We start from the raw sequence: 60,948 nt of genomic DNA, 5'->3' as shown, positions 1-60,948 counted from the left end.
AGGGAGGGATCTAGAAACACGATTTTGTTCTCTTTTCAACTTAGGACATTGAGGTCTTATATGACCGATCACACCGCAATGGTGGCAAGTTGGGAAAAACTTAGATCCATCCAAAACCTTAGATTGAGACCTAAACGGAGGCTTTGGCTTAAGAGCCTTTCTCTCGACTTTTTGGTTTCTTTTATGTGGAGGAATGAACACCAATTTGTCTTTAGAAGTAGAACTCACACTAGGCACAAAATTGGGTACCACAACATGATTGCAGCAAATATTTTCATCATTTTTAGAAATAGGTTCAATAATTAAACACTTGGCATGCATCTTAAGAGATTCATTTTCACATTTTAGCTCATCAACTAGTTTGTTAGGCAAAACAAGTTTAGCATCCAAGTCCATATTCAAACATTCAGACTCTTTCAACTTTTCAAGAGAATTTTCAGCAAGCATTTTATACTTTTCAACCAATTTATTGGATTCATTGAGTTTAGCAATCAAATCATCCTTTTCACTAGTGAACTTGCTCAAATTCTCATGAAACTTCTTAACCTTTTTCTTCAAGAGTTTGACATTTGGAATATCAACAACAACACCCATAAATTCATGTAACATGTCATCACAATTTTGAGGATTAACACTCATAGAGGCATTTTCACAAACACATGGTATGTTACACTCAACAACATCCAAAGAAGCATACAAAACACTATCCATGGCAAAACACACAAAGGGGTCAAGAATCACACTTAGGTAATGAAACCATAACAAGTGCACCCGCTCTGATACCAATTGAAAGCTCGGATTTGTGTTAAAAACACAAGAGCTGTTTAGACCCCAAATTAAAAAATACGGCTCGGTTGATTTTACTCTAACTTAAACTAAGTGTGGAATAGAGTAAATGCGAGCGAACAAACAATACAACTACTCTAAACCATATTCATTAAAACACAACAGTAAAATGAAAGCTAAAAGAGTAGGGAAGAGAGATACAAACACAAGATAACACGCAAATGTGTTATCGAAAAGGAAATCGAAGAACTCGGAAAAACCTTTCTGCCGCCCTCCAAGCGGTAAATTGATCCACTAGAGAATAAAGTTGAAGTACACGAATAACAAAAGACCCTCCAAGCCTAGTCTACCCAATGTACTTGAGCCCTCCAAGCTCCTACTATCAACGGACTTCTCGGAGTCATGTCTTCTCTAGCTTTCCAGATCCTGCAATACTCCCAATTAAATCCACCAAGCCTCACCGGCTTCTTTTGGCAAATCCCCAAAGCTTCCTAAGCTCCAAAACACTCTCTACACTTTAAATAGGTGTGGGTTTTATTTGGGTACAAATCTCCTCTCAAGGTATGACAATGGGAGAGGGAAGGAGAAGAGGCTAGGATGATTTCTCACTAAGGATTAGTATCTCTCTCTCTAAAAGATGGGTGTGTGTGTTGTTGAAAACCTATCTAGGATTTTTCTCTCTGAATGGCCTCTCTTACTTTTGTGGGTAATGAGGGTATATATAGTATGGGTGAAGGGTAAGAAAGTCACACTTAAAAATCCTCCAGGCAGAGAGTTTCGCAGGTATCTCGCAGGAAGGCCTTACCCGCGAGACACTCGCAAAAACCTCCAAGCTTGCACGACTCTTCAGCTTCCAGCATGTGCTTCTCACGTGCCCTTTTCGCAGGATGGCTAGTCGCGAGCTAGTCGTGAAATGCATTGATCTTCAAATAAGCTTAAGTCTTCACCAACTTAATATTAAACCTAATACAATAGAATCCCACAAAAATACAAGGAAAAAAATTAAAGCAATTACAACACTTTTTGTCATGGAATAAAGCCAACATAAAACATAGTTGTAAATCCCAACATTACAAATCTTATGACCCAAACCTAACCCGATCCACTGTAAAACTCAACCCAACCCAAAACACAAACCCTAAAACCAACCCAACTAGGCGAGTTGGGTTGGATCAAGTCGATTTTGACAAGTTAGTTTCACACCCCTAGATAACTTTATAAATATCACATCGACCACCCATCACAGCGAAGCTCGCGCATGCCCCTGAAAGGCATGCACACATAGGTGTATATGCAAGCCTCGAAGCTCGAAAATGGGTAGACCTTTGGTGTGTGACTAGAAATGAGTCAATTTTAATTGAGTTATCAAAGGTAAATGAAGTCGCCACCAATCATTGGGTTTTTTCTAAGGTGTGATTGGTCACCTGACTCTATTTGATTTTATTACCAATCCTAGATTAAGAAAGAAGGTCGTTTTTCTTAATCAAATATGGATGGATAAAAAATCTTGATTCTTGAGTTTGGTAGTTTAGTTAAGTGTGGGGCAAGTGTTAGGCACCCTACAACACTTGTTCATAAACAGTCATTTGTTTTAGTAAAATCTTAATTTTTGGACATTGGCAATTAAAAACAAGTTATTGGCATTAGCTTTTGTGGATTTAATGGAATTGGGCTTTGAGGTATGCTTTTGGAAAGGGTGTGGTCTCGATCGATGCTTCCTTAGTATGTTTGGAATTGTTGCAAAATTTCCACGACGAAAATCTAGTAGCATTTCGCCTTATTTTTGTTGCAAAAATCTAGCAGCACTTCGACTCTAGTGCGTCATAGCATACAAAATACTATTCTCATCAAGCTTTCATTGTGAGAATACGGCAATGGAGGTGCCCCATTTTCATGGCGAAAATCTAGTAGAATTTTTCATTTGGTGTGCTATGGAGCACTAGCAGAGTTTCATGCTTGTGTATACAGCGCATGCCAACATGCTCATGCTAGGACAAGCCAAAGCCCCTTAAAGCATCAAGCATATTGATGTGTGTCTCTTACATAGGGAAACCAATGTCACTGAAGTGACATGGATCAAGACAATCACATCGCGGTGATCATCACGCACACCCATACTACAACAATTGCCTTGAACGCATACTGATACTATAAGGTCAAGAGCACTCATGACTAGAGAGGGTCGCTCTCCTAGCCATGAAAGTCCATCATACAAAGTGCACGATCACCCACATACAAGCATATATAGATATACATACATCATGCACAATACTATCACACAAAGTGAGAAAGTAAAGTAGACATTGCCAACATTCCAAAGGCATGCCCAACAAGGTACAGGAAATGTAAATCAGACATTGCCACACCTAAGGAATGCGGCCCAAGCAAAGTGTAGGAAAGATAAAAGATATAAGGAAAGGAAACTCTAATGCATGGTTCTAGAGAAAAGGCTAAGAGAAAGAGAGAAAACCACTCGGGGAGGCTAGGCCTCCTAATCTACTAAACATTGCCCTTTTTTGGGAAGTTGTACCCTCGCGCCAAGTGTCCTAACTCCAACCGTGTACATGTAATGACAAAGGAAACAAGCCAGCAGACAATCAAAGAAACAACTATAAAGAAAGCATGTAAAAGGACAAACTATCAAAGAGGGCCAAACGGGGCCAAACAAGCTTGTTATCAAACAAAAGGGGGTGTCCTAGGAGGACAAATGTAGGTTTGGATTGTGCCCATGGTTCCATGAGATTGGAGTATGGACGACACACATGCCATCAAGCAAAATTCCTAAAGGGACTTGGGGTCTCCTATATCAAGAACGGGTGTGAACTCGCATGATATCGTAGGAACTAGGCTTGATGACACAAGCACACATAAGGACTCATGCATGAACATGTAGGCAAGCATGCAAAGAAATAAAGAGAGCCAAATGGGGCCACAAAAGCAAGTAAGGCAAGCATAACATCGCACGAAGTGGAGAAAGGGTATGCATCAAGCAAACTAACATCACAGAGATGTGTTCTCACAAGTGGTTATATCCAAATAAGCCACAAGAGGTATGGTTGCAACCAAACAAGCAAGTGGCCCCAAAGACCAACAAGCACAAGCCCATAGAGGGCACAAAGCATGGCAAGAACCTAAATCTAGCCAAACAAACATGGATCTAAAGCAATGAAATAAGCAAGCAATTACATGCATAAAGGAAATGATCTAAACCCTTTGATGTAGGTCTAGGCATATCGATGTAGGCCTAGACCACAAGATCTAGATCTACGCCCTACCTAAGGGCCAAAACATAAGAAAAAAGCATTAAAAAAAAAATTAAAAAAAAGCTATAAAAGCACAAGGCATAGCAACCAACATGTAGATCTAAGCATAAGCATGGCAAGGAGCAAATGAACATATAGATCTAAGCATAAACATGACAAAAAGCACATGAACATATAGATCTAAGCATAAACATGTCAAAAAGCATATCAACATGTAGATCTAAGCATAAACATGTCAAAAAGCACCTAAGCATATAGATCTAGCGCAAACATGGTATTTAGGCATATCCTAGCCCAAGAAGGCTAGACCAACATCATCAAAGTAATAAAATATGTTAGCAAAACAAGGAGACATGCTAGAAAAGCTATAAAGCATGCTAAGAAGCAAGGTAAAGCAAGAGATATACCATGGAAAGCAATAAAGCATATTATAAAGCAAGATAAAGCAAAGGGCGTAGATAGTAGCTAAAAAGCTACATCTACACCCTTAAAACCTCAAATCCAAGGTCCTAAAACTAAGGAGAGGAAAAAGAGTGCAAGAACACTACCTCTTAATTGTTGAGAAAAGAGAGAAATCAAAGGTTTTTGGATTTGTTTGAGAGAGAATTTAGAGAGGAAAAGAGATAAAATCTGCCTAGAAAAGTGATCCAAAATGCCCAACATCATTTTTCTTAAATTTAAATCTAGGGGGTTTAGGGGTAGAAATAGACGTCTGGCATGCTTTTCGAGGCCAATGGCCACTTTATGTGCACCAGGTCGGGTATGTTGATATCATCAATTTTGTCTTTTTCCTGCCTAACTTCGATTTCTTATTGGAAGGCATTCTCAGACTCCAATTGAGCTGATCTTGATGTCCTTCAAAATTTCTAGATTTCTAGTTTCTATAATACTAAAGAAATTGAAATTCCAACGGTCGTATCAAAAGTTGTGGCCTTGTGAAGCATGCTGATTCACTCCGCATAATTTTCAGGATATCTCAACCGTTTTAACTCCAACTTCGACTCATGAATAGTCATTGAAAGGGAATTTAATAACCTTTGCAATGACACTAGCCCCAAACTATTCTAATGGATGGATCAAAATTACGGTTTTTGGTGCCCAAGGAGTTAACCTCAGGTCAAACTCGGTCAAACTTAGTCAAAGTTGACAAAAATCTCCGAGTAGCTTGGGTTTGATGTATAAGCATGAATCTGACCAATCTCTGACTTTCAGTCAACCTAGGTTAACGAGAGTTACTTTGGTCATTTTGACCTAAAATGACACTTTGGGTGCTCTGATGCCCAAATGGATTGTACCATGTCAATCTAAATGTTCCCATGGTCCCCTGGTGAAAAATTAACATTTTTAGAATTTTCAGGGTTCGACACGCAAATCGAGGGTAGATAAAGTATAATATCTACAGAATTTAAAACATCTAGAACCATGTAGGTAACATCATTTCCAACAACATCCCAATATTTCTGAAGAAAATTGCAAACATATTGTCTAGACTAGGGCCTTTGGTGGGGCGCATTTGCTATAGGGCTTTATTGCTCATTTATATTGGACTTCTCATATTTTGTACTGAATTAACTCACTTAACAAAAAAATTAAAAAAAATAAATGGGACATGTAGCGCAAAATTAGAGCTCAATTTTATAATCTAATTGAATTTTCTCTTAACTTTGACTTTATATATATATACTAGACACTAACCTGTGCGATGTACGAGAAAAGCTACTAGATGAGTTTCAAAGGAGAAGAAACCATTATTTTTTAGTTGGAATAGAAAGAAAAAATGCATGAAATAAAACTATGATATTAAAAGAAATAGCATAAAGTTTTATTAGTTAGGCAAAAGAAAGAAATATTATTTATTTATTACTTTTTTGTGGGAAGGAGTAAGAGACAGAATGTTGGGTTTTTAGTTTAGTTTGTGTTGTATATATAAATATATACAATATAAGTTGTAATATATATACCAAGGGATACCTATTAAAAGATCATAACTTTTAAATTGGATATATACTAAAAGGTGCCTATTGAAAGGTCATAACTCTTTATATTGGATATATATTAAAGGTGCCTATTAAACGAAAAAATTGTCTATTAACCGAACAGGTGCCTATTGAATAAAAATGTACCTATTAACTGAAAATGTGCTTATTGAATGACAATGTGTCTATTGATCGAAAAAAGTGACTATTGACTAAAAAAGTGCATATTGAATAAAAATGTGCCTATTGAAGGGTCATATATATATATATATATATATATATATATATATATATATATATATATATATATATTTTGGGTATAAATAGTGGTTCATATTCATTTGATAACTTATTCTCAACTTCTTTTCTTTCATTTTTTTTAGAATCACAAAAAACCTGTGGGCAATTGCTCTTTTTTGTTAGTCAGTTTTATTTTGTTAAATAGTGAAAAAGTCTAGGAATCAAGCCACTGTTAGGATGTATGTCCTTAAATCCTATTGTATGATGCTATGTATGACATTATATATGACTTAATGTTATGATAAATAAAGTTGTTTTATTATTATCTAAAATAATGGTAACATGAATATTTGGACATTATCATATAATTCATGAGATGCATAGTATGTGATTTATGTGAAAAGTTATAGAAGATATAAATTACAAGTTCTTTGTAAACTCAAAATTATAGTTCGTAGTCGATGATGAAATTGGGCATTTCATCTGTGAAGACTATAACGTATCAATTAAGATGATTTGTCTTGATCATGGAAGTTGAGACTTCTAGTTGATATGTTGATATGTTGATATGTTTTAAGAGTTAAGACATATTGAACTAGACCGTTGTGAGATTTATTATTCTCCTAACGACTGTCAAATGAATAATAAATCTCATCACTTTTATTTGCATGAACTCTTAATCCTGAAAAAATAATGGACCTAATCATAAGGTGTAGGTTGCTTTTGAAGGAGAAAACTGGTTTTGTATCTCATACAAAACACATAGCGGAAGCAACAAACAAGGATCTATTTCATTCATGATTGATAACATGCACTATGTAAATTTCAGAATTTAAGAACAAGATAGCATACCTTGGTGTGGAGAAATTCAAAACAAAGATTAGAAGCACTTGGGAACACTTTTAATCTTCACTTTAATTCCACTTTACGCCCAAGATGTGTGGTATCTCAATCAGTTTTCAAAGGGAGAATGAAAGTGTGTCTCACACTCTCTCACACACCGTTTCTTATTTCACTAAAAAAAATTCTGTATGTTTCTCTCTTTATAAGTAACTGATTATCTAATTGGATTGGCCTATTGGGCCTTTCCAATTGGGCTTTAGTGTGTTGCTTGGAGTGGGACCAAAAGGGACCAATAAGACACTAGCTCCAATGGGCCTTGGGCTTTTCCGTAAACTCTTGACAAGTCCAAAGTTACCATTAATTATATTTAATACCACTATATAAATATAATTGCACTCTAGGCCTTATTAATAAATTATATCCCAAGACTTTATTATGCATGCAACCCCTTCATTAAAATATTCGTAGTAATCCAAAGTCATGAATATAGACTGCCACTTTGAAGATTACTACATCTTAATCCTTGAGTACCCAGTTTAATCCTTTATGTTATTCATCATATATTTATGAAATCCAATTTCATAAATATATACTTTAGTAACTCCTTACAAAGTGGTTGGGCCCAACACTCTGAATAACTAAACCTATTAAACTTATCTCAAGGGAATATTTTGTATCTCCGTTAAGAGACTATGAATTCCATCTTGAGAATATATGTTCCATCAACACTAAATGCGGATGCCCAACATACTGAGGTTTTGACCGTAACTAATAGATCTCACTCCTGATATATCAAAGCAACCTACATCTCATGATCAGGTCCATTATTCTCTCAGGATTTAGAATTGATGTAAATAGAAGTCGTGAGATTTATTATTCATTTGACAGTCGTTAGGAGAATAATAAATCTCACAGCGGTCCAGTTCAATATGTCTTAACTCTTAAAATATATCAACATACCAACTAGAAGTCTCCATTTTCATGATCAAGACAAATCATCTTAGTTGATATGTTATAGTTTTCGCAGATGAAACGCCCAATTTCATCACCGACTACGAACTAAACTTCTGAGTTTACAAAGAACTTGTGATTTATATCTTCTGTGACTTTTCACATAAATCACATACAATGCATCTCATGGACTATGATAATGTCTTAGTTCATTTATAGATAGTCTCCTATAATTAAACAATTTAATTATTATATACATGCCAATAAATTGGGTTTTAGGGCATAAACCCCAACAGCTTTGATATATCAGGAGTGAGATCTAAAGTCACGATCAAAACCTCAGTATGTTGGGCAGCCACATTTAGTGTTGATGAAACATATATTTTCAAGATGGAATTCATAATCTTTTAACGAAGATATAAAATATTTCATTGAGATAAGTTTAATGTGTTTGGTTATTCAGAGTGTTAGGCCTAATCACTTTAGTAAGGAGTTATATCAGGAGTGAGATCTAAAATCACGATCAAAACCTCAGTATATTGGGCAGCCACATTTAGTGTTGATGGAACATATATTTTCAAGATGGAATTCATAATCTTTTAACGAAGATATAAAATATTTCATTGAGATAAGTTTAATGTGTTTGGTTATTCAGAGTGTTAGGCCTAATCACTTTAGTAAGGAGTTACTAAAGTATATATTTATGAAATTGAATTTCATAAATATATGATGAATAATTTAAAGGATTAAACCGAGTACTCAAGGATTAAGATATAGTAATTTTCAAAGTGGCAGTCTACATTCATGACTTTGTATTGCTATGAATATTTTATGAAGGGGTTGCATGTATAATGAAGTCTTGAGATATAATTTATTAATAAGGCCTAGACTGCAATTATATTTATATAGTGGTATTAAATATAATTAATGGTAACTTTGGATTTATCAAGAGTTGACAGAAAAGTCTAAGGCCTATTGGAGCTAGTGTCTTGTTGGTCCCTTTTGGTCCCACTTCAAGCCACACACTAAAATTCAATTGGAAAGGCCTAATAGGCCAGCTCAATTAGATAATCAGTTAATTATAAATGGTGAAAAATACAAAATTTTTTATTAGAGAGAGAAAAAAATAGAGATATCATTGTCAAATGGTGTGTATGTGTGAGTGAAGCCACTCAATTATTCTCCCTTGGAAACTGAATGAGAGACCACACTTCTTGGGCATAAAGTAGAATTGGAGTGAAAATTAAAAGTGTTCCCAAGTACTTCTAATCTTTTGTTTTGGATTTCACTACACTAAGGTACGCTATCTTGTTCTTAAATTCTGAAATATATAGTGCATGTTATCAATCATGAATGAAAAGATCCATGTTTGTTGCTTTCGCTACATGTTTTGTATGAGATGCAAAACCAGTTTTTCCAACAGCCACACCAACATTAGCAATAGTAATACTGGAAAAATTCTTTAAACGCCTTACATATGCTTTTATTCTCAGATTTCTCATTCTCTTCTCTATGCCTTACGAATGCTTTTCTTCTCAATGACAGTTTTTTGTTTTAACATATACATCTTATGTAAAACAGTGAGTTGATACTAAAACTTCACGGGCAAAATGAAAAGACACAACTATTTGGTGTTTTTAAATGTATACATGAGATAAATTTATATAGACACATGGTCAATAAGGAGTTATCAACAAAAAGTCAAACTTTTCGCATATATATATATATATATATATATATATATATATATATATATATATAATTAAAAGTGCAAATACTGAAATAACAATTATCCAAATTTAATAGCTATACTTCATACAACTTTTACAAGTGTTGAGTTGTCAAATTGTTATTAATTTTTATATGAATCCATAATTTATACTATTTTACTATCATTTACAACTTGTCACCTCAACCATTGAAAACAATTTTGTGAAAAAAATGATGAATCTAGATTTATCCCAAATTTAAATAGGAATGGTGTAAGATGAGTTTTGAGGGAATAAAAAAGCGAGAATCAAAGTTACTAAAATAGAAACAAAGAGTTTAGAGACACTAAAAATTTTACAGAAAATTTCACAAAATATTGAGGTAGCAAATTATTATTAGTATGTTTAAAATGTGAAATACTAAAGTTACAAATTATTTTACAAACGACTAATGTGATGGGTAGTTACTAATAAGTAAAAATATGGTCTTGATAATGGACCTAAATAAGTAACCCGAATTTACCACGTCAACAATTGGACTTGAATAATTATTCTTTCAATTGCTAACGCTCTGTTTGTTTCGCTGGAAAATCTTTTGTAAAGATAGTTTTCCACATTTTTCAGTATTTGGTAGCACAAAAAAAACCTGGTCAATGGAAAACTATATTTGGTCAACGGAAAACCCTAATAAAAATAAGGCTTAATTTTTATAGGTTGTTTTCCAAATTTTTTTTTTTTTGGAAAACAATCTCTCTCTCATACGTTGCATCTCTTATAAATATTATCTTCATCTATAGTTGTGGGAAACATAATTTTTTGGCGCCTTCTCTCTCTCATAGTAAGTTTTTATACTTTTTCTCTCTTCCCTTTGCTTTTACTCTCTTCACACTCTCATTGTCACTAACTCTGGTCTCTACTCTTCCCATAGATCTCTCTTTCTCTAATTAGATTTTTTTTTCCTTCACTGATCAATCAATAGTTCTGACTTATAAAGGAGAACAAATTTGCAATGGTAATTATTTCATTCTTCTCTACCAAAATCTCAATTCTTTGCTTTGAATTTCAAGCTAGATTTTCTTTTTTCTCTAAGAAATTTTCGGTTTGATGGATTCCAAGCAAAAGTTACTTCTTTGTCATACATAAAGTGCAAAAAAATAAATAAAATAAAATAAAATAAAAAGAAGAAGAAGAAAGAATGAATGAAGTAAAAGATGAAAATTTTAAACATAGTACCTATATTGCTCTAAATTGCTTTTTACATGAGACAATCTTTACCGTGGACTAACAATATTGTTATATAATGAATGATTATTGTTTAGGAGAATTGCATTTGTTGGCAAATACTTTTTTTGTTGGCAGATACTATTCAGTAATGATATATTATACAGTACATTATGTAAATACATAATTTAGAGTAATATTGAAGACTTGTGGTTGACCATAGTAGACAATTAGTATACTAGCAAAAAGAGTAGACAATTAAAAGTTATTGTTATTTATACTTATTGAAAATGTATTCCCCTATCAAATTTATATAGACAAATGGTTGATATGTGTGTGTGTACGTACGTACGTTGTTGTCTATATAAACAAGTGGTAGAGATCATGAAAATTTGACAACAAATTAATTTTGATTGTATTTATTGTCAAAATTTTAGTATGAAAACCAAATTCATTCTTGGTTTTTTTATTTATAATGATTACATTAATTAGTTTATATAATATACATGTTTTAAATTATACAAGAAGTATTTAAAAGAAATTGCATATCAAACACCAAAAAACATTCTCAAGCTTATTTCAATGTTGTCACTAAATACTGAAAAATGAGATAATTTTTTAGAAAATGCTCTTTGAAAAATGAACAATTTTTTATAAAACGTTAATACTAAAACAAAATGAATGTATCATTATTCTTTCAATTGCCAACTCACATGGAAAAGCCGAGTTTAGGCACCGAGCGAATCAACCCAACCGAACCGATTCTCATGAGCCGCTCGACCTGTAGCGAGCTATCAGCTATCCCTCAATTCAATTGGACTTGAATAATTTCATTTTCTTCGAAATTCGACAACATAATCTGTGAGTTGAGTTGAGTTAAGAAATCTGATCTACAACTGTAGAGACAGAGACCCACATGGTTTCACTCTCAAGTTCAGCTCCATCAACCTTCCAAACCCTCCACAACCCACTTCTCACATCAAGGTAAGCTGCCCTCTCTCTCCCTTACCCTTTTATTATAGATAATATTAGCTATATAGATATGCACAACACCTATATATATTCACTTAGAAGCAAAGGCCCTCTTTCCTTTTCCTTTAATGACTACTCCTACTTCTTCAATGAAAGATTTGATAGAACCCCATTTCAAATATCATCATCATCATCTTGTTGTGCTTGTGCTTGTGCTTGTTGTTCTTGCTGTACATTTTCCACTCACAGTCATAGGGTGCCCACAAGCCCTACATTTTTATATGGGTTGAGGCAGTCCACCCTGCTTCAATGCTCAGCTTCTAGAAGGCTGATCTTGGGAAGTGGAAACCGCTACTATAACAGGCTTCCAGTCCAGCATTTGGACCGGGGTTGTTATGAGGTTTCTTGCTCTCTCAAGGAGACTAGTGTGAGTAATAGGCGTAGAAGAAGAAGAAAAAATGAGAGATGTACTTGTATGGTTTCAGAGGATAGTGAAAATTCGGATTGTTTCGATGATGTAGAAGCAGTTTTGAGCTTGTTGAGTGAGCAAGTGAGTGACGAATGTTTAGGTGGTAGAGTGAGAAGTGGGTTTTCTTTTGAGAGTGTGGAAGTGAACAAGAGAGGGAGTTTCGGTGGTGGAGAGAGAAAATTGAGTTCATCTAAGAGAGTGGATGTTGAGCAGGGAGGGAACTTTGATCTTAGAGCGAGAAAGGTGAGTTCATCTAAGAGAGTGATCGTGGATAAAGGAGGGAGAAATCGTGGTGGAGAGAGAAATGTGACTTCATCTTCTAAGAGAGTGGTGGTGGATAAGGGAGGGAGTATTAGTGGTGGAGATAGAAATGTGACTTCATCTAGGAGAGTGGAGGAGGAGAAGAGAGGGAGCTATGGTAATGAAAGTTATAGAGGGAAGGAAAAAAATGTTGAGTCAGCTTCACAAGAGAGTTATTCAAGGCATAACTTAGAGCCAGTCATACTTGAGTCGAGGGACGAGGATTGTTGTCAGAATGAGGAAAGTGAAACGTTTTTAAGGAGTGACAATCGTAAAGGAAGAAAAGGGGGTTCTAGTTGTTCATCTTATTACTCAGTTTTATCTTCTGGGGATTATGAAAGTGATATGGAAGTTCAGGAAAATCAGGGGCAATTTGTGGAAAAGTTGTCAAGTGGGTGTACGGACTCAGGAAAGAGTGATAAGGATATATCTGAGGGGAAAATGGAAGCAGAGTACAAGAGGCAAAAGGATGATGCGGAGGGACAGGGGGGAATCTCAGAACAAAGAAATGCTGCAGTGAGGAATGGTGTTGAGTGGGATTGGAGGAAGAAGTCAGAGAAGAAGCTTACTGAAATAATGGTTGAAGAAACACAGTCTAGGAAAGAATCCTCACAAATGAATGCGCAAGCATCAAGCTCCCATGAAAGTGATTATGGAAAGTCATGTAGTTCCCATAGCCAAATCAAGGAGGAAGAAGAGAATTCAAAATCGGCAATGAATTTGGATAAAGGAACAAGAAAGCAATATGGTCAAATAGGGAATCAAGTCATTGGAGTATCCAAATCTGGAAGAAAATACCAGGAACTTACAGAACTACGTGAGTTCCCTGCCAGTGAAGTTGAGACAACTTCCTCACAAAAAAGATCCAGTGTTAGGGAAGGGAACATAGTGATAGCTGCAAATTTGTTACATGAAACCAGAGATGAACATTACAAAACAGTAGGCCTTATCACTGGAAATGACAAGCTAAAAAAAAACTCTCATCAAGTCACTGAAATGTCAGAAATGCAAGATGTAAATACTGGAAGGACTTCTGATTGGCAGAGGGAATCTGATACTAGAATGAAAAAACAGGAAGAAAATACAACTTTGGTATTGAGTTCAGCTCAGCAGATGGAGCAGCCCTACCAAACTGGTGAATGGATCAGTGAACAGATTGACTCAGGAAGAAAATCCCAGAGTGTCACTGAAATGTCAGAATTTCATGACAATAATATTGACAAGGCCTCCATTATGCAGCGGGAAACTAGATTGAACAATAAGAAAAAAAACTCAGACTTGGTTTCCATATTAAGTCCAGAAGCAAAACAGTTATGTCCCAAAATAGATCAAAAAGCTCCTCAGAGAATTCAATCCAGAAAAGGATACGAAGATGTCAGTGTCATGTCAGTGGTTCATGCCAGTGATATAGAAACTGTTACAGATCAAAGAACTTCTGAAAGGAGAATTAATCAAAACAGTAATTTGACCTCACTTGCAACACCAGTTGGGGAAACAAGAGAAAAGTATAATCAAACTGATGAAACGGTCTTGCAAATTATATCAATAAAAGAGGCTCAAAGACCTACTAAACCATTGGCTTTTCATGAAGAAACCTCAGAAGAGGCCTCTAATTTCCAAGCGTCAGTTAATTTGGTTTCCCAGGGTCAAGTACAACAGATTGATGTGGAGGAGGCAGATAATAGAAGTTCACAGGCAATGGTAATGCCTCCACCATCTCAATTGGTATCTAGAGGTTCACTGCATGTTGAGATGACTGGTGGGAATGAAACCCAAGAGGCTTCAGGGGAAGCTTCAGAAAGAGGCTCTAGTGACCATTATACACGTTCTGGAGGCATAATTTTAGCTTTGCACCACGAACCATATGGCAGAGATGGAAGCGGTGAGTGTTATGGGGATGCTCTGGGTTCAGCTGATCGTTTAGAGAAATCATCCACGCATTATGTTGGTGAGTTTGTAGAGAATGTGAGGCAAGAAGTTTTGACTTCAGAAATCAAGAAGGAGAAGAAAGATTCTGAGATGAAGTTGGTATCTGGCGAGAAGTACGGGCAAAAGAGTTCAAGTCAATTTGGTTCTGGAGACTCTCAGTTGAGAGAGCGTAAGTCAAGGCATCCATCTGGGGGTTCCGGAACAAAGGGTCCTTCTGATGAAATATGGGATGTAACGGACTCAACTATTCAGAAGACCCCCCAGACAGAAGGATCAGAGGACACTACAACAACTGGGAATGCCATTATGAAGAGATCTGGCAGGTCCTTGTGGGGAATCATTGCAGATGTAATTCGACTAAGGTGGGTATCACATTCTGAATCCCCGCATTCTGTCACAAGGTCAGGTAGAAGGAGTTTGTCAAACAAGTCCGCTAGTAGTGAGACATTTTTTTCTGGCCGTGAGCATGAAGAAAATAATCGAGAGAATGCACAGAAGGAAAAAAGAAGCATGCCTGCAGAAGTAATGTCTTCTGATCAGCAACTGTGCAGTAAAACTTCTCTTCAAAGTCAAGGAGAAGCTTCTGACACAACGAGATCAAAGGATAAAATAAGTTATCTTGAAGGAGATGCATCATCTTCTTTAGGTACATCAGAAAGTGGGTCAGTGTCAAAAGGAATTTCCTTAGCTTCTGGAGAGGAAAATGTTAATGAAGATGCAAAGGGTTTTCATGGTGCCCCTTCTGGCATGGAAGTAGCAGGACCATTAATACCATCACCTACTGGGGGCATAAGAAGATCTGCCATTGTAGATGAAATTTCAAAGACCAGTGAAACGGCTGCATCTGAATATGGCTCAATGGAGCAGGTAGAGGAACCTGTTAGTGTGAGATTGATTGAAATCTCAGATACTGAGGGAAAGGATGGGGAATTGCAACAAAGGAAGCTTCAGCGGAACAAGCAAGTCCCAAGAGATAGATTTGATGAATGGGAAAAAGCATATAAACTAGAAAGTGAGCAGCGGAGAATTGATGAAATCTTTATGAAGGAGGCACTGTTGGAAGCCAAGAAGGCTGCTGATTCTTGGGAGGTGCCAGTTGGGGCTGTGCTTGTGCAGCATGGGAAGATTATTGCTCGTGGATGCAACTTGTAAGTTTTATGAGTTTCTGAAATATATTGTTTGGTTGGTTGCTTTTCTTTTTGGGGAGGGTATTTATATGGAGATACGTATTTCAGAGTAGAAGAGTTACGGGACTCCACTGCCCATGCTGAAATGATGTGCATACGGGAGGCTTCAAACTTGCTTCGGACTTGGAGGCTTTCAGTAATTTCCTATGTTTAGAATCTACTTCTAAATTTTTTCATCTAAAATGTTAAATCTCATCTTAATTTTTATAAAAATGAGATGCTAATTCACCGAAGATTTAAACCATTGCAGTTTGCAACAATGGTGTGTTTCAGCATCATCTTTATTGAGTTTTAACTGGTACCAAATGACTGATTACCGTGTATGCCTTTTCCAGTTCTCTTGTGGATAGAACCAAGCACTTGGAATTAGTTGCTACTTGCTCACTGAAAAACTTGAATTGCATATTTAACTTCTTTATACTGCAGAGCAATATGAAAAAAAAATGGTGTTCCTAGCTGTGCTTAACCATACAATTCCTAGGAAATTTGCACTACACTTTCTTCATACTTGCATAAAAAAAAAAAAAAAAAAAAAACTAATGATAACAAAGAAAATAAAGTATAGATTTTTGCATTAAACTCACATCTGAAATTTTCTGAATGGTAAATATATAGAATGTGAACGTAAGTAAGAAATTGGACATCACTAATTGCTTGAAGTATTGGTGAGAATTGATTTTCAGATAAGACAATTGGTTATTAGTAAACATGATTGGTAGTCTTATTTTTTTAAAATAAAATAAAATGAAAGAAGAAAAAGAAAAGAGTCATAATAAGTGATTGTGTCTTCTTAATAACTGGATCAATAAGTTGTTAACTGTCAACAATGATTCCATATTTGTTTGTGATTACTCCATTCTAAAGTTTTAAGGATGATCATGTTCAATATCGAAGTGCATTCCATAGGTTATCTAGTAACCTTGAATTGAAAAGTATGTCCATAGCAATGCGAATTCAGATACCATCCTGCATTATGAAGTGGAGTGTGGCTGTAAATTAACATCATGATGACTATACTTGTTTCCCAACACCACCAAATAAAAAAGAAAAAAAAAAAAGAATAAGCAAAAGAAATTTATATTGGTCATTATACTGTTCAGTCTCTAATACTTTGGTTACTCAACTGTCGAAATCCAATATTCCACAGTGATATAAACCATACAGGGGCTTGTGTAGAATTGAGTCTCTCTATAACACTTAATATCTATTAGTTAGTTTTAGTTATAATGCTTAGCTCTTAGTTTAAAACACTTAAATATCTATTTTATGACACCTAGCTTCAGCTAATTAATGTTTTCCACTGTCAGGGGACAACACTCTATGTAACACTTGAACCATGTCCCATGTGTGCTGGTGCAATACTCCAAGCAAGAATCAACACTCTCGTATGGGGAACTCCCAATAAACTTCTTGGAGCTGATGGCAGCTGGATTAGGTATGCAATTTACATGCTGTTCCTGCTTTTTTCTCCCCTTGTTTAAATGATGTTTAAACCAGTCAGCCTATTGATTTTGTATTCTCATGCAATAAAAATTCTAATGGAAACTTCTAATGGTTTGAATCAAATGAACTTGCTGTAGCTTTTCTCCAGTCAGTTTATCTGGACCACTGAGTTCTGAATCAACTCAGAGTTTCTGATTTCATATAAAGGGCGTGGATAAAAGATAGTAGCATGATAAATTGAAGTAAAGCAGTTCTTCACAAATAGTTTTCCTATGCTTATGCTACAACACCTATGAATTACAAGACTTATATACTCTACATTCAAATCCTTTACATTCCATCAAACATTTGTTTGTTATACCTAATAGTCCTCTAGTTTCAAATCAGAGGCTAGTCACTCTGCGCAGTTCTCAATAGACCTGGTTCAAAGAATTTCTTCTGCTAATCAGTAATCACTAAACAATTGTATTTATGACTAGGATAAACTTGCCATGTCTTCAATAAGGATGTTTAGTCATGTTTTATTATAACTTTTATATTGGTAGGCACAGAAGGCATTTTGCGTAAGCAATACCTTATGCACATCATTCATGTAAATATATATATTTTTAATTCCTTTCTTTCTTTCTTTCGGCGTTGCCTTTGGAAATAAGAGAGAAAGGGTTGAGCTTAGATGGGTAGAATGTTTTGAAACATATTGCAAATGAGACTGGTAATATATGGATAGCTGCTTCTTGTTGCTTGAGACTAGAACTAAATGTTCTTGCTAGAATGGGCTGCAGGAACCAGAATAGAATGGAAGCCATACAACTGGTTACTTTACCAGTTAACGTGACAATATTGTATAGAATATAGAGTTGATGGATAAAGAGCATAATTTTGATGGACCAGGAGCTATAAGGAAGAAAGTTTTGACATGTAACTAGTTTTTTGCAGGCTTTTTCGGGATGGTGAAGAAGGTGGAAGTGGCATGGAATTGCCAGATAAGCCAGCTGCTCCTGTCCACCCATTCCACCCAAAAATGACAATTCGCCGAGGGGTGTTGGCATCTGAGTGTGCAGATGCAATGCAGCAATTTTTCCAGCTGAGGAGAAGGAATAAAGAAAAGAAAGAAGACCCACCTCCTCCACCTGCATCCCTTCCCATATCGCACCATCCATCAAAATTTCTTACAAAGATGCATGATATCTTCCAAGTTTTCTGTTTGTAGTAAGGGTACTGAACCCTTTGTTTTTAGAGCTGCAAAAACTCAGTTGCAAGAGATGGCTATCCTTCAAATCAAATAAAGTTGATATTGTTGAGGGTTGATGGAATCACTAGACTGCAAATTGTATTATCTGATGTTGAACGGCTTGACTACTTAATACAGAGCAAGAGTTGGGATCATTGATAGAATTGGAAGAAAGAAATGAATTGTGGCCCCCCAAAATTATTTCTTGGGTTCCTTTGACACATAATTGGCCAGCATAGTGGCAGTGTTTAAGAGTTCCTAACAATGATATTAGTCAAAAATAGAAAAATATAAAGTAAAACTAACTACCTGTGGGGTTTACGACATAAACATGAGGTGTAATTTCGAGAAGTACAAGCATTTCTTTTTCATATCTTTTTCTGTGTTGGCAATGCGGAAAATGACTGCTTGCTTACTGCAAAGATGAATTTTGCAAGATCCAGGCATAACTTTGTAGCCTAATTTCTCTCTTTACAAAAGATCTGAAATTCCAGTATCAGGAGTTTTTGGGAAAAGGTAAAAAGTATTCACTATTTGCTTTTTGTCTCAGTGTTTTTTCCTTTTTTTTTTGGTGTAAATAATCTAAAATAAAGTAGCTTTTAGTTTTTTGTCATACGTTTAACATGAATTTCCAAAAATTACATCTATTGATAAACACTGCAAATAAACTACCTGAACTTGCAAGGTACCCAAATTGACACCATTGTAAGGATTGTGTAGCTTAATTTGATAAATGGACTACGTCATTTCTATCTTCAAAAAAGAAGAAAGAAAAAAGAAATAAATAAAAAAGAAAGGGGGGGGGGGGGGGGGGGGAAGGTTCTTCCTCCAATAGGAAATCCTAAAGCTGAAGCCTTGCTTTCCTCATCAAATTCAAATCTGATGGGAACTAATTACCCACGTCTAGGTCAGATGTCCGGATCGATATGGTGATAAAAGATTATACATATACACATAATAAAGCGTTTGGTAAGATTTTGTTAGCACTTATTAGATGGATGTAATATCCCTTTTCCCAAATACGCCACGACAAAAATAATACTAAAAATTTCCATGAACCTTGCTCAAAAAAAAAAAAAAAAAAAAAATCCTGAACCTTTTTTTAAAAAATAAATTTTAAATAGCTTAAGAGGCTAGGATGGTTAGTAAATACCAATTCAAGATTTTCCTCAACGATTAAAAGGCAAGAAAATCTATACCTCCTTTGATCCTGCAAGTCATCAAATGAGTAAACTGTAATCTTCTCTCTCTCTCTATTAAAAAAAATTTAAAAAAAAAAACATTTGTTGGAGCACTGGCAAAATATGGGTCAGGGCACAATTCCCCCAATGAGATACTGAAAATTGACAACTTGGAAACTACAATCATAAGATGACCAAAAATAAAAAATAAAACAAACGATTTTACCATCTGAACTCAACAACACAATTTTTAGTAAGCTTTCCCCATATAATGTGAATATAAAGCTGGGGCAATAAGTTCAGCCTTTAAAGGCCCTCTACCATGGGCCCACTAATAAGCCATGAGGGGATCTAAAGTTAAAATTAACAACCTTGTTTGGCAAATCATTAGAAGGGACGTAGCAATCACATGAAGACTACATCTCTCCCTCCAACATTACACCCAACCTGTATTTCACTCCCTAGAACTGTATTACTCCCTCCTTGATTAAATATAAAAGCACCAAATATTTCCTTCCAATTCTCATCTCCACAGAAATGGCTACAATGTTGTGGGCTTTCTTTTTAGTTGGTCTTAGTTTTACACAATTCCTTGCCAATGCACAAGGACAAGTGGCCACACCTACTACCTTGCCAACCACAACACCAGCTGCACCATCTACCCTGCCAACTGCAACACCACCTCCTACTACCACACCAGCGGCTCCATCCAATTTGCCAGTTGCAACACCGCCTACAACACCATCTGCGCCATCTACATTGCCAACTGCAACACCACCTGCTGCTACCACACCACCTGCCACATCTCCAAAATCATCCCCATCTCCTAAAGTAGCCCCAACAATAAGCCCAACCGTCCCACCCCCTAAAATTCCACCACCAAGTCCACCTGTTTCAACTCCAACACAGCCACCAGTGTTGCCACCATCTCTACCACCAGCTTTACCACCACCAAAAATCTCTCCTACACCAGCCCAAGCACCACCAGTGCCAGCCCCTGCAAAGCAGACACCAGTACCAGCACCGGCTCCACCACCACCTACAGCAGCACCTGTACCAGCACCACTGAAGGCACCACCAGCACCAGCACCAGCACCTGTACCAGTTACACCCGTTCCAGCACCAGTCTTGGTTCCCTCACCTGCTCCAGCGCCCACCAAACACAAAAAGAAAAGAAGGCACAGACATAAGCACAAGCATCATCATGCACCAGCACCAGCCCCAGCCGCTAATGTAACCAGCCCCCCAGCACCTCCTACATTGGTAGACACAGAGGAAACAACTCCAGCACCATCACCAAATGCGGTAACTTTTAATCAGTTGGATTGCCATTACTATTAATTTTCCAAAATTGCTGAGAAACTATTTTATATATGATAAATAAATTACAAATATATGGGGTGGCTTGATATGGATGATTTTACTTCTCACATGAAAAAATGTTTTGACTGATGCTACCACTACAAATTTTACTACATAAACCTTATGAACTAATATATCAACTTTTTACAAAACAAAAAATAATTTATTATGTTTATTTATGTGACACCAATCACATTCATTGTTACATCAATATATCAGCTTTAACAATTTCCAAATATTTTTACTGACCATTCCTTTCTTTCTCAACTCACAGAATGGAGGACATGCACTACATCAGCAGCTAGGAAGGTCTGGAAGGTGGATGACTACAGGATTAGCTGTTGCCATTCTGCTGGCTCTTACAGGATATATTTCCTAGAAATCTTATGTGCTGATGAACCATTGATTTGCTGTTATACTGAAAAGAGTTGATTATTTCATACGTATGACACAAGATCAATTCAAAGATTGCTTAGACAGGAGTGAATAATAAGGAGACTGAGCCAAATCAAGGTTTTGTAGTTCCAATTTTTGAATGGTTAATGTTTAATGAAGACAAATTTTGAGTTTTATATTATATATATATATATATATATATATATATATATATATATATATATACACATATTAATTTTGTTGCTGAATGAAGACAGATTTTTTTTATTACAACAACAAACATGGAAATTTCCAAAAGGAAACTTAGAATAACATAACAAGTTGATTGGCACATATCAAATTTGATCAGTATTTGAGTCCGGATTGATTTCCTCCCATAAGTCATACTCAACCATGAGGCCAAGGTTGTCAACTAATTTGTGATGACAGAGACAACCTGCACACTGATTAAAGCACAACCAGTTGGTCCGCATAAACATAATAACCTTCAAATTCAGGATTTTCATAAAATGTTTATGCATTGGTTTTATTTTTCATAAGGAAATTTTTTTGGACTATTCCAATTTGCAAATGGAAAAGAATTCCATAGTGCCATCTCAGCTACTTGTATTATAGAAATGGCCTGACCCAAGTCAAAGATCAAGAAGAACATAAAAATCAATGCAATCTCTTCCAAGAATTCTTTTCTAAGTTTCTCTTTTAGATTCCATTTGGATCTTGATGCGAGATTGAAGCCCAGCAAGAATTCATCTTATGGATATTCAAGTTGGTTTTCATAAGCTATAAGATTCAATGAAACAAACGGTCCCTAAATATTACCGAAAAACTATATATTAAATACGATGGTAAAAACTGCATCTCTCTACCCAGTGGTTGATATTGCTTTGGTGCATACTGTCTTCTGACTCAGAAGAACATAACAAGTTGATTGGCACATATCAAACTTGATCAGTATTTGAGTCCGGATTGATTTCCTCCCGTAAGTCATACTCAACCATGAGGCCAAGGTTGTCAACTAATTTGTGATGACGGAGACAACCTGCACACTGATGAAAGCACAACCAGTTGGTCCACATGAACATAATAACCTTAAAATTCAGGGTTTTCATATAATGTTTATGCATTGGTTTTATTTTTCTTAAGTAAGGAAAATGTTTTGAAGGACTATTCCATTTTGCAAAATTCCATAGTGCCATCTCAGCTACTTGTATTATAGAAATGGCCTGACCCAAGTCAAAGATAAAGAAGAACATAAAAATCGTTGCAATCTCTTCCAAGAAATCTTTTCTAAGTTTCTCTTATAGTTTCCATTTGGATCTTGATGCTAGATTGAAGCCTGGCAAGACTTCATCTTATGGATATTCAAGTTAGTTTTCAGAAGCTATAAGATTCAACGAGACAAATGGTCCCTAAATATTATTGAAAAACTTTATATTAAGTAATATGATGAAAACTGCATCTCTCTACCCAGTGGTTGATATTGCTTTGGTGCATTCTCTGTCTTCTAACTTAAGTCATTAATTTTGGCAGCTGCCAACCTAAAGATAAGCATGACTTTTCACTCAAAGTCATATTTGACACCTTACCCAACAATAAGAGCTATCTTTTCTTTTTTATTTTTATTTTTTATTTTTTTTTATTTTTTATCTTGATCCTACTTTCATATTGCAAGTTATTAGAATAGCAAGTAGCAGAATAATAAAACAGTCTTGAAAAAACAATTGAAGGGAATAAACAACCATTCATGATCAAGAAACATCCCACATGACTTTCATTATGTGGCAATGAAAAGGAAACCAAATAAGTACCTGTATGTAAATAAGGCCGCGCTCATAGGCTAATTGATTTATGAGCCTCTCTGTTCTTTCACCACACACATCACAAGTAAATTGTACAAGCAAACTTCTTCTTGGAAGTTTTATTTCAATATTTGCATCCTGCACGGAGGACATGTAGGTGTGAGAAGACACGTTTAAGAAAAGAAAAATAAAACAAACTATCAGAAAGTGCACGTTGCTTGGTTTTAAAGCATAGCAGCATACAATGCAGGTATACTTTTTTTTTTAATACCTGCAATGAGTTGTACCTCAAATGGGACCTCCTCACTCATAAGTGCGAAAGAAAAGATTATGAGAGAGGGAGGTGGAGGAAATTTTTGGAGTGGGGAAATTTTTCATAGACGGAACCAAACAAGTGAGAAAAATAACAAAATGGCAACTTTCTGCAAATGAAAACATTAGGAAATACAATTTTTTGAACATGGAGTTGAGTCATAAAAAAGAATGATAGTCAAAGTATTCCAATTTTCACTCTATTTTTTTGCTTGAACTTCAATATACACCTGAAACAGAAGGTTGTTCTATATGCTTTATATTAAAGTCATTCATCAATAACCCAAATAACCCAAACCAATATATATATATTGAAACCATTTAGAAATTGAATATGAATTATACTCATTAGAGTGCATCAAAGCAATACAAGGAAGTTCCACACCTGAGCAACCAACTAATCAATTTATTCTTTAAAAAAATAAAAAATAAATAAAAAGTATGTGTCATGTCATGTGTTTACGTAACAAGAACAAAAATTTTCCTCTTTCGTCTTTACAATAGTCAATAAGGAAAGGAGAAAAGTGCAGTATTATTTTTGGGTTATGAAATAGAATCATATTAAAAAAGAAAAAAAAAAGTTGGAATGTGAAATTGCGTACCGTGGTGTTGGGTTCTTCGGATTGAGAACTATCTTCCACGAATTGAGAAACCGCCAATAGGCGGCGTCGGCAGCGGCTGCCTAGTTTGGGCTTGGGGGTTTGGGAGAATGTAATGGAGACAAAAACATGGATATTATTATTATTATTTATGGGTTTGTATTTGTAAGTTCGGTTATGTGTCAGACTAGGATATGTCGAAGGTAGAAAGAGACGACACCCACTTCCACATCCAGACCCAGAACTAGTTGTTGTTGGTGTTACCGCCATCGTGCTGTCTGTTTTTTTTCAGGATTTTTCTCCGGTCGGATTTTTCAAGCCTAAACTATAAAACCAAATAAGTGAAAAAATGGGTTAACACCGAGGGAGTGAGGGGCGGCTGAAGAGTTAGGAGAGGGACGAGTGAAAGAAAGCGTGAAGTTTTAAAGTTAGAGGAGCGGAAAAGGGGGACCGGTAGAAAATGGAGAGGCGACAGGAAAGTAGGAAGATAGAAGGATGGGAGATTCTAGCATTTTACACTTATTTTTCAAAATATTTGTCAATATCTCAAAATATTTGTCAATATTTTCATGTTTTCAAACTATCTAGGTTTATGTTCCTGTTTCGAAACTTAATTTTATTAAAATTGAGTTTTAATAAAAAATTTGATTGATAAAAAATCGAGTATAGGACAATCAAAATTTAAAAAAAAAAAATTGCATGGAACTCGAGTTTATAGAGCTCGAGTTCTACACCTATAGCGGCGTTCAATAACACTTATAGCAGCGTTTTCAATAGAACTCGAGTTCTTTGCAATTTTTTTTAAAGTTTGATCAGCCCAAAACTTATAGCGGCGTTCGATAACACTTATAGCAGCGTTTTCAATGGAACTCGAGTTCTTTGCAATTTTTTTTAAAGTTTGATCAGCCCAAAACTTATAGCAGCGTTCGGTAACACCTATAGCGGCGTTTAATAACACCTATAGCGGTGTTTTCAATAGAACTCAAGTTCCATGAACTCGAGTTCCATGCAATTTTTTTTTTTAGTTTGATCGGGTATAACTCGATTTTAAACCAATCGAGTTCTTCATTGAAACTCGATTTTGAGGAAATTGAGTATTAAAACAAGGGCATGGACCTAAATAGTTTCAAAACAGGGACATATTACCAAATTTTTTTTAAAAATAAGGGTAAAATGCTAGAATCCCCTAAAAGGATGGGAGTGGAGAGATTGGAAAATTTATTTAGGTATGACTGGAATTTGTTTATTTTGCTGAAATTAAATTTTTTTTGTTAGAAGTATTCTAAATAAAAGTAAAAGTTAACTGAAATAGTAGAATATGACTCATGAACAGTACCAAAAGTGCACTGAACCCCATAAATAATAATAAAAATAAACTGAATAGTAAAATAAGCTTGCTTTTTAAGCTAAAGTCAAACACACTTACTTGGTTGAGAAGAAAAAATGATGAAAAAATAAAGTTGGTACAGGTTTACAATTATGTCCTTATTGAATTTATATCTATATTTATATAATTTATATGGTTGATGCATTAATTTATATGGCAATTTTGGACCCCACAAACACCTTGAGGCATGTCTAGCTAGTTGTACAGTTCATTTTCTTGTATATTAAATAGAGAGAATGAGTGAGACAACGATTAGAACGAGAGAGGAGGATGAAGAACTCCAACGAAGCACTAAGAAGGTCAAAGAAACACACCATCTGGGGACTAACTATTTAGATTTGTCTCAGAATCTCAATGGAGGGAGCATTTCGTACAAGGAAAAACTACTCGGCGAGATCACAAGAGCGTTTGAGCAAGCGTTTGATTTTGGAAACCACATGGACACCGAGGTTGAATCGGATGACGAGTTTTCAAACCTCCCATCGAGTGAAGCGGCAGTGAAACTATCTGGGGGCGGGAAAGCCAAAATCCAAGATCTTTGGGCAAATGAATTGATAGTTAAAATTTTTGGAAAAACTGTAGGCTACCATTTCTAGTTCTCAAGACTGTCAAGTATATGGAAACCCATTGGCAAGATGGACTGCGTCACTCTAGGTAAAGACTTCTTTTTGATTAAATTTGCAGTTAAAGGTGATAATTCTAGAGTACTTAAAGGAGGGCCATGGTTTGTTGCAGGATACTACTTGCCTATCCGTTGCTAGGAACCAAACTTCAGGTCATCAACGGCCAATCTGTCCTCTGTGGCAATCTAGATCAGGCTCCTTGAGCTACCCATAGAGTATTACGAACCATCGGTGCTAAGGGATGTTGGGCAAATCATTGTGCTGGTCCTTAGAATAGGCAATCATACTACAACGGAGTCCAGGGGTAGGTTAGCAAGGTTATGTGTCCAAGTGAACTTTAATAACCCTATTATTAAGCTCCATAAGATTGTGGGATCGACCAACTAGTACAATATGAGGAGATTAACTCTTTATGCTTCTTATGTGGGAGAGTGGGTCATAAGGCAGAGAGCTGCCTGTACAAAGCAAGAGCTTCAGCGACTGCCTACGAGGAAGGCGTGGTGGGAAATTGTTCCCAAACCCAGGACCAGTCACCATTAAAGGAGGAAGCCTTTGGACTTTGGGTCTTGGTTTCATGTAAAAGGCAACAAAGCAAGAAAGCATCGAAAGAGATAGCCTAGAGTTCCCATTTGGTGACTCAGGACCAAAGCTCAAGAGAACGGGCTGCTAGCCCCCCTATCAGGCCCATTCTTTAAACTAGCTAATGCTGGGGAAGGAAGCAATGAGGAAAAGCTTAAGCCCAAGAATTGGTCTGGTGGTAGTGCGATTTTGGCAGATCGCACTAAAGGGACCCAACCTATGGATAAGACGGATGCATTGACAGCTTTCAACAGAGATAGGGTTCCCACCCATAGTCAAAAGTCCAGAAAGCCCCCAGTGAAGCTTCTAGTCAAAAGGGATCCAGGAAAAAGGCCACCCCAAGTGAAAATTATATCTTGTACCCGGCATATATGCAAGGTGTGAGACACAGGGGCGAGCCCCACAGTGTGTGGGGCTCGCCCCTGTGTGAGACACTCGGCATATATGCCGGGTGCAGGATATACCGGCTCCACCCCAAGATGGAAAGCTGTGAATCCTCTTCTGAGTATCACACTAGTGGATACTAGGAATCTTTCGCTGATACAAGCTTCAAAGAGCTCGGTGTTTACGGGATTTAAAGCAGGAGGTTCCTTAGAGTCTAAAGGCATTGGTTCAGACCGGATCACTAGTGAGGGAGATCACAATATGGGGACCCAGGATGATGGGTCGGCTCTATTTGACGAGCACGCCTTGGGTGTGGAAGGTAGCCTGGCTATCGCTCTAGAGCAAGGATCCTCTAGAACTCCTTTGAAGGAGATATCAAATCAGAAACCTTCTATGGTTGAGGAATGCAAATCTGATATAGATACAACAATAGCCAACATTGCTATATCTATATCATATACTATATATAATAGCAAAAACTCCCTACAATTAATGCCTTGTTGCTATGTAGAAAAAAAGCCCATCTAAAAAACTGTCACGTATACGATTAAAAAGTGGCAAAATACCGCACATTGCACTGTTTGAGGGCTTTAAACTTTAAATTTTATCCCACTAGGTTTAAAACAACATTTGGTTAAATTGAAGGCAAAATTTGCCAAATAGTATAATACTAGAAAAATTTTAGGCAAATGACATGCGTTCAAAGTTTATTAGTTAGTTGAACTCTTTTTTGAAAATCGAGTATAGCAAAATTGACTTTCAACCAAAATCTCAGCCAAAACCGAGTTTACTATACTCGACTTTCTTTTTCATCCACCTTAGAGTTGATTTTTGGTTGGAAGTCGAGTATATTAAACTCGATTTTGGCTGGAAGTCAATTTTGCTATACTCGATTTTCAAAAAAGAGTCCAACTAACTAATAAACTTTGAACGCATGCCATTCACCTAAAATTTTTTCAAAATTATACTATTTGGCAAATTTTGCCTAAATTGAAAGACTAAGAGAATCTGAGAAACAGAGGGAGAGAGAAAGTGAGTTGCAAAGACTCTTTAATAACTCTCTGTCTCTTGGCTTTTTCTCAACTGTTACTGAAGGACTTTTTTTTTTTTTTCATGCATCAATCTTTGATCCCCAATCAAACTCAAAAACCCTTCGTCTCGAAGATTTTTTTTTTTTTTTTTTTTTTTTCACGTATCAATCCTAGATTCCTAATCAAAGTCGAAAACTCTTGGCCTCAATTTCTAAGAGAACGTTTCTCAATGTCTCTCAAAAATTCTTCCTCTCACTTTCACTAAATCTAAGATTAGAGTTCACTCTCTTTTTTATTTTTTAAGGAAAAGAAGTAGAAGAAGAAGAAGAAGAAGGAAGATGAAGCTGACTTTGATGTCAAGAATGAAAAAATTCCTTTCACCCACAAACAACCCCTCCAATGGAGTTCCTAATCTTTCTCTTACTTTTTTTTCCTCAAATTTAAAAGGTAAATTAGGTTTGTTATATGTTTTCAACTTTTACAATCTGGTTCCAGCTTTAAATTTAGAAATTACGGCTAAGGAAATTAGATTCTAATATGTGACTATTTTTTTTGGGTAATAGATTTTTTTTTTGAACTCGCATATTTTTTTTTTAATACTAATCATTCAATTTCTTTCTTTACAAATATGAAGTGGAATCTTTCTGTTGGGTTCTAAAACTTTAGGTTTAAATGTATTAGAACTTCAATTTGTAATGTTGGCAAACCATGATCAAAACTTTTATCCTTGTTTTAGTCTTGCTCAAAGTATGTTTATGTGTAAAGTTGGAATCGAGTGCACTACAGGATTTACTGTGTAAATCTGCCTGGCTCAATCGATTGAAAATTAGACTCGATCGATCGAAGTTCGTGCAGATTGTTTTTCTGTAGAATTTTCCAACTTAGCCCAAGCCTGTTTTACGTGTAGGGTTTTATTTTTTGTCTTAAGTATAAAAGGGAAAACCCTAGCCACGTTTTAGGGTTGCTCTTTATGTTGTGTGTGCGAATCTCTTGTGAGATCTAGAGGTGTTTACCTTCACATACACTTAGGGTTATCAAGGTCTAGATTGATGTCAAGAGCTTGGTGATTAATTCAGTTGCAGATTCAAGAGCTTAAAGATATACAAGCGGGAGTGCTTGTGCTTGCTGGGAATCCAAGAAAGAAGTAGTATGTGGACTCGGAGCTGTCACGTGGTCGTGGTAGTAAGTTTCCTACTTGAGGTAGTAAGTTTCCTACTCGAGGTAGCAATAGGATGTTAGTGGTCTAAGTCGCTATTGTGTAAACTTCAATTCTTTCATAGTGGATTTGTTTTACATTGAGAATAGTTAGGTTAAATCCTCCTCAGGTTTTTTACCGGTTTGGTTTTCTTGGGTTATCATATCATTGTGTTATTTATTTTCCACACTTGTCAATGATATGATTTATATGTGTTAACCTAGATCTGTATAATTTATCTAAGTTAATCACTTGGCTAAATAACTAGGTTTATCTAGTTGTGTTTTAAGGGGTCTAAAAACTGTACAAATGGTATCAAAGCGGGTTAGCTCTTGTGTTTAGATCCTTTGATCTAAGAGTTGGTCCTTGACCCTTATTGTCATGGATTCTTGGAAGATCTTTTTGCTAATATGCCAACTTGTCTACTTCTTGTTTTTGTCTCTTGTTGCTTTTGTCAAATCTTTCCTTGAGCATCTTGGTAGAATTACATGTGATGATAATTATTTGTGTTATATTGCTTTAACCTCCTTAAAGGCACGTGATTCTTGTCTTTGGTATTTGGATAGTGGTTGTTCCAAGCATATGATAGGAACTAAAGTTTTATTCAAGACACTCTTTGAAGGAAAGATTGGGATAGTCACGTTTGGAGATGGAAGCAAATCTGTGATTAGAGGCATTGGTACTGTGGACATTCTCGGTTTGCCAGTTTTTGAAGATATCTGGTATGTTGATGGGTTGAAAGCTAACTTACTCAGCATCAGTCAGATTTGTGACAATGGACTGAATGTTCTCTTCACCAAGCATGAATGTAAGATACTTGATGAAGGAGGTGACTGTATGTGTATTACTGTGAGGATAGCTAACAACTGTTATGATCTAACACCAAGTATAAACAACAAGTGTTTCAGTGCAAAGTTCAATCAAGTAGACTTATGGCATCAATGGTCGAGACATGCAAGTCACGAGCAATTAGAAAAGATTTCCAAATGTGATGCCGTTATTGGGTTGCCTAAGTTTGAGAAGATAGAAAAGTGCATCAATGGACCATGTTAGATGGGTAAACAAGTGAAGTCCAAGCATATGTCTGTAACTGAAGTTTAAACTTCCAGACCTCTTGAGTTGTTGCACATTGATCTCATAGGTCCTGCCAGAGTTCAGAGTTTAGGTGGAAAGAAGTATATTCTAGTTGTTGTGGATGATTTTACTAGATATACTTGGGTTGTGCTTTTAAAAGATAAAGCCGAGGCTCCTAAAAAGATGATACATTTGTGCAAGAAATTGCAAGTTGAGAAGGGTACTGTGATAGCCAGAATCAGAAGTGATCATCGAAGAGAATTTAAGAACACAAAGCTGGCTACCTTCTACAATGATCAAGGCACACATCAAGAGTTCTCTTCACCCAAGACACCACAACAGAATGGAATAGTGGAACGGAAGAATAGGGTTATTCAAGAGATGGCACGTGTCATGCTAAATGATAAGATGCCAAAATCCTTCTAGAGAGAAGTAGTTAACACTGCTTGTCATACACTCAACTGGGTGTATTTCAGACCTGATTCCAAGCAAACTCCCTATGAACTCTGAAGAGGAAAGAAGCTTGTTGTCAAATACTTCCGGATATTTGGTAGTGACTGTTACATTCTACGTGATAGAGAGAACCTAGAAAAGTTTGATGCAAATAGTGACAAGGGATATTTTCTGGGATACTCCTCCACTAGTAGAGCTTACAGAGTATACAACCTAAGAACTAAAACAGTCATGGAGTCTTCAAATGTGGTGATCAATGATGAATTATGTTCTAAAACTCAGTTAGAAAACATTCCTCCGATTTAAGAAAAGACCATGGAAGTTGATGAACCTATTCCTAATGATTACATTGGGAAGCATAGTGATGAAGAGCTACTGGTGTTGAACGATGCTGTTTCAGTACCTTCAAGTTCAGAACCATTTACATCGGTTCATGAAATCCAACAACAACAAAATGAGCTTAGTCCTTCATCAGAACAGAAAGGTACCTCCACATCTCTCGTTAAAGGTCCATCTTTTAGAGTTAAGTTGAATCACCCTGCCACATTTATATTGGGTAGTCTGAATGATAACATGAGATTGAGATCCAAAGCCTTGAATGTGATTACTCACTCATGCTATCTGTCCCAATTTGAACCAAAAAAGGAGGATGAAGCACTTCAAGATGCTGATTGGGTTAATTCTATGCATGAAGAACTTCATCAATTTGTTCGGAATGATGTGTGGGAATCAGTTCCTAGACCAAAGAGAGTTAATGTGATTGGAACTAAGTGAATATTTAAGAACAAGTCAGATGAACATGGTACTATTATCAGAAACAAATCAAGACTTGTTGTTCAAGGTTACACACAAGTGGAAGGGATTGATTTTGATGAGACTTTTGCACCAATAGCAAGACTGGAATCCATTAGGATACTTTTGGCCATAGCAAGTCATCTAAATTTCAAGTTGTATCAAATAGATGTTAAAAGTGCTTTCTTGAATGACATGTTACAATAAGAGGTATATGTTGAACAACCAAAGGGTTTTGTTGATCCTCACAGATCGGATGATGTCTACAAGTTGAAAAGAGCCTTCTATGGTTTGAAACAAGCTCCCAGGACTTGGTATGATAGGTTAATTGCATATCTCACTAAGCATGGATTCAAAAGAAAATTTGCAGATACTAATTTCTTCATACGAAAGGATAAGAATTATTTTGTAGCAGCTCAAATTTATGTTGATGATATTGTTTTTGGTGCTACTAATGATTTTCTTGCTTAATCTTTTGCAGATGAAATGAAGAAGATGTTTGAAATGAGTATGGTTGGTGAACTAACTTATTTCTTGGGATTGCAGGTGAAGCAAACAGATTTTGGTATTTACATTAACCAAGCAAAATATGTCAGAAATCTAGTCAAGAGATTTGGACTTGATAAGGCTGCATATGCTAGAACACCAATGGTTGTTAATGCAAAGCTAACCAATGATCCTTCAGGTGAGTCTGTAGATGTTACATTATATAGAAGCATGATTGGTTGCCTTTTGTATTTAACTATAAGTCATCTAGACATTGCTTTCAGTGTTGGTGTATGCTTTAGATTTCAATCTAATCCTAAAGTTTCACATTTAAATGTTGTTAAAAGAATCATAAAATATGCTAGTGGAACTTGTGATTATGGTTTGTTCTATAGCAAAGAGTCAAATTTGTCTCTTGCTGGATTTTCTGATTCAGATTGGGCTGGCAATGTCGATGATAGAAAAAGCACCACTGGTTGGTGTTTTTATGTAGGAGCTAATCTTGTTGCTTAGATGAGTAAAATTTTTTTTTTTTGTCTCTCTGTCTACTACAAAATTCTTGTTGTTGTTGGAAGTTGTTGTTCACAGCTTCTTTGGATGAAAAAGCTTTTGAGTGATTATGGGATAACACAAGACACCATGGTTGTTTATTGTGATAATTCTAGTGCTATCAATATCTCTAAGAACCCTGTTCAACACTCCAAGACTAAACACATAGAGATTAGATATCACTTTATTAGGGATCTTGTTGAAAGAAAGATTGTAGCTCTAGAATATATCCCTACTGAGCGTCACAATGTTGACATCTTCACCAAACCTCTTGATAGAAGTAAGTTTGAGACACTTTCTCAAGTAATTGGTGTGATTCTATGTCCTTGATCGCCCTTGGCTTTCATGGTCCTTGTGCTTCATCTCTCTTCTCTTTGTGACCATTGTTCTTTATTGTTTTTGTTTTCTTTGTTTATCTAGGATTTGCATTGTATAACATTCATGCATTTCATTTTAGGTTGTTTTTGTTATTTCTTTTCAAAAATAAAAAATAAATAAAAGTAAAAGGAAAGCAAAATGTGTTTTGCATTATTTTTCTTGGATTTGAAATCAAGGTTGACCAATTTACTTTTACATAACATGTCTATGTATCTTATTTAGCTTGGATGAGCTTATTTTATTGCACTTTACTAGTTTGAGCTTTGTAGTGCATGTTGTGTGTGAAGATGTTTATAGTTTTTGATCACTTTGTCTTGATCTTGAAGTTACATGCCTTTAATTGTCGGACTTGATCTTAATGAGAAAGGCATAAATAACCATCTCACCACTGTTTACTAGCCAATCATGAACACCTTAGTGCATATCGTAAGATTTGTGCTCGAGAAAGTGTAGCACATGTACAGAAAGAACATAAGGTGTAGCCTCGGTTTAAATGCTAAAATTAGTGTGTACATTATTGGAATATAATTAAATCAATCAAGTAAAATTGGTGTGTAAATTATCTTGGCAATTTTTGATAAGTTTCTAATCAAATAAAATTTGTGTGTACATTATGAGGCAAATCAAGAAACTTACATGATTGCAAGCTTTTATTCTAGGAGATGTGAGAGTTATATGATGTAACTCTTTAGGTGATAGTTTCTTTCAAAATTATGCGATGAATTTTGTAGAAATTGTGCTTGATTACTATTCACATATCACCTCATATGTATCTCAAGCTTTTGCTAGTTGCACACACTACACAAGTTACTCTTTGCTAAACTTTGTACATGTTATTGTGTGTGATTTTGTTTTGGCCATCCAAGATTAAAAGTTCCTTGAGTTTAAATGCAAAATGTGTTTGAAGTTTGCGAATTTAAAGATAATTGTTTGAAAATCTTAATTTTGGGAGATCTGGGTTTAATATAAATGTTTTTGAAAAGTATTTCATCTCATACTCATGCATTTTATTCATAAAATTCTATGCTTTGAGGAATTTCTACATAAAATTGCTCTGTTTTTCAAAAAAGTGTTTTTTTCCAGATTTTTGATCGATCGAACCTGTTTCTCGACCGATTGAAATTGCGATTAAAAGTTTGGTTTGAATCTGTTTTACTCGATCGATGCTGGATTGATCGAATGTAATTTTCGATCGATCGAACCTGTTTTTCGATCAATCGAAAATCATTCAGAAGGTTTTTTTTTTAAACATGAGTTTTTCACATGCTCCACTTTTCAAAACTTTTTCAAAAGTTTTTTCTCTCTCTTTGATCGGTCAAGATTCAAAGCAAGATTTTTTGTCGTTTTCCCTTAAAAATTTTCAAGGGTTTTTGTCTTCTAAGGTTGGTAAGACCCTTTTACCCTTCTTTTTTCATTTATTTTCATTCTTCATGCATTTTAGGGAGAAATTTGAACCTATGAATTTTTGGTGTTTTTGATGATTTCAACCTTTTCTTTGGAAATTGTTCAATGGGTTTTTGTTGTAGAACTATATAAAACTGATCTTTGTGAATTAGTTTGATCAATTTGATGTTTTGGGAAAATTTGGAATTTCTAGGGCTTGAAACTATCCGATTTGGGGTTTTTGTTCAATTGAGCTTATGTTGATGAAATTGGCTTGTTAGATTGGTTGATTTGAACATTATTTTGTGTTATCTATCTTGTGTAATGATCAATTTAGTCAATTTGTTGGATTTTTGAAAGTGGGTTTTTAAAATTTAGGGTTTTTGTTATAAACTCTTTGGTTAAGCCAATTTTGTGATTTCTAAGTAAAATTGAACTTATTATCACTGCATTAGAGTATTCATCATGTGTTGATATTGTTCGTGCATCATATAGATTATTATTTTCTATATTTTTGTGCTAACTTGCAGTCTGCCCTTGGGTTTTTCTTGTTTTTTGTCTTTTGTCTCTTGTTTGTGTCTCCTTTCTGCTCTTTAGCATCATGACTAGGAACACTAGAGCTAATAGGAAAGCCTACTCTTCTTCAACTCCTTCCTTTGAGAGTGATAGGTTTTTGCGTGAGAAAAACCAGGAAACATATGAGACTTTGAACCTTTTTAGAAATGTTTGGGTTTTGATAAAGGTTCTTTTAGATGAGCTTGACCCTAAGATTAGGAGAAACTTTGAGCGAATGGGTTGGTTACCATTGATGGACATTTCTCATCCCCCTCTGACTACCTTGATCAGAGAGTTCTACTCGAACCTCTCTGTGCACTTCTATGATTCCAACACTCTTGTGACATCATGTCATACATTATTGGTACTTCTATCTAGTGGGGTTCTAATCCTCGGATCATGTCTGTTGAGTTGACCGAGATTCATTATCTTTTCTTTCGGATTGCTTGTCATTCTTTGTGGCCTATCTCTCATTTGAACATCATTCCTATAGGGAGATGTGCATTTTTGTATGCCCTTGTCACCGATGCTCCTATGAGCTTTCCTCATCTCTTTATTTGTTCTTTGATTGAGGTTCATCGGAGTAGTTCTGCTTCTCATGCTCTTTTCTTTTCGGTTTTTATTCACTGGATCCTTTTGCACTTAGGTTTAGAGGACTTTCCCGCGTCTGAGCCTGTCCATATAGTTGCTCCTCTAGGTGCCACCTTTCTTCGGCAGAGGGCTACTCAGATGAGATCAAGCTCTAAACGCCCTAGGCTTGAGACTTCTAGTGTCGCATCTCCTCCTTCGTCTTCTGCAAGTGATACTTCTGCTGAGGCGTCTGTCGATCCGACTGTTGCTGTTGTTCCTCCACCTTATACTTCGAATGATTCAGACATTCGTCATATGTTGGAGACTGTCATGACCATTCAAGCAGCTCATGGTTAGCTTTTGGTGGACATGCTTGATGAGCTTCGTGCTTTGCGAGCGGATTTGGAGAGTATTAGACGATCACCTCCGCCACCTCCTTTTAATGATGAGTGAGTACCCTTTGGCAATTCGTCACAAAAAGGGGGAGTACCGTTTACACATATGTAGAGGAGTTTTTGTTGTTAGGGGGCGATTTTGTTGGTATGGAGCTATGGAGCTTTAGAATGTATCTAGGTGCTTCATTTTGTATTTACCTTTTTGGCTCATGATGTTTTTTGTTTGGGTTGTCCTTGATAGGGGGAGATACTTTGATTATACATGTCTTTTGTTTCACATTGTTTATTGATTTATATTTATGAGGTTATTCATGAAATATGTCTCTATTTTGGGTTATGTGAAATCAAGAAGTTAATTTTTGTTTACTTGTATTTTCCACACATGTGTTTATGTGTTTGTTAAGTGTTACAGGAATATACAGGTTGATTTAGTCGTGCTGCTGTCTACACTTGCAACTGATAGATAGTAGTTAGGTTGATTTTTTTTTTTTGGGACTGTTTTTGTAACTTTGAGCACTTTGGTTAAGTTTTTGTGTTTTGTCATGGATTTGCCAAAGGGGGAGTTGTTGGGTTCTAAGACTTTAGGTTTAAATGTATTAGAACTTCAATTTGTAATGTTGGCAAACCATGATCAAAACATTTATCCTTGTTTTAGTCTTGCTCAAAGTATGTTTGTGTGTAAAGTTGGAATCAAGTGCACTGTAGGATTTACTGTGTAAATCTGCCTGGCTCGATCGATCAAAAATTAGACTTGATCGATCGAAGCTCGTGCAGATTATTTTTCTGTAGAATTTTCCAACTCAGCCCAAGCCCGTTTTACGTGTAGGGTTTTATGTTTTGTCTTAAGTATAAAAGGGAAAACCCTGGCCACGTTTTAGGGTTTATCTTTATGCTGTGTGTGTGAATCTCTTGTGAAATCTAGAGGTGTTTGCCTTCACATACACTTAGGGTTATCAAGGTCTAGATTGATGTCAAAAGCTTGGTGATCAATTCAGTTGCAGATTTAAGAGCTTAAAGATATGCAAGCGGGAGTGCTTGTGCTTGCTGGGAATCCAAGAAAGAAGTAGTCTATGGACTCAGAGCTGTCACGTGGTAGTGGTAGTAAGTTTCCTACTCAAGGTAGCAATGGGATGTTAGTGGTCTAAGTCGCTATTGTGTAAATTTCAATTCTTTCATAGTGGATTTGTTTTACCTTAAGGATAGCTAGGTTAAATCATTCCCAGGTTTTTTATCGGTTTGGTTTTCCTGGGTTATCATATTGTTGTGTTATTTATTTTCCACACTTGTCAATGATATGATTATATGTGTTAACTTAGATCTGCATAATTTATCTAAGTTAACCACTTGGCTAAATAACTAGGTTTATCTGGTTGTGTTCTAAGGGGTCTAAAAACTGTACACTTTCCATAATCTAGAGTCTTTAATTTCATCAAAGCAAAGGTACTAATCTCTTTGGATTAGATGTGTGGAACCCAGTTGCCTATGTAAGCTCAACATACATATTCATATTGGTAGATTTAATTTGTGTTTGCCAATTGGGTTTGTGTATGACCTTGGGTCCTTGCTATCTCATTGTTACTTTCTCTCTCTCCAAAGGCTGAATACTTTGTTATGTTGAGTTATTTGGGTTTTGTTTGAATGATTTTTGCTTTGTAAGCTCAACATCCAACCTTTTTGTTTTTAATTTTTGATGATTTCTAAGTTATTCTTTATGTTGGTGTTATTTATCAATTTTTTTTTTTTGTATTTATAGTTGTTGAGATTGCTCGAAATGAAAGATTATGGGTGAGAAAGTTGGATACTTTTAACCCAAATTTGTTGGGTAAGCAATTGTGGAGATTTGAGCAGGAAAGAAATCACCTTTGGAAGTGAGTTTCTTGAATAAAGTGTGGGGAGGTTAGAGACAATTGACATTTGATTTAGCAATTGCAACCTTTGGAGAGAAAAAAAAAAGGTAGGTTGGGATAGATTTGTAGGACATGTGACTTATGTTTTTGGGGATTGTAGAAGAATAAGATTGTGAAAATTGACTGGGAGACCTTATGCAACAAGAGCATGATTTCATATCAATTAGTTACCTATTTGGATGAGCTCACATTTTGCTGATTTTTTTAATTCTTGCAGATTGCTATTAGCAATGGTATTTTGCTTATTAAATCTGATGCCTAATATCAACCTATCTTACTAATTCTATTCATGATTCTCACGGTGTTAAAAATAGGAAAGTGTGGTACTTTTTTTTATGCTCCCCATAGGACAGAACATTCAAAGCATTTTTAGAATTATGATAAATGAATTGTATATTTTGAGAGTGAGAGAGACCTATGTGTGGTTGTTGATTATAAAGACAGTTATGTAAGTTAGGTATGTATAGTTGGCCCGTTTGGTTGGTGATGAAATCTGGGGAATGTTTGGTTTTATGACTATGACATTGAAATTTGCCATCAATTCATAAATATTTTTTTTTCCTCAAAATTGTGTGTAGCTTTCATGATGTTCAATAATTTTATCTTATCTATATATACTATACAATCGAAGCCTCTGACTTTCAGTTGACTTCATAATATGATGCCACATTAGCTAGCTCCACATATTTCCACATTGGCATTTTTTTCTCTATATTTTAAATTTGAATTAATCTCTTTTGATTTTTTTCTAGACCTATTTCCCGACTCCCCTTATAGTTTTATGATAACCTTATGCATTCAAATTTCAGATGCTCTCTCTTCCGTTCTGATTCTCCTTCTCCTTCGACAATTTTAGCTGTTCTCCTTGTCTTTCTTAAAACCTAAGGACTGCAACCATGTCAACCATCACCCCACCTTCAGCCCAGCCTCCACCCATATACCGTCGGAATTGCTTTAGTGCAAGTATTTTTAAACAAGAAAAATTGATGTTAAATATGATTTAAGTTTTTTCATTTTGGGTTAGTGTCTTTGACATAGGTGATGATGCAAAGAAAATCAGTAGATTGGATGCTTCGGATTTCAAAGGTGTGGTGACTATCTTGAAAGCCTGAAAAAGAAGGAACAATGATCAAAGGTGATCGGGGTTGCCGGCCAAGAACCCTCCAATGGCAAAGTTAGTTTTCTCTCTTAAATTTTGGAGTTCCAACTTTTCAGGAAATGTAAAAACGTACCTTTGTCTGGTTTGAATGGGCGTTTATATAGTGCACCCTGGAAACGGTTATTAGACTTGTAACCTCCCCTATATTTGAGGAGGTTTGAGGGTTCAAGGATAACTTCCACAACCGTTTAGGAGTTACATTTTTTCTATTTAACTGTCACTGGAAGTTATGCATGTGATGAGGAGTTGTTACTGAACCGGGAATTTTTCTAAGTGTCAAGGGCTTGTCCAGGGGTCTTCTTGACGAGTGTACCTTGCTTCCAAGGAAGGTCGTCCTTCTATGGACGACCTTCTCATGGATGGTTATCCTTGTATGGATGACCTTCCTATGTGGGATGTATCTTCTGATTTGGATGGCTCCTTTGGAAGAGACAGAGCAGTTTTTTTTGTAACGAACTTCAATTTTTACTACCATGTGGGGCTCGTCCAAGCATCTTCCTGCATGGACGAGCTTGTCATGGACGAGCTTTTTACAACGTTCATTTTCCTATCCTTGTCCTAGACGACCGTCATGGATGATATTGGAGTTGTATATTATCATACCCCATTAGTTGCACCCTTGTCTATGGGTCGTCTAGGTAATGTGTAAGTTGACGCCATCCTTTGGACATGTGTCTTTATGTTTGTAGTTAGGTGTGCCATGAGTCATGATCCAATTGGTGACTGGTCACGTCGGCTCTTTTTTCGAGGAGTATGCCACGTGTCACCTTTTGGTTGGTCGTGTCGCTTCAAGTACTAGAGTTTGTTGCCTATAAATAGTGGAATTCCTCCGTTACCCTTCATATTTTTGAAATTTTCTTCTTTGACATCCCTTGTCTTAGCGCCTCGTCTAGAAGTTTCCTGCGTCCATAGTCTCCCTTCGTCTAGATCCAGGTATTTTCTTTATCCTCGTCCTCAGGTTTTAAGTTTTCTTAAAGAATGTCTGAGGTTACAAGTCTAATAACCGTTTCCAGGGTATTATAACCCTAACAGTTTTAGCGGGTCTAGTGATAGTAGTAGTAGTGGTTGCAATAGCAGCAGTGGGGGAAACACTATAGACGAGTATACGTCTAGTGTCCTTGGGGTTCCCTTAGAGGTACTTCAGGAAGGACTCAAGATGAGGGCTGAGTCTGGGTCTAGGGCTAGCACAAGTGTTCCCTCATCTACTGTTCAAGAGGGGGATGAGATAGTTTATAGTTGTGTCGTTGGGATAGCCTCTAAGATAGACGAGAAAAAATTAGGCGTCCTTAAGACTTGGTACCAAATTCCTGAAGATTTGAATCCTAGGGTACCTGTGCGTGGGGAATGGTGTTGTCAACCCCGTTTTGGCATTGGCATTTATGAGGTTTACCTCTTGGGGGGTTTGAGGTTTCCCCTTAATGCCTTCACCAGGGAGTTGATTACTAGGTTAGGTTTAGATATATGTCAATTCAATCCCAACGCATGGAGGCTAATTGTCGCTATGCAACTTTTATGGAGGGAGGTGTTTGAGGGGGATCGTCCTTTTACTGTGGACGAGTTCCTCTTCTGCTATAAGCCCTCCGAGATTAACCAGTCCTTTGGCTTCTATCAGTTCACAACCAGAGGGAGAGATTATAGGTTAATAAAGTCCTTAGTCACCTCAGATAGGAAATGGAAGACGGAGTTTTTCTTCGTCTATGGTTTTTGGGCTAGACGCCTTATTGAGGTTGACAGGGATCCATTCCCTCCCTACACAGGAGAGTTAGGGAACCTTCATCCTGAAGGTACGTCTGTGGTTGTCATTTTATTATTTGTTATTTATTCTTGATTGTAGTCGTCTAAACCTTTTTTTTTTTTAGGTGTTAGACAGCCTCATTTGAGCAGGTTCTATCTTGAACAAGTCTATAAAGCGCGTCTATATACTGACCAGACTTTCCATTTCTTAGTAAGTCTTCAACTTCTTTCCACTTGGGGTTTAGGTCCAGAGCCATCCGTTAAGGCTATTGCCCATGAGCTTACTGTTCGTAGACGTAAGTTCTCTTTTTCTCTCTTCTACCATCCTGTTTTTTTTTTTAACGTCTTTTCTTCTCAGGAATGGCGACGATGAAGGAGAACAAGGGCAAAGAACTGGTAGACAAGGCAGCTGGGCAGGGGGTGCAATTCCAACCTCGTCTATCTGCTGGTGATAAAAGAAAAAGCCTGTCAATAGGAGTTGATTTGGGGAACCTTCTGAGCAGGTGTAAAGAGGAAAAGGCTCAGCATAGGTTGTCCAAGCCTCAGGATGCCCAAACTTAGGATGACCAACTCAATCCTTTCGTCCTCCCGAGGGTCACCCTATCCAGATTTTAGACATTGATTTAGAGCCTAAGGATCCTCGTCTCCTTTTTTTTTTTTTTGTAGTATATGGCGTTCCTGCTACAACATTTTAAATATATTGATTGGACTGGCTTAATATATTCTGAGAATGGTCGGGATCAATAGCCCTCATGTACTGGCTCGAATCTGCTAATGCCTACATCTTCAAGATCAACATCCCAGGTAACTCATGACTCTCTAATTTCATTTGGGTATTAAGAAAAATTGAATCATTTTTGTTTTCTGATTTATAGTTATTTGTGACTAAATTACACCCTTACATTCTATAATTTTTAATAGAAAATAGTTGATTGGCTTGCTAAAAAATTTAAGATAGATGAAGGAGCGACTCGATAATGCAATTATGTAAGCCTCTATTGAAAAAATCAGTGTTAAATCTTTTTTTTTCCTTTCATTTATATGCTTATTTCTGTATGTTCTCAAACTTAAATCTGATAGTTTGGCATGGATAAAGATCACAACAAGGTGTTAGCAGAAGAGTTGCTCCTTATCAAGAATGGCTTCATTATGGGTGCAGCTGATTCCTTGCATATTTGATGATTTTTTAGTCAAGTTATTAAAAATGTTCAAACCTAAATAGGTAAAGAAATTTTTTTAGTGAAGTTAGTGAAATTTTTTTAATTCCCTATATTTATTTCTTTATTAAAATAGGTTGGCCATGATCCTCAGTTTGTGGCTTTAGTTTCTGTAACCATATGAATAATAAAATGAGTAAAGAAATCATGTTGTTCTAGCTTTGGTTCAATAAAGAATAAAATTCGATTGCATTAGCTTTCCATCCTACTGAATAGAGTATATTTATCTACAGAATGTGAATTATGACACTAGCTAGTAACATGATTTAGAGGTATTAATTTTGATGATAAGAATGATACATTGCTAAAGAATAGCAAGTAACATGATTTAGAGGCTTTAAAACCAGAGATTATAGCAGCATGACCAAGCCTCCTTTTTCCTGTCTATTCTTTTTAGTAGAATCTTGGGAAACGTCATAGAAGATCAAATTCTACATGGGCTTTATAGAATGGTTAGAGATTTTTTACTTTAATTTTAGCATTTTCCCCTTACTAGGTATCTTTATTTGTTAGTTAGAGTGAAATTGTGGTTTTTACGTCCAATTTGGCACTTTGGTTTACTAATATTTTCAAATTGTGTTCTTTTAATTCAAAACTTTTGAATAAGGTTTTAGATACATAATATATTTTTGGGTGTCAATGTCAGTTAGTTATTGTTTTGTTATATTAGATGTTACCCATAAGATAATTATACACAAGCTATGAGTAAGACTGAATCTTCATCAAAACATATAGAGGCTTAAAAAGTAAAATTTTATTCTAAATTTGGGGATTTAATAGGATTTTGTTTTTGGTTTTTATATTAGTTGGTTTTGATTTAGGTGATTGGGTTAGATTTTGTTTTAATTAAGGTTTTGATTTAGAACTATTCCTCTTCATTTGCTATAATTTCAGAAGGTTGTTTATTCATTTGAATGAAATTGTTGCCTCTTTTTGGTTGTTTAATTGTTCTTATAATGATTGAGTTTGTTTCTTTGTTTGGTGTTTTCAAGTTCACAAAGCGGTTTATTTAGGCTATTATCAGATCGACCTCAATCTTGGACTTATGATTTGAGCTTTTTCACAAAGACAATGCTTGGTGAAGGTGTTACACGCTAAGTCGAAACATAATGATTTGACGGCACTTGGTGAGTGCAAAAGTTTAAGGTTTTAAAATTTTTTATTTTATTTTTATCACAAAGTCATTATCTTTGTCAATCATTTTTATTATTTTAATGATTTATTTTAAAAGATATTTCATTAAACAACTTCATTTTAATAATTTGGGTATATTTGGTGTTTTGGAAGGTGTAGAAGTGGTGGAGAAAGTAGAGCAGCCTGAAGTTGCACATTGTTGTTGTGGATATCCAATTATTGTCCATATTAGTTTATGTAGTATGATGATATGGTTCCTTATACTCTGAAGAGTGAAGGAGGTTGTGTATAGGCTTGCAAAAGATGGGTATGTGCAGAGTGATTTCTTAGCTTAAGGTTTCTGTTGATGACTTCATATGAGAATAATTTGTGCTTGACATATTGTTCTTTGTAACTTTAGTTACTTTTGCTATAAGTGAATGGACAGTTACCTAGGGTCGTATTTTAAAGTTTTATTTGAAGTCTTCTGTATGTGTATTGTTGTAGTTTAAACTTGGTATTTGAATTGTTAAATTATTAATTCACAGTTTCATTGTTCATCTATGTATCATGAATAATTATATTGTTATTTGCAACCATCATGATATGGTATCAATGATGTGATCATTCCAAATGCTTTCCTTTAGAGTTTAGATAGAGTCTAGTTTATGATTAAAAAAATTTACAATTAAAAGATTTTTGAAATTAATTTAAAAAAAAAATTATTGGATACATTGGATCTTAAATGGCTTATATTAATCTCCATCCTTTATTGCATCATTAAAAAAGAAAACTCATATAGATAGGTGTTAGGATATTTTTTGGAACTATCATAATGAACTAATGTATTCTACATGGTACGAAGCTAACTATAACATCCTATGCTATAAAATAAAAATTGGATCTATGGTTATCTTCACTTTTAGGTAAAATGGAAACTCTATTAACTAAGTTTTAAGAAATTTAAAATCCTATTTCAAAAAATTTCCCAAACATTAGATTTTATTTTAATTATTTTAATCATCTAGCAGAATAATTTTATATTGTAAAATAATATTGAGATAAACAAATTTAATTTTGTGTAACACTTAAAGAAATGAAATCATTTTGAGTTCAAGCCTAAGGTAGACTTGGCTGTGTATGAAAATGGAGTAATGTCTTGATTTGGTTGGATGAAAGTTTTTGATTTAGCTAAGCGAATTTTTTTTTTTGTATTGCCTTTTTTTTTTCATTTAAATAGTAATATTGCTACAATAATTTGATAATTTGTAGATGAGTAGATGATCTTATATTGGGGACTTTTTAGCTTTCAATAATTGAAATTAGAGAAATATTTAAACCTGAGCATGTTAACATTTGATCTAAAACAATCTCGTGCATCGCACGGGTTAGCGACTAGTAAATTAATGATTAAGACTTTGAGACTATGCAAATACTAAGTGGTATTTAAAATAGAGAAAAAAACCACAGATTGAAAGAAAAGGAAAAAATATTACATTGGTTTAAAGCGAGTATAGAGTAGTCATGAAGTCTTTCTAGAGATGCTTCTTTCACAATCATGTGAAAATTGAATATGAAATCTGAAGAATTGGCTCCACTAGGATATGGAATTCTAGAATGCGCGGACAACTCCTAAATGAACAAATATAAAAGATGAGAACCAACTTAAAAAGAAAAAATTATAATAATGATTAGGGCACAACTATCATTCAAAATCAATAGCCAAATGGGTCTTTTGAATTAGAACCTAATAGTAAATTTGGGTATCCCCAAATTCATCAAAAACATGAAATTCAAATTCTAATCAACCACCAATCTATCCAAACCTACTGTATCTCAAATTTCAGCTAAAAATTTTCTCAAATTTGAATCACACACACAAACCAAAATTCAATAATATCAATCAAAAAAATCAATTGGTACATACAATTTAAAAGATACCTATACTAAAAAAAAACCCATTCCCTAGTTCTTTTCATTTTTCTTCGTCATTCAGCCTTGATCAAAACCAATAACCCAAATACCTATTGATGGGGTATGATAAAATACAACTCCAATATTGTCCATGACAGTCGTCCAGGACAAGGACAGGAAAACGAACGTTGTAGAAAGCTCGTCCGTGACAAGCTCGTCCATGCAGGAAGATGCTTAGACAAGCCCCACATGGTAGTAAAAATTGAAGTTCGTTACGAAAAAACCGCTTCGTCTCGTCCAAGGGAGCCGTCTGGATCAGAAGATACATCCCATATAGGAAGGTCATTCATACAAGGATAACCATCCGTGAGAATGTCGTCCATAGAAGGACGACCTTCCTTGGAAGCAAGGTACGCTCGTCAAGAAGACCCCTGGACGAGCCCTTGACACTTAGAAAAATTCTTGGTTCAAAACTACAACTCCTCATCACATGCATAACTTCTAGTGACAGTTATATGGAAAAAATGTAACTCCTAAATGATTATGGGAGTTATCCTTGAACCTCTAACCTCTTCAAATATAGGGGAGGTTACAAGTCTAATAACCATTTCCAGGGTGCACTATATAAACGCCCATTCAGACCAGACAAAGGTACGTTTTTACATTTCCTGAAAAGTTGGAACACCAAAATTTAAGAGAGAAAACTAACTTTGCCATCGGAGGGTTCTTGGCCGGCAACCCCGGTCACCTTTTATCATTGTTCCTTCTTTTTAGGCTTTCAAGACAGTCACCACACCTTTGAAATCCGAAGCATCCAGTCTACTAATTTTCTTTGCATCATCAGTTGGCGCCGTCTGTGGGAATAATGTTCTTTTCGTTTGATTATTTGTTTTCAACGATTCGCATTTCCTAGACAAAAGGTTGAATGGTTCAGACAAGATCAAGGGCTACCAGCCTAGGCCACTAGGAGAGTAGGGATGCTTCTAGTAATCCCCACCGTGATCGTCAGTCAGTGTCTATCATGCAACTGCCTTCCGTTCAACATATACATTCCATGGCTGCCGCTATGACATAATTAACCCGTCAGAACCAAGATTTGAATAAGGAGATCAATTTAAGGAGGAAACACCATGAAGGGCATGCGGAAGGGCAAGCCTAGAGTCAAGAGGGTAGAGGAGAAAACATTGAGTCCGAGAATCAGTCAAAGGGTACTGCTTCAAGAAGAGTGCCACACTTAGAGAGGGAGGTGGACTAGATGAGAAAAGCTATGGATGAAATGAAGGAGAATATGAGACGGGCGAACCCCGTGGATGACTTAGTTCATCGAATAGACTCCCCTTTCATGGCTTCCATCAATAGTCATCCCGTACCCCCGAAGTTCAAAATGCATTCTTTGGATTCATATGATGGAACTCGTGACCCGTGTGATCACATCGCTACCTTCAAGACCACCATGCACCTTCAAGGGGTTCCGGAGAAGATTATGTGCAGAGCATTCCCTACCACACTTAAGGGACCAACGCGGGTGTGGTTTAGCAAAATATTCCCAAACTTTGTGGGCATATTTGAGGAGTTGAGTAAGTTGTTCATCAATAATTTTATTGGAGGCCAACGCCACAAGCGTTCCTCTTCCAGTTTGCTAACTATAGAGCAAGGAGAAAATGAGAGTTAGCGGTCCTTCATTACCCGGTTCAATAGAGAAGCCTTGACGGTGGATAAAATGGACGACAAGTTGTTATTGGCCGCCTTCCATAATGGGGTCAACTCTGACTTGTTCATTCATAATCTCTACGAGCAAGAACTGCAAACTATGGATGAACTCGTCCATTCAGCCCAAAATTTCATGAATGCTGAGGATGCGATCATAGCCAAGAAGAGGAAGAGAGCAGAGCGTTCGGAAGCAGCTCACCCGCGTCATCCAAATCAGGGTCCTTGTCCAAAAAAGGCTCAGGCAGAAGAGAAAAAAGATAGAGAAAGTAAGAAGGCGAGTTCCTCAGCAAGAAGTCAGCAATACACTCCCTTGAATACGCCACTAGAGCAAGTGCTTATGCAGATCAAGGATGATCCGTCCTTGAAGTGGCCAGAAAAGATGAAAGGAGATCCTAACAAGCGCAATAGGAACAAGTATTGTCACTTTCATAGACGAGTGTTTTGATTTAAAGCAGCAGATAGAGAATCTTATCAGGCAAGGGAAGTTAAGGAATTTCCTTGGACGAGACTACATGGACGAGAAGTTGAAGGCCAAGGTGGAAGAGTCATCATGACCCCCACATGGAGAAATAAGAGTTATTATAGGAGGAACCTTAGTAGCTCAGTTGTCCAAATTAAGGAAGACATACCTGAAGGTGGTGCAAAACGTCCAGCTGTCCGGACGATCTCCCAGGATGAGGGAAGCAGACGAGCAAGCCATCAGGTTCATAGAAGAGGATGTTGAACAAGTTCACCACCCCTACGACGACATGATTGTCATTACCCTGCTCATTGCCGATTATACAACCAAGAGGGTGTTAATAGACAATGGCAACTCGGCAGACATCCTATATTAGCCCGCCTTCCAACAAATGAGGTTAGAACGAGATCAACATCGACCAGTGAATTCGCCATTGGTAGGATTTGGAGGAATGAAGGTGCAGCCTGTGGGCACCATTACATTACCTGTGGTAGTTGGAGCGTACCTGCAACAGATAACCAAAGAGGTAAACTTCCTTGTTGTTGATTGTTCATCGTCATATAATGCTATTATTGGAAGGCCGACTTTGAATTGTTGGAAGGCGGTAACCTCTACCTACCATTTATCCGTTAAATTTCCGACCGAGCATGGAGTGGGTCAAGTACAAGGAGATCAGTTAGTTGCCAGAGCGTGCTACTTAGCCATGTTGGTAATGGACGAGCATGTTCAAACAATGAGCATAGATGAGAGAAGGATTTTAGCAGAACCTACTGAGGTGTTAGAAGATGTCCCTTTGGACAAGAGCAGCCCCGAGAAGTTCACTAGAATTGGGCAAGTATGGAAAGGGAGACAAAGCATACTCTGGTCCAGTTTTTGAAGAAAAGCCTTGATGTCTTCGCGTGGAGTCATGAGGACATGCTGAGTATTGACCCAAGTGTCATTACCCAACGTCTGAACATGTATCCTTATTCCAAACCTGTGCGACAAAAGAAGAGGGTTTTTTCTTTTGAGCGAGACAATGCCATCAAAGAAGAACAAAGTTGATTACCGCGGAGTTTATCCGGGAAGTTTATTATCCGGACTGGTTAGCAAATGTGGTTATGGTCAAAAAAGCCAATGGCAAATGGAGGATGTGCGTGGACTTTACTGATTTAAACAAGGCTTGCCCCAAGGATAGTTATCCATTGCCATGCATCGACCAACTGGTGGATTCGACAGCGGGCCATAAATTGCTGAGTTTCATGGACGCCTTTTCAGGCTACAACCAAAGAAGGATGGATGAAGTAGATCAAGAAAGACCTCCTTCATTACTAGTCAGGGATTGTTTTGCTACAAGGTAATGCCTTTCAGTTTAAAGAACGCAGGGGTGACTTACCAAAGATTGGTTAACCACATGTTCTGCCCTCAAATTGGACGAAAGGTGGAGGTTTACGTAGATGATATGCTGGTAAAGAGTTTGGACGAGGGGAAGCATCTGGATGACCTTCAAGAAACCTTTGACACACTTCGGTGGTATAACATGAAATTGAATCCAAGCAAGTGTGCTTTTGGTGTTTTATCAGGGAAGTTTTTGGGGTTCATGGTTTCACATAGAGGAATTGAGGTGAATCCTGACAAAATCCAAGAGATACTAAATATGGAACCACTGAAGAACATCAAAGAAGTCCAGTCTCTTACCGGATGAGTTGTCGCCCTTAATAGGTTTGTTTCGAAAGCTACTGACAAATGTTTACTATTCTTTAAAGTCCTCAAGAAGGCGTTTGAGTGGACGGATGAGTGTCAGAAGGCCTTCCAAAAATTGAAGGCTTACCTCGTAACGGCACCGTTGCTGAGCCCGTTTGTACCTGGTGAAGAATTTTATTTGTATTTGGCAATGTCCCCGCACGCTGTGAGCTCGGCACTAGTTAAAGAAGGGCGGATTCAGAAACCAGTTTACTATACGAGCTGGGCACTAAGAGGAGCAGAAGGACGATATTCGATGATAAAGAAGCTAGCCTTTGCTTTAATCACAGCTTCTAGAAAGCTGAGGCATTATTTTCAAGCTCATGTTTTCAACGTCCTAATGGATCATCCCTTAAAGAAGGCAATGAACAAGTTGGAAGCAGTAGGATGATTAATCCAATATGCAGTGGAACTCAGTGAGTTTGATGTCAGGTACTAGCCAAGGAGCGCAATAAAGGCACAAGTGTTGGCAGATTTCATTGCGGAGTTCACCCCTAGCCAGGACGAGCTGGATAAAGAGGTAGGAGCTGAAAGGTGGGTCATCAATGTAGATGGATCGTCCACACTATACGCAGGGGGATTGGAGTCATACTGAAGTCCCCAGAGGGTGATAAGTTGGAGTACACAGCCCGTTTACAGTACCAAAACGCCAACAACGAAGCTGAGTATAAAGCTCTACTCAAAGGGCTTGAATTGGCTAAGTCTTTAGGGGTGGAATCAATAATAGTCAAGGGAGACTCTCAACTAGTCATCAATCAAGTGAATGGAATGTGTGAAGCTAAGGAAGATCTAATGAAGAAATACCTTAACAAGGTGAAGCGGCTTATCCAGAAATTTAAAGAAGTGGGTTTTGTTCAACTCCCAAGGGAGGAACATATGGAAGTAGATGCCTTGGCGAGAGGGGCTTCGATAGGAGGAGTTATGGATGAATATGACAGAATCCAATACATGTCAGGCATAGACCTTCCAGATATACAGCAAATAGGAGGACGAGAAAATTAAATGAGTCCAATAGTAATCTATCTTAAGGATATAAGGCTTCTAGAAGACAAGGACGAGGCTAGGAAGCTAAGAGTCAGGGCTGCCAAGTACATCCTTATAAATGACGTGCTATACAAGTGAGGCTTTTCTTAGCCCTACCTAAGGTGCCTGGCTCCAGACAAGTCAAACTATGTGTTGAGGGAGGTCTATGAAGAAGCATGTGGGAATCACTCGAGAGCAAGATCGCTAGTCCATAAAGTCATCTGTGCAAGCTACTACTGGCCTACTATTCAAGCAGATGCTAAGGCTTATGTTAAGGTGTGTGACTAGTGTCAGCGCTATAGCAACGTCCTTAGACAACCATCAGAGTACCAGACCCCAATGATGGCTCCATGGCCATTTGCACAATAGGGACTGGATATCCTAGGTCCTTTCCCCCTAGGAACCAGACAAATGAAATTTTTGGTAGTAGGGATTGACTACTTTACCAAGTGGGTGGAGGCTGAACCTCTTGCAAAAATCACTTAGCAAAATGTTAAGAATTTTGTTTGGAAGAATATTCTATGTAGGTTCAGAGTACCTAGAGTACTAGTATCTGATAATGGACGACAGTTTGACAATGCACTTTTCAGGGACTTTTGTGAATAGTTTGGAATCAAGAATCACTATTCCTCACCCTTTCACCCACAGGCGAACAGACAAGCAGAAGTAGCAAACCGATCCCTACTAAAAATCATCAAGACTCGGTTCGAGGGGGCAAAGGGGATATGGCCAGATGAGTTGCCAGGTGTTCTTTGGGCCTACAGGACGACTGTGAGGACCCCGACAGGAGAAACCCCCTTAAGCTAGCCTACGAAAGTGAAGCAGTCATACTTGCGGAAGTTCATATGGCTAACCATCGAGTGATGAAGTATCAGGAGAAAGAAAATAAGGAACAACTTTGTCTTGACCTCGATCTCATTGATGAGGTAAGGATGGATGCGGAGTAAAGGACAGCAAGATACAAGAATTTTATGGCTAGGCAGTATTATGCCATGGTAAAACCCAGTCGTTTCGACATTGGGGACCTCATTCTTAAAAGGGTGTCCTTGGCAACCAGGAACCCAGCTCATGGAAAATTAGGACCCAATTGGGAAGGACCCTATAAGGTAATCAACTGCAAGAGGCAGGGGTCGTACTACGTGGAAGCTCTGGATGGACGGAAGTTAGAGCATCCCTAGAATGTGGAGCACCTGAGGAGGTACTATCAATAAAGGGTAAGCTTGGACGAGAATTGCCATAGATGGGAGATATGGACGAGGTTACAGCCGTGGTCTACGCGTTCGCTCATGTTTACTGTCATGTGTTTTTACTACTACTATTGTGTGTTTTAAGAATAAAAAGTGCACTAGTTCTTAAACTTTTGCACCATCTACAGACAAGTTTGTGAAAGACGAGATTGTGTATGTAAAAGTATCTTCCTAAGTATTTTCCTAAGGCACTACCTTCTAAGCATGTGCCATATTTGTAGACGATATTTATATAATAATATGGTTTGGGTTTCCGATGTATTTATTGCATAAATCTAATTTCCATAATAGTGCCCACAGGAAGGCAAAAGCTGAAGACGAATGAAAATCTCTGGACGCAGGGATTTAACATTCATAAGCTTTCCTCGAAATGAGGATAAAGCAAAGAAAAATAAGCTAAGGCATACTCGTCTGAAAAACAGATGGACAAGAAAAGGGCATACAGTGAAGCATTAGAGTCCATGGACGAGCATCTAGCCAAGACGCTCCAGTGTTCTAGGACGAGTAAAACACTAGAAACGTCTTGACAAAAGACGAATGCCAATTGCCCAGCCTATGGATGAGGAAAAGGACTGGAAAAATCATCATTGCCACTTCTAGGACGAGTCACACTTCAGAAAATTTAAATGGCAAACAAGATGCCCATGCATAAGTGGGTCGTCCATAAGAAAAACGCGTGGACGACCCTCCTACACTTAGAGCGGGCAGACTAATTAGAAGCCAATAACATTAATGGTAAAAACAAAGGATAGACTCGTCCATACAATAACATTTAATGAAAATGATAACGCTAAATTATTTGAAAGCTCGTCCTAAAACTGTGGATGAAGTAAATGTACTTGAGTTACATCAAAAGGTCCAAAACAGTGGACCAAACAAAAACAAAAAACAAAAAACAAAAAACAAAAAAAAAACAAAAAAAAACAAAAAAAAAAAACACTTGAATAAGCAAATATTAAAATCTTGTCTTCAGGCAGGAGGGGCATCAGCATTGGGGTTGTCTTGAGGTGGCTGCGTAGTGGCATCATCCTATATGTTGATGTTTTCTGAACTCGTCTGGAGGAGGGAACTTGAAGCAACCCCACCAAGGTTAAGTTTGATAGAACTGAAGTCGATCTCAGGGAATTTCTCCATTGTGTCCATCCTGAAATCTTCAAACCCAGCTGCATAGTTGGTGTCCATTAAATCGGTAAATTGTTTGGATGCCTTAAACTCTGCAACTGCATCTCCCTTAGCTTTTTCAAGAAGGGTACTTAACTCGTCGTTCTTCTTCTGGAGATGATCAAGACAAGTGTTCTTCTCTTTGACATCAGTCTTCAACTCCTCGACGTGGTTTTGCAGTTTCTTTGCCTCGTCCTTGGCCTTAGCAGCCACCTCAGCCCACCTTTTAGACTCGTCCTTCACCTTTTTGACCGTCTTCTCCAGTAGAATTCTCGTCTTGTCTAGCTTAATTGCCTGCCTAGACGCGACGATGAACTTAGACATTGCCTGCATAAATTAAAATTTTATTACAATATATACATGTGTATTAATGATAGGATGAGATATACATGTATAAAGAGTACATATCTTAAAAAGGTCATGAACACCAGAGTGCTCAAAGTCCTTCAAAGACATGTCATAACATGCCGTCACGTCCTCGTCTGTCACAACCTTCTCGAACTTTTCCCAAGCCAAGTCCTCATTTCCAAGAAGGTTTTGAGGCACCTGTTGAGGAGGTTGAGACGAAGTAGGCGCATTAACCATGGACGGGATTTGCGGCTTTAGCCGCGTTTCAAAAACGTAGCTATTGACCCTAAAAACGCAGCTATAGGACAATAGCCGCGTTTCTATGGCCACATTTTTAAACGCGGCTTTAGCCACGTGACAATAGCCCCTTACGAGGACCTATATCTGTGTTTTTTGGGTCTATAGCCACGTTTTTCTACCCTTTATAAGATTAGCCTTATAGCTGCGTTTTGTAAAAAATGCGGCTATAGACTCGCTTGGGGCTGCGTTTTTGTAAACGCGGCTACAGGTCCACCTATAGCTGCATTTTCTCCACATATAGCTGTGTTTTTGCAGCCCTATAGGCTAAGACTTATAGCTATGTTTTGTAGAAAAATGCGGCTATAGACCTGCTTTGGGCTGCATTTGAAACGCGATTATAGAGTTGACCTATAGCTGCATTTTTAAAAAACGCCGCTAAAGGTCCACCTATAGCCGTGTTTTCTTAAAACACAGCTATAGAACATACTAATGGGTTTACTGGTAGCCGAGTTTTAAAAACACGGCTATAGATCCACTATAGCTGTGTTTTTGTAAAACGCATCTATAGACCTGTACATTGGCTTCCCTATAGTCACGTTTTTAAAAATGCGGCTATAGGTGGTTTTTTTTTTTTTTCATGCTAAATCTACAATTCCTGCCCAATACACAAATAATTCCTGCCCATTACACAAATAGTTCCTGCCAACACTCAATAATTCTCAACCAATTGCCAGCAAACAACACAATTTCATTGCCAAAAGATAAAGGTTCCCAAATAATTTACATAAATATATATTTACATAGACAAAACAAGTTCCCAACAATCCATTTTTGCAACACAATATGCATATCCGTCAAGGATTTTGTACATCACAAAAAATTTACTTTAAGCAAGCATCATGGTACTTGATTAGTTAGTCCAATGCCTGTAGCTATAGCCAATTACCCGTGACAATGAGAACACTGGAAATTGATATGTAATTAGGCTTGCAATAATCCCTAAGCTTGGAACACTTGAAAACAGTGCAACACTGATGCATCGTTTTACTATCAGCTACATTTAGCAAGTGCAAAAATGGCATGTATAAAAATGTTCACTTGAAAAGGTTTTTGGAACAAGTATAGTTTCTTGTCTACATTAATGATTTAAATTTTCTAATTTCATTTTATGTCCTATAGTACATATACTGATGTGGAACCTTCAAGTTGGAACCTTCAAAGGCAGACCTATATATCTGATTTTTTTCCTATTTTTTTTCCCAATATCGTTGTATTTGTTATAACCAATAGTTGTATTTGTTTTACCTGAGGATTCACAGTTTCATTCCCATGGAGAGTCCCCATCAAGCATTGCCACCCTGAATATATTAAAGGCATTGTATTAATAACAATGCATTGCAAAAAGTAGTGTTTTCCTAAATAACATTAGTGGCATACCTCAGATGTATCCAAATCATGTATACCGCTGCTAAATTGGGCGAGCATTGCATTCATGCATGTCATCACTTTGGCCATTTGCTGTTTGTGCCTTGCTTCAAATTGGGAGAGTTGTTCTTGGTGCCTTGCTTCTGATTAGGAGAGTTGTTCTTGTACTTGGGCTAGTTGCTCCCTAAGGACAGAGGAGTTGTTCTCCAACTCTGAAATCCTTTGGGTCGTTCTGCTTATTGACGGCGATGGAGTCAAGGTAAACTGTGAAGCATTTATGGCACTTCTTCCAGATGGGGTGATTCCAAATCCCACCCCAAGTACTCGTCCATGGCATTTTGGACCAAACACCCAAGCATACGCATCGTCTTTGGACCAGAGGACTCCACTACCAATCTCTCCCTGTAGTCGCATGCCATCTTTACTCAAAAGTTCCTCCATCCTATTTTGTACGTTTTCCCACAAGAACCAAATAACATATTACACACCATTAACAAAACAAACACGAAATACACTAAAATTGTCAGTGAACTTGTGCTTACCATGTTCTCTTACACATGTGGAGTGACAGCAGCCCCATCTCTCCTCTTGTATACTTTTAGATACACATCTGCGCGCTCGACCGGAGCCTCGTTAGCTTTCGCCTACATGATGAACAACATTTCATTTTAAAATAAATTGTTTATCATTTGCATTGATTAAGGCATTCATGAATTCTAAGTTTATATCTACCACCAGCAAGAAAGGAAAAAGAGTATTTTCAAAATTTACTGTGATTCAGAAGCATAAAATCAGCTTATGTGATACACGAATACAGTAGCACTTGTAATACGTTTCTTACCATGTCATCAAAAATTCTTGCAAAAATTTTGGCCCCAGACCTTGCTATGTCCTTCTGTTTACCTCGACTAGCCTTGTTCTTGTTACTTAATGTCTGCAATAGAGGAACTAATTATCTGATTAAAACAATAAGCAATTAGTCAAATAAAAGTTATGTGTGATATTGAGTATTGTAACTTGCCTCACATTCCTTTAAAAATAAAAATTATCATCGTTTTTTTGCGTGGAGTATTACCAAAATTATTATGTTCGAGAGAAACTCCTAATAAGAAGAAAAATGCATCTTTATTCTTAATAATTAATGATCATTTTAAATAAGTGATTAGCAAGCAGATACCTGGAGAACAATTGAATAATGTGGAGAGTAGGCTCACTGCCGTGCCAATGACAGTCAAGAATCTGCAAATTTATCAACAAAAAATGAGGAAAAAAATAATCGAAAAAGGCCTAAACGCGAAAAAGAAGAGAAATATCGAAAATAACTGTTTAAACACACACAATGAGTCTTGAAAAAAATTAACCAAAAGCTTCTAACAATTCACATGCTCTATTTATGCATATCAGTTTATAGAAGCATTTCATCAAACACATAATTTGCATTACAAAACCATAAACGAAAATAGAAATAGAAAATAAAGACAAACTCAAAACAAATCATTGAAAATACTTTGAAACAAAACCCACAAAAAAATCAAACGAATCCCAAACAAAACCCACACACAAATCAGAGGAAACCCAAACAAACCCACACAAAAAATGAAACCCACAAAAAACCCCAAAGCCTTTATGATTCATATTTAGTAGAAAGAGATAAATAGAGTTGAGAGAGACAAACCTTGCTGCGAGAAAGATTTTTCAAAGCATTGACTCTAGAGAACAGAGGAAGAGAGTGCGTTTTCTGAGAACTGAGCACGGTGGCGAGACCACGGCAGCAAGATTAGGGATCAAGCTGCTTGGTACAGAGCACGACGACGAGTTAGGGATCGAGAGGTAGTTGAGAGTGAGCTGAGAGTTAGGGTTATTTTCAATTGTAGTATATATATATATATATATATTTCACAATGAGGGTTTTTTTTTTGGTATTTATAGCTTGCCCTAGACCTACGTTTTATTTAACGTAGCTTCGTACATGTTTAAGCCGCGTTGTTAAAAAATGCAGCTCTATACATGTTTAAGCTGCGTTTAATAAATGCAGCTTCATACATGTTTAAGCAACGTTGAATAAAACGCAGCTCTTAACATGTTTAAGCTTCGTTTATCAAATGCAGCTTTGTTAAAGATGAAAAAAAAAAAATTTCCTAGGATTGGTCTATAGCCGCATTTTTAAAATGCAGCTTCAGCCCTACCAGAAAAACACAGCATGAACCAACAAAAACGCAGCTTCAAAGCTACTCTATAGCCACATTTGGTAAACGTGGCTAATGTCCAGAGCTAGAGCTACGTTTTTCCAAAACGCGGTTCACTGTGAAGCTTGGGCTGGGTTTTTTGAAAACACAGCTTCAAAAAACGCAGCTATAGAATGTGTTTTTTGTAGTGATAGCCCATAAAGGTTAGAGATTTAGAGTGAGAGGGGAGTGCTTTTGCATTAGGTCTCTTTCTGCATTAGCGTTGGGATTTTTTTTTAAATGGAAGAGATTGCATGCAAGAAGTTAAGGATTTGGGGGAAGGTTAGAGATTTAAAGAGAGAGGGTGTTCTTCTAAGGGTGTTCTTCTGCATTAGAAGGAAGTTGGAAGGGATACAGAATAGTTGGGTTGTTCTCTTAAAAAAATAAACTTAAATAAAATAAATAAATATTATTAGTGATGCTTTATGGGTTATTTTCAGTGCTTCAGATTCTCTCTCTCACTGTGTCTCTGAGTCTTCGCTTTGCTTTGGGATTGTGTTTGTCTACACAAATGGAAAGTGCTTTTTCTTAATGAAGAAAGACCCAAGTTTTTAGTTTAATATAAAACCTAAAATAAAAAGAAAAAGAAAATAGTGGTGACATGGAAAATTGTGGGAGCTTCAGAGGTTTTGGTTTTATATATATACTAGTTGCTAACCCATGCGATGCACGAGATAGTTAAATTTAAAATCACATATATTTATAGTAGCTATTAGGACATATGTGTTTCACTTGTTTAGAACATATGTCATTCATTTATGTAATTGGCTAATCTTTTGACAAAACGCACTTTACTTGTAATTGGGTAGAATTAGGATGAGTTTTATACTTCAAGAAACTGAGTTTCAAGATCAAGTGTTGAAGTCATCAAGTCTGTCCAAGAAACAAGCTGAAAAGTGCAAGTTCATTAAAACTCGACAGCTAGCATGTGTCGAGGTTTAAAGAGCTGTTCCAGCCCCTTGGCTCGACAGCTGCTCGACAGCATCTCGATACCTCTATCTGTTGAGATTTAAGAAAAATAGTTTCTGAGTTCTGTTTTGATTCCAATCCGTAGATGTGTCTTTGGGCCTTCTTTTCTACTAACCCTAGACATATAAAAGTATTATTTTAAGGGCCGTCAAAGTGATGCAAGTTGCACAAGTATTGAGAAATCCTTGTTCATGCAAAATTGTGACTTGAGACATAGTTCTTGCCCTAGTTCATCTCTCTTGTGGAGAAGTTACTGTGTCTTTGCACCGTAGGGTTTTGTAACCAAGAATCTTCTTGATCTTCATCATGTGGATGAATTGAAGAACTTTACTCCTAACAATCTTCTTTAGTTGGTGATTGAAGTCGCGTACTGGGATCCGCGCAATTGGTTAGTCATGTACTTGGGAGTCGTGCATTGAAAGGAGAAATTGTCACTACAGAACAAGTCCAATTAGGTATTGAGGTAAGAGTTCAACTATATGTTGGTAAGGTACTTGGGATTCCTTTATTTGTAACCTCTTGTTGTGATAATAGTGGAATTTTGGGAGTGGTGATCTTAAAATCACCCGGTGGGGTTTTTGCCGTGTAGGTTTTCCCCATTCGTAAACAAATCACCGTGTCATTTAATTTTCACTGCATACTTAGTTTAATTGGTGATTTATTTGTGCTACCACGTGTTTTGCATGTTAACTTGATTAATTAATAACTTGGCTAATTAATCAACTTAATCCATCACAAGGGGTCAATTCGTTTTTGGCCTATCAATAACATAAATAAAACAAATGTGTGGTTGCTTTTTAAACACGCACCTCTAAATTCTAATTAACATAGAATATGAGCTTAAAGGAATCAAATTTCAATATTAGCCTAATTAGCCCAGCAAGAATAAAGTAAAAGAAAAAAGTGAGTAGAATATAAAAATAAAGACGACAATTTTTTTATAAGAAAATTCAAGACAATGGGACAACATTATGGAAAAGGTACATTCAATTTTGCATAAACGAATCTATACAACTTCATAGTACATATAACTTAACCGCATTTCTCTATTATAAATTATTACATATAAATTAAGTGGTATCAGAGCAGGCACACTCTTATTAGGGTTTAATCATTATTGTGTGATCCATTGACCCTTGTTGTCATGGAAACTCTTGATTGTTTTGATTTACATGATCTTTTATTGAATGATGATGATATTCATGATGCCTATTGCAAGCTTTATAATTTTTGTATGAAATCTCTTGAATGTTCTACAAAATTAAAAGCTAAATTTAAAAAGGTCAAGCTTGAAAAAGATGATTTGATTGCAAAATTGGATGAAGCCAATAATTTGAATAAGAATTTTAAAAATCAAATTTCATCTCAAGTGGACAAAATTAAGAGTTTGGAAGAGCAACTAGTTGAATTTAAAACTAAAGTTGAAAAATTAACTAGTGCCAAACTTGTTGTTAAGCCTAACTCAAAAGAAAAAGATTTGTATATTCCCCCATTTAAAAGGAATAATGAAGAGTTGAAGGCTAATATTGCTAGGATAGACAAAGATAAACAATTTGCTGTTAACGCTGAAGTTTCTAAACCTATGTCTAAAACTCCTCCTAGGTTGAATAAAAATTCTAAATTTGTCCCCACTTGTCATCATTGTCATATTGTTGGTCATATTACTTCAAATTGTCCGAAGTTGAGGTCTCTGTCAACCTTTAAGGTTAGACCTCCTTCTAGGAAGCCGAGTAGCTCTAAAACTACTCATGTTTGTCACCATTATGGTGCTTCCGGTCACACTCGGCCTAATTGTTTCAAGTTGTTTCCTCATAACCGAGTGTCCAATAGGTATCATCCTTTGTCTAAAGGCTTTGTACCTATTCTTGGTGAGTTATTAAAAGCTTTGAGTTTTTTAACTCAATTTCAGGGGAATTCTAATTTCTCTATGTCCTTTAGTAGTCATACTAGGACACGTGCCTTTTCATCTTCATGGCCAAAAACTTATGCTGTGTGGGTGAGGAAGGATCCTAAGACTTAATTGTCTTTTCTGTTTTTCCTCTGCTTTAATTCTTTCTATCTACAGTAGAACTCTCTTTGCTTGATTTCTTATCTGCTTTTGGAATCATGCTTTCATGCATTTGCATTTTTTTCCTTTATTGCTTTCATGCATATGCATCTTTCTTTTATGCATTGCTTTGCTTTGTTTAACATGTTTTTTGTTTGTTTGTTTCAGTTTTGCTTTATTTTGTTTTTCAAAATAAAATAAATAAATAAATTGAAAAATTTAGAAAAATATAAAAACAGTGTGTGTTTGTGTACATCGGTTCTTGTGAACCTTAAAATGGCATTTGAAACAGAGTTTTCTAAACTTTGTATCTCTTGTAGCTTAGATGAGCATTCCTATGCACAACTAAGCAAGTGAGCTTTGTGGCTCTTTGTTTGTGATGAGTAAAGTTAAGTGATCTCTTGTACTTAACACTCATATCACTCTTTTTGATGGGTAGGACTAGAAAATCCTAAGAGAAAGGCATAAATAACCATCTCACCACTGTTGCCCGCCAATCATGATATGACATCTGTATGCTTTAGCATAGCAAAAGTGCAATGTTAATGACATCTGTATGCTTCGGCATAGCAAAATTGTAATGTCAAAAGCTTAACATAATTGGGTATTTCTTCTCTCTACTTTATATACCCATGCATGGTTTGCTTAATAAAAAAAAAATATGCAAAGAAAATAAAAGCAAAAAGAACAAAATGCTTTAAATATGATTTCAAGCGTGTTTTCTAGGAAATGTGGGAGTTACAGGATGTACCTCAAAGGTGATAGTCCCCATCAAACAGTTATGATTGTGTGTGAGTTAAAGTGATTTTCTCATATCTCAAATCGTCATAACTTTAAGACACTTATGCATTCTTGCGATGTTTTCACACACAACACGCAATATTCTTTGCTACTTTTGATATATGTGCAGGTACAATGTGATTTGGCCATCACAAGGTTTACATGTGCTAATGTATACTCACTAAACTGTCTTGACTTGTTTTTGAAATATAAAATCAGTTAGACTTGTTTAGTGTGTGAGTGTGTATTTTGAGATCCCTGTGCTTAAAATTGTTGTTGAAAGATGATTTTGAGAGTCTAATATGTTGATTGGATCATTGGTTGAGTTGCATGCGTGATTGCATTCATGTTTGTGTTTCTCTCTTCTCAAAAACTGTTTTGAAAAGTTGGCTCGACGCCTCCTCGATAACTCCTCGATACCTGGCTGTCTGTCGAGCTTCTTTTATTTTATTTTTTATTTATCACAATCTCTACAGCTTCTCGACGCCTTCTGGATCGATCGAGAAACCTCCTGACCTCTCGATAGCTTCTCGACACCTGGTGG

The 60,948-nt window shown here is 36.6% G+C and overlaps 3 protein-coding genes across 4 annotated transcripts; all 3 read left to right on the top strand.

Moving 5' to 3' along the window:
- Positions 1-11,979: 11,979 nt before the first annotated feature.
- Positions 11,980-18,741, top strand: LOC142627812 (tRNA(adenine(34)) deaminase, chloroplastic). 2 transcript variants are annotated; one of them, XM_075801710.1, is made up of 4 exons: positions 11,980-15,807; positions 15,895-15,982; positions 17,154-17,281; positions 18,226-18,741. In XM_075801710.1, the coding sequence occupies exons 1-4, from the start codon at positions 12,032-12,034 to the stop codon at positions 18,497-18,499; spliced, it is 4,266 nt and encodes a 1,421-aa protein (XP_075657825.1). In that variant the 5' UTR covers positions 11,980-12,031; the 3' UTR covers positions 18,500-18,741. The 2 variants fall into 2 exon arrangements, 1 of the variants encoding a protein (XP_075657825.1); XR_012842946.1 differs by lacking the exon at positions 15,895-15,982 and having other exon boundaries at positions 18,226-18,399.
- Positions 18,742-20,210: 1,469 nt separating this feature from the next.
- On the top strand, positions 20,211-21,633 carry LOC142626824 (uncharacterized). The gene is made up of 2 exons (XM_075800535.1): positions 20,211-21,006; positions 21,338-21,633. The coding sequence occupies exons 1-2, from the start codon at positions 20,239-20,241 to the stop codon at positions 21,440-21,442; spliced, it is 873 nt and encodes a 290-aa protein (XP_075656650.1). The 5' UTR covers positions 20,211-20,238; the 3' UTR covers positions 21,443-21,633.
- A 27,457-nt stretch (positions 21,634-49,090) lies between these two features.
- LOC142628829 (uncharacterized) lies at positions 49,091-49,941 on the top strand. Its single transcript, XM_075802867.1, has 3 exons — positions 49,091-49,321; positions 49,379-49,473; positions 49,515-49,941. The coding sequence occupies exons 1-3, from the start codon at positions 49,091-49,093 to the stop codon at positions 49,939-49,941; spliced, it is 753 nt and encodes a 250-aa protein (XP_075658982.1).
- The last annotated feature ends 11,007 nt before the right edge of the window (positions 49,942-60,948 follow it).

The sequence above is a fragment of the Castanea sativa genome, chromosome 3, assembly GCF_040712315.1.
Source record: "Castanea sativa cultivar Marrone di Chiusa Pesio chromosome 3, ASM4071231v1".
Classification (NCBI taxonomy): Eukaryota; Viridiplantae; Streptophyta; class Magnoliopsida; order Fagales; family Fagaceae; genus Castanea; species Castanea sativa.
The sequence above is the reverse complement of the archived record's forward strand: the minus strand, read 5'-3'. Positions and strand labels throughout refer to the sequence as shown.

Excerpts from the sequence above, each read along its gene's own strand:
- LOC142627812 (XM_075801710.1), top strand. The coding sequence starts at position 12,032 with ATGCACAACACCTATATATATTCACTTAGAAGCAAAGGCCCTCTTTCC. Across the intron at positions 15,808-15,894 it reads ATTGCTCGTGGATGCAACTT|AGTAGAAGAGTTACGGGACT; the intron begins GTAAGTTTTATG and ends TACGTATTTCAG. Across the intron at positions 17,282-18,225 it reads GCTGATGGCAGCTGGATTAG|GCTTTTTCGGGATGGTGAAG; the intron begins GTATGCAATTTA and ends AGTTTTTTGCAG.
- LOC142626824 (XM_075800535.1), top strand. The coding sequence starts at position 20,239 with ATGGCTACAATGTTGTGGGCTTTCTTTTTAGTTGGTCTTAGTTTTACA. Across the intron at positions 21,007-21,337 it reads CAGCACCATCACCAAATGCG|AATGGAGGACATGCACTACA; the intron begins GTAACTTTTAAT and ends CTCAACTCACAG.
- LOC142628829 (XM_075802867.1), top strand. The coding sequence starts at position 49,091 with ATGTCCCCGCACGCTGTGAGCTCGGCACTAGTTAAAGAAGGGCGGATT. Across the intron at positions 49,322-49,378 it reads CAATGAACAAGTTGGAAGCA|CCAAGGAGCGCAATAAAGGC; the intron begins GTAGGATGATTA and ends GTCAGGTACTAG. Across the intron at positions 49,474-49,514 it reads AAAGAGGTAGGAGCTGAAAG|GGGGATTGGAGTCATACTGA; the intron begins GTGGGTCATCAA and ends CACTATACGCAG.